The sequence below is a fragment of the Pelodiscus sinensis genome, chromosome 21 (assembly GCF_052426305.1).
Source record: "Pelodiscus sinensis isolate ZL-2025 chromosome 21, ASM5242630v1, whole genome shotgun sequence".
Lineage (NCBI taxonomy): Eukaryota > Metazoa > Chordata > Testudines > Trionychidae > Pelodiscus > Pelodiscus sinensis.
The window spans coordinates 803999-864946 of NC_143072.1; the positions used below are offsets into that span (position 1 = coordinate 803999).

Below are 60948 nucleotides of genomic sequence, written 5' to 3' on the forward strand. Positions count from 1 at the left end.
GGGGTGGGGAAAGGGGTGCAGATTGGGCAGGGGGTGCAGAATGGACTGGGGGGTGGGGAAGGGGGTGCTGATTGGACAGGGGGTGCAGAATGGACTGGGGGTGGGGAAAGGAGTGCAGATTGGGCGGGGGGTGCAGAATGGACGGGGGTGGGAAAAGGGGTGCAGATTGGGCAGGGGGTGCAGAATGGACTGGGGGGTGGGGAACGGGGTGCTGATTGGGCAGGGGGTGCAGAATGGCCTGGGGGTGGGGAAAGGGGTGCAGATTGGGCAGGGGGTGCAGAATGGACTGGGCGGTGGGGAAAGGGGTGCAGATTGGGCAGGGGGTGCAGAATGCACTGGGGGTGGGGAAAGGGGTGCAGATTGGGCGGGGGGTGCAGAATGGACTGGGGGGTGGGGAAAGGGGTGCAGGTTGGGCAGGGGGTGCAGAATGGACTGGGGGGTGGGGAAAGGGGTGCAGATTGGGCAGGGGGTGCAGAATGGCCTGGGGGTGGGGAAAGGGGTGCAGGTTGAGCGGGGGGTGCAGAATGGACTGGGGGGTGGGGAAAGGGGTGCAGATTGGGCAGGGGGTGCAGAATGGCCTGGGGGTGGGGAAAGGGGTGCAGGTTGGGCGGGGGGTGCAGAATGGACTGGGGGGTGGGGAAAGGGGTGCAGATTGGGCAGGGGGTGCAGAATGGCCTGGGGGTGGGGAAAGGGGTGCAGGTTGGGCGGGGGGTGCAGAATGGACTGGGGGGTGGGGAAAGGGGTGCAGGTTGGGCGGGGGGTGCAGAATGGACTGGGGGGTGGGGAAAGGGGTGCAGATTGGACAGGGGGTGCAGAATGGACTGGGGGGTGGGGAAAGGGGTGCTGATTGGGCGGGGGGTGCAGAATGGACTGGGGGGGTGGGGAAAGGGGTGCTGATTGGGCGGGGGGTGCAGAATGGACTGGGGGGTGGGGAAGGGGGTGCAGGTTGGGCAGGGGGGTGCAGAATGGACTGGGGGGTGGGGAAGGGGGTGCAGGTTGGGCAGGGGGTGCAGAATGGACTGGGGGTGGGGAAGGGGGTGCAGGTTGGGCAGGGGGTGCAGAATGGACTGGGGGGTGGGGAAGGGGGTGCAGGTTGGGCAGGGGGTGCAGAATGGACTGGGGGTGGGGAAGGGGGTGCAGGTTGGGCAGGGGGGTGCAGAATGGACTGGGGGTGGGGAAGGGGGTGCAGGTCGGGCGGGGGGGGCCGTGCAGAGGGCGCGGGCAGACGTGAGCAGGGCCTGAGTAGTGCTGCGGGGACGTCCTGAGATGCAGGTGGGGGCGGAGAGAAGCTGGAACACGCTGGGCGGGGCTATGCCGGGGGGGCGGGGCGTACTGAAACATGCCCCGTGAGGCTGCACTCTAAGAACTACAAGTCCCAGGATGCATCGCTTACGCTGGGAGTGACACGCGCCCGGGACCAACCCCGTCGCTCCCTGATCAAAGGCCGCATTGTGACGTCACTTCCGCTGCACCCGCCCATCCGAAAAGCGCCGGGCCTGCCATGGCCCTGCAATGGCCGATGGGAGCTGCGGACAGAGGAACTCAGTTTCCCACAAGCCACTGCGGCTACTTTCCCTACTCCCCCTCATCCCGCCCCGCCCGCACTCGGGAGAGGAGACCCCGCGGCAACCCCTCCCCCCCAAATTCCCCCCCCCGTGCAGTCTGCTCCCCCCACCACCAAACTCCTTCCCCCCGTGCAGTCTGCTCCCCCTCCCCCCCAAACTGCTCCCCGCCCCCTGCAGTCTGCTCCCCCTCCCCCAAACTGCTCCCCGCCCCCTGCAGTCTGCTCCCCCTCCCCCCCCAAACTGCTCCCCGCCGCCTGCAGTCTGCTCCCCCTCCCCCCCAAACTGCTCCCCGCCCCCTGCAGTCTGCTCCCCCTCCCCCCCAAACTGCTCCCCGCCCCCTGCAGTCTGCTCCCCCTCCCCCCCAAACTGCTCCCCGCCCCCTGCAGTCTGCTCCCCCTCCCCCCCAAACTGCTCCCCGCCCCCTGCAGTCTGCTCCTCCCCCCCCCCAAACTGCTCCCCGCCCCCTGCAGTCTGCTCCCCCTCCCCCCCCAAACTGCTCCCCGCCGCCTGCAGTCTGCTCCCCCTCCCCCCCAAACTGCTCCCCGCCCCCTGCAGTCTGCTCCCCCTCCCCCCCAAACTGCTCCCCGCCCCCTGCAGTCTGCTCCCCCTCCCCCCCAAACTGCTCCCCGCCCCCTGCAGTCTGCTCCCCCTCCCCCCCAAACTGCTCCCCGCCCCCTGCAGTCTGCTCCTCCCCCCCCCAAACTGCTCCCCGCCCCCTGCAGTCTGCTCCTCCTCCCCCCCCAAACTGCTCCCCGCCCCCTGCAGTCTGCTCCCCCTCCCCCCCAAACTGCTCCCCGCCCCCTGCAGTCTGCTCCTCCTCCCACCACCAAATTTCCCAGCCGGCTTGTGCGGGGACAGGCTGATGCTGCTGTTGCCTTATAAAGTGCAGAGGAGCAGCGGGAGGGGGCGGGGGCGGCTGCCTCTGCTGCGTCCCGTTCACAAGCCCAGAGGGGCCGCGCGAGGATTTTCCGGAGACCCCGAGGAGTTTTCTGCCGCTCACTTCTGTGTCCCAGCTGAGTTCCTGCCAGTCAGTGGCCCCGCCCCCAGACCAGGCCCCGCCCCTGCCATTAATGACGGAGCCTGGGACCCGTCTGTGTGCCACACAAACCCACGTGTCCCTCGCCGGGGAGCCGATAGAACGTGCCCCGCGTTCCATCATTTGCATGCACCGCGCCAGGGCAATGACGTCACTAGCAGTGCGCTGCTGTTCGTAGCCGGCAGTGGGAGCTTCGCACCAAGCCGGGCCACGAGGCAGCGGGCGCAGCGCTGGGGGCGGAGCTACAGGGGAGCGGCCCGGCCGGGCGGGGCTCAGCGCTGGGGGCGGAGCTACAGGGGAGCGGCCGGCCGGGCGGGGCTCAGCGCTGGGGGCGGAGCTACAGGGGAGCGGCCCGGCCGGGCGGGGCTCAGCGCTGGGGGCGGAGCTACAGCGGAGCGGCCCGGCCGGGCGGGGCGCAGCGCTGGGGGCGGAGCTACAGGGGAGCGGCCCGGCCGGGCGGGGCTCAGCGCTGGGGGCGGAGCTACAGGGGAGCGGCCCGGCCGGGCGGGGCTCAGCGCTGGGGGCGGAGCTACAGGGGCGCGGCCCGGCCGGGCGGGGCTCAGGGCTGGGGGCGGAGCTACAGGGGAGCGGCCCGGCCGGGCGGGGCTCAGCGCTGGGGGCGGAGCTACAGGGGAGCGGCCGGCCGGGCGGGGCTCAGCGCTGGGGGCGGAGCTACAGGGGAGCGGCCCGGCCGGGCTCAGCGCTGGGGGCGGAGCTACAGGGGAGCGGCCCGGCCGGGCGGGGCTCAGCGCTGGGGGCGGAGCTACAGGGGAGCGGCCCGGCCGGGCGGGGCTCAGCGCTGGGGGCGGAGCTACAGGGGAGCGGCCCGGCCGGGCGGGGCTCAGCGCTGGGGGCGGAGCTACAGGGGAGCGGCCCGGCCGGGCGGGGCTCAGCGCTGGGGGCGGAGCTACAGGGGAGCGGCCCGGCCGGGCGGGGCTCAGCGCTGGGGGCGGAGCTACAGGGGCGCGGCCCGGCCGGGCGGGGCTCAGCGCTGGGGGCGGAGCTACAGGGGAGCGGCCCGGCCGGGCGGGGCTCAGCGCTGGGGGCGGAGCTACAGGGGAGCGGCCGGCCGGGCGGGGCTCAGCGCTGGGGGCGGAGCTACAGGGGAGCGGCCCGGCCGGGCTCAGCGCTGGGGGCGGAGCTACAGGGGAGCGGCCCGGCCGGGCGGGGCTCAGCGCTGGGGGCGGAGCTACGGGGGAGCGACCCGGCCGGGCGGCGCTCAGCGCTGGGGGCGGAGCTACAGGGGAGCGGCCGGCCGGGCGGGGCTCAGCGCTGGGGGCGGAGCTACAGGGGAGCGGCCGGCCGGGCGGGGCTCAGCGCTGGGGGCGGAGCTACAGGGGCGCGGCCCGGCCGGGCGGGGCTCAGGGCTGGGGGCGGAGCTACAGGGGAGCGGCCCGGCCGGGCGGGGCTCAGCGCTGGGGGCGGAGCTACAGGGGAGCGGCCCGGCCGGGCGGGGCTCAGCGCTGGGGGCGGAGCTACAGGGGAGCGGCCCGGCCGGGCGGGGCTCAGCGCTGGGGGCGGAGCTACAGGGGAGCGACCCGGCCGGGCGGCGCTCAGCGCTGGGGGCGGAGCTACAGGGGAGCGGCCCGGCCGGGCGGGGCTCAGCGCTGGGGGCGGAGCTACAGGGGAGCGGCCCGGCCGGGCGGGGCTCAGCGCTGGGGGCGGAGCTACAGGGGAGCGGCCCGGCCGGGCGGGGCTCAGCGCTGGGGGCGGAGCTACAGGGGAGCGGCCCGGCCGGGCGGGGCTCAGCGCTGGGGGCGGAGCTACAGGGGAGCGGCCCGGCCGGGCGGGGCTCAGCGCTGGGGGCGGAGCTACAGGGGAGCGGCCCGGCCGGGCGGGGTGCACACTGGGGCGCCCAAGGGCTGAGATCCGGGCGGGGCAGCGTCACGCTCTGACCTCCCTGCCCCTCCCGCCGCCGCTCCCTTGGGGCCGGGTGGCGCGGACCGGAAGCCGCTGCACTGCCCGGATTTCCTGGGGAACCCGCTCCCTGTGACGTCAGGAGAACCCCCCCAGCGAGGCGCAGAGCCGGGGTTGCCGGAGGGATCGCAGCTCGGGGACGGGCTGATCGGCTCGGAACGTCGCCTCGTCATTCCCCCCCCCCCCCCCGCTGCCCTATGAAATAGATTCAGCAAGGGGGGGAGGGGCGGTACTTCCCAGTGGCAGATTCCCCCGCAGTCTCCCCCACGTGCCCCTGGCGAAGCGGCTGGTGCCCGCGCAGGCCGCTGTTCCGATGATCGCACCGTGCCGGGTCTGCTCCTGCCCGGGGGTGTTGGCTGCCGGGGAACCGAGTCCTCATGTAGCCGCAGCCACTGTTCGCAGCTACACACCTATTACACCGCCCCGCGGGGGGGGGCGGCCAGTGCGCTCCGGCTCCATTGCCGGGAGCCCCTGGCCCCTCTGTGCTGCTGCCTCACCGGGGTGGCAGGCGGGGTTGGTCCACAAGGGCAGCTAGTTTCAAAGCCAGCTTCCTATGCAGCCCAGCTGCCTGCAGCCCCACCTGGCTGCCTCTGATACAAAGGCAACAGCGCAGGACGGCAGCAGCTCCTGTCCACCAGGCATCCCCACTGCTGGCAGACACAGGCTGCTTGCTAGATCAGCCTCAAAAAAATTAACCAACATAACCTGGGTTTTGGCCAGTCCCAGAAGGCAAGTGGGATGTGTGTATGAGACTATGTGTGTTAGACTGGATTAAGAATTAGGATGCTAAATTGGGTTAGAGATTAGATTTAGACTGCTAACTATTCAAATTAAACATTGCATTTAACCTGCCTTTTAATTGCTATTTACTAGACAGATATATCGCTTTTAAAACTGCTCCTGAATTGCTTGCAATAAAATACCTTTAATAAGTATTTGAGCTACTCTGCGTTTTTTGTTCTGTGAAGCTGACCCAATGTGCCGTGTAGTGCAGCCCGATGAACTGTACAACCGCGCCCTCTTGTGACAAGCTGACTAAAAAGCTGGCTTCCCACAGGCATCAGCTCACGCCTCCTCCCTCCTTGCTGCCTCTGATAGAGACAGCGGGCGAGAGGGGAGAATGCGTGTAATCGACAGGATTGACCAATAAATTAATGCTCATTGGTTAATCGTGTAGTCGTCTATACATTGACATTCCTAGAGAAAACCACTAAATCTGGTGTGGTGAGCTAAGATCCTAACCAGCCAGCAGGGAGCAATACCTCAGAGCTGGTAAGTGCTGGGAACATAACAGCTAAAAAGTTAGTGATAACATCTAACTCTAAAATGTGACAGAAATGTAGCCATGTTAGTCTGGTCACTTCTATTCCCTACAACAAAGAAAAGACAGTAAACTTTCTAAACTGCTCCACACCACAGGCTACAACAGCAACTACTTCAACCCACCAGATAATATTGTTAACCTCTCCAGCTACAAACTTAATCCAGCAGAAGAGTCTGTCTTGTCCCGGGGTCTCTCTTTCTGCCCCACCTCCGCCACAAACTGGATACAATTTTGTGGTGACCCTGAAGCTATTTTTTGCCGCCTTCGCCTCCGAGAATATATCCAAACCACCAATGAACATCAGTCTGACCTACCTGATCCCCCCAAATCAACACAAAAGGAAAAATAATTCTATATGGACTCCCCCTGATGGTCGGAATTACAATCTGGATTTCTCTATACAAAGCTTCCGCAACAACGCACAGACTGACATTATTCGCAAACGACAACAAGCGACACACAATCTCAGCCGCGCCGAACACCATGCCATCCAGAGTCTCAAAAACAACCTGGACGTTATAATCAAACCAGCTGACAAAGGGGGTGCTGTGGTCATTATGAATAAGGCCGACTATAACCAGGAGGCAACCAGACAACTCTCCAACACCACATTTTACAAACCTCTCTCCTCTGATCCCACCTCGGAATACCAAAAGAAACTACACTGTCTCCTTAAAAGCCTCCCCACAGCTACTCGGGAACAAATCCACACAGAAACACCTTCTGACCCCCGACCAGGATTGTTCTATCTGCTTCCCAAGATCCATAAACCTAGACACCCCTGACGTCCCATCATCTCTGGTATCGGCACGCTCACTACTGGTCTATCCAGCTATGTAGACTCTTTCCTCAAACCCTACGCAACCAACACCCCCAGCTATCTCCGAGACACTCCTGACTTCCTAAGGAAACTACAAAACATTGATAACCTCCCCAATAACACCATTCTTGCCACCAAGGACGTAGAAGCTCTATACACCAACATCCCACATGAAGACGGATTACAAGCAATTAGAAACACTATCCCAGAGGACACCACTGCCAACCTGATAGCAGACCTATGTAACTTTGTTCTCACCCACAATTATTTCCAGTTTGAGAACAACTTATACCTCCAGATCAGTGGCACAGCCATGGGTACACACATGGCCCCACAGTATGCTAATATCTTTATGGCTGACCTAGAACAACGTTTCCTCAACTCCCGTCCCCTTTTACCCCTTCTCTACTTACGCTACATCCAGGACATCTTTATGATCTGGACACATGGCCAAGAAACACTGGAGACTTTCCACAGAGATTTCAACAACCTATACCCCACCATCAACCTCAGCCTGGACCATTCTACACAAGAGATCCATTTCCTGGACACCACCGTACAAATCAACAATGGAAAATTAGACACCACCCTCTACAGAAAACCCACCGACTCATACAGTTACCTACATGCATCCAGCTCCCATCCAGAACACACCACACGATCCATCGTCTATAGCCAAGCCCTTCGATACAACCGCATCTGCTCTAATCCCACTGACAGAGACCAGAAGCTTCAGGATCTCTTCCAAGCATTTATAAAGCTCAACTACCCACCCGGAGAAATAAAAAAGCAAATTGAAAGAGCCAGACGAATACCTAGAAACCATCTACTTCAAGACAGACCCAAGAAAACCTACAATAGAACACCACTTGTCATCACCTACAGCCCCCAACTTAAACCTGTCCAACACATTATCAATAAACTTCAGCCTATACTGGAACAGGATACTAAACTCCAAGAGGCTCTGGGAGACAGACCCATAGTCTCCTATAGACAACCACCTAACCTCAAGATGATTCTTACCAACAACCACAGGACATACCACACTAATACCAACCCTGGTACCTTCCCTTGCAACAAACCCCGTTGCCAGCTTTGTCCACATATTCACTCTGCTGATACCATTATTGGACCTAACCAAGTGAGTTATAAGATCAAGAACACATATTCCTACGCATCCAGAAATATAATTTATGCTATCATGTGCCGAAAGTGTCCGTCTGCTTTGTACATTGGACAAACGTCTCAGACACTTCGCCAAAGGATCAATGCCCACAAAACAGATATTAGACAGGAGCACAAAGAAAAAACAGTTTATTGCCATTTCAACCAGAAAGGACACTGTCTCAACGACTTGATTACCTGCATTCTGCTTCAGAAGCCTTTTAAATGTGCACTTGAAAGGGAATCCTCTGAACTGTCATTCATGCTAAAATTTGACACTCTACATGGGGGTCTCAACAAAGACTCTAGCTATCTTACCCATGACAAAGATAGCTTCCCCAATTATCACCTCTAATACCATTAGCTCACAGACATTTACCTTCCCACCCACCCCCCCACATCCCCCTTCTGTTCTGAAATTTGATTTGTCCTTTTCATATGTGTTCATTTTTTTTAATTGTATCCTTTGGTATCTATGGTTGTGACTATTTTCTTCCACTATTTGATCTGAGGAAGTGGGTCTGGCCCACGAAAGCTCTTCATCTAATAAACCATCTTGTTAGTCCTTAAAGTGCTACATAATCCTGTATTTTGTTTTAACTCTAAAATGGTGAGCAATAAATTAAAACATAAGCTCTTAAATATGAATAAACTGCAACACCTGCTCAAAAGAATATGAACAGAACACCAGGCATTTAGATTTATTTCAAAATTAAAAGATTTGTATATTTCTAGGGTAAAACATACATGAGTTTAACATCACATTTTTATGTGATTGCTGGAACATGGATTAGAGCAGGGGTTCTCAAAATTTGTGACACCACCCCCTAAAATGCGAAATGAATTTGTGTGGCCACCCACCCTCACTGCCCTGGGTCGCTTCCTCCCCCCCTTCTCACCAGACTCCTTGCCCTCCTGGGGTTCCTTCATGGCATTTGCAGTCCTTAACGCCCTCCCCCCTGCAGGCTCCTTTCCCCCATCTCTTTCTCCTCTGTGTCTCTTTTCTGCTCCGCATCCCTTTGCTTGGTTGGTCACTCTCCCGCTGCCTTGCCTCCTCCTGCAGCTGAGCCACGCTCCTGGAGTCCCATGGCCCCGGCCACACTGTGCGGCTTGCTGGCAGCTGCCTTCCTCCGCCCTGCCACTCTTCACAACCTGGGGGAGAGGGGTCGCAAGTGAAAAGCCCAATCCAGCTGCAACCCCCCTCCCAAGTTGCTCACAACCCTCCTGGGGGTTGCGACCCAGTTTGAGAAATGCTGGATTAGAGACTACAGTAAGAACTTCCAGTCCCCCTTAGTACTGGTGCCTGCAGGACTAAGTATTTGCTAGGTGATGCTTAGATATAAATTAAGGCAATAATGCAATGAGCCTGTAAGACAGTACTCGAGCCAAATAAAGACACAAGGTGTAAAAAGCCTTAAGCATATGTAGTAACTAAAAATAACCCTAGATAATACTGTCTTAAACACTAAAATGCTGAAATGACTGAAGAGGTGACAGGGAGCCATGGGATGCTAGTTCAGAGCATCTGGAAATAAAAGAAAAAAACAACAACAACAAATGGTCTGGTAGCACTTTATAGACTAACAAAACATGTAGACAGGATCATGACCTTTCGTGGACTCATGATATCATCTACGTAAGAACGGCCCTACTGGCTCAGACCAAAGGTCCATCTAGCCTAATAGCCTGTCTGCCGACAGTGGCCAGCACCAGAAGCCCCAGAGAGGGTGGACCGAAGACAATGATCAAGCGATTTGTCTCCTGCCATCCTTCTCCAGCCTCTGACGAACAGAGGCCAGGGACACCATTTCTATCTCCTAGCTAATAGCCTTTTATGGACCTGACCTCCATGAAATTATCTAGCTTCTCTTTAAACTCTGTTATAGTCCTAGCCTTCACAGCCTCCTCTAGCAAGGAGTTCCACAGGTTGACTACATGCTGTGTGAAGAACTTTCTTTTATTAGTTTTAAACCTGCTACCTGTTAATTTCATTTGGTGTCCTCTAGTTCTTCTATTATGGGAACTAATAACTTTTCTTTATCTGCCCTCTCCACACCACTCATGATTTTATAGACCTCTATCATATCCCCCCTCGGTCTCCTCTTTTCTAAACTGAAAAGTCCCAGTCGCTTTAACCTCTCTTCATATGGGACCCGTTCCAAACCACTAATCATTTTAGTTGCCCTTTTCTGAACCCTTTCCAAGGCCAAAATATCTTTTTTTGAGGTGAGGAGACCACATCTGTACACAGTATTTAAGATGTGGGCGTACCATAGTTTTATACAGGGGGGCTGTGTCTACACTGGGCCACTTATTCCGGAAAAGCAGTCGCTTTTCTGGAATAACTTGCCAGCTGTCTACACTGGCCGCTTGCTTTTCCGGAATGGCTATGACGATCTACTGTAAAATTGTCAGTATTTTTCCAGAAAAACTATGCTGCTCCTGTTCGGGCAAAAGTCCTTTTCCGGAAAAACTATTCCAGAAAAGGGTCAGTGTAGACAGCACAGTAGTCTTTTCCGCAAAAAAGCCTGATCGCAAAAATGACGATCGGGGCTTTTGTCCGGAAAAGCGCGTCTACGTTGGCCACGGACACTTTTCCGGAAAAAGTGCTTTTCTGGAAGAGCATCCTGCCAATGTATACGTTCTTTTTCCAGAAATACATATAACAGAAAACTGTTCCGTTTTAAGCATTTCCGGAAAAGGGTGCCAGTGCAGACACAGCTGGGCAGTAAGATATTCTGTGTCTTATTTTCTATCCCTTTCTTAATAATTCCTAGCATCCTATTTGCCTTTTTGACCGCTGATGCACACTGTGTGGAAGTTTTCAGAGAACTGTCCACGATAACGCCAAGATCTTGTTCCTGATTTGTCATAGCCAAATTAGCCCCCATCATACTGTACGTATAGTTGGGGTTATTTTTCCCGATGTGCATTACTTTACACTTATCCACATTAAATTTCATTTGCCATTTTGTTGCCCAATCACTCAGTTTGGTGAGATCTTTTTGGAGTCCCTCACAGTCTGCTTCTGTCTTGACTATCCTAAACAGTTTGGTATCATCCAAAAACTTTACCACCTCACTGTTTATCCCTTTCTCCAGATCATTTATGAATAAGTTGAAAAGGATTGGTCCCAGGACTGACCGCCCCCCTCCAATCTGAAAATTTACCATTTATTCCTACCCTTTGTTTCCTGTCTTTTAACCGGTTCTCAATCCAAGAAAGGACCTTCCCTCTTATCCCATGACCATGGAATTTACACAAGAGCCTTTGGTGAGGGACCTTGTCAAAGGCTTTCTGAAAATCTAAGTATACTATAGCTACTGGATCCCCCTTGTCTGCATGTTTGTTAACCCCTTCAAAGAACTCTAATAGATTAATAAGACATGATTTCCCTTTACAGAAACCATGTTGACTTTTGTCCAACAAATTATGTTCTTCTACATGCTTCACAATTTTATTCTTTACTATTTTTTCAACTAATTTGCCCAGTACTGAAGTTAGACTTACTGCTCTGTAATTGCCAGGATCGCCTCGAGAGCCCTTTTTAAATACTGGTGTCACGGCTACCTTCCAGTCATTAGGTACGGAAGCCGATTTAAAAGATAGGTTACAAACCATAGATAATAGTTTAGCCATTTCCCATTTGAGTTTAGAACCCTTGGATGAATGCCATCCGGTCCCGGAGATTTGTTAACATTAAGTTTTTCTATTTGTTCCAAAACCTCCTCTAATGACACTTCAATCCGGGACAGTTCCTCGGATTCATCACCCACAAAGGACGGTGCAGATTTGGGAACCTCCCTAACCTCCTCAGCCGTGAAGACTGAAGCAAAGAACATGTTTGACATGTTTTGTTAGTCAAGTGCTACCAGACCATTTCTTGTTTTTTTCTGTAACAAACTAACTCGGCTATCCCCTGAAGCTTCTGGAAAGAAAAGAGTTAGGGATCTGCTGATGTCCCTTTCCCTAACAACAAGAATGCCACGGTAACTGACTGACTTCTTCTGCTAATGAGAGTGAGGTAAAAGGATTAAGAATTTACAGAAGAGCATCCCAACACTGTGGTGAGGTAAGGAATTACAAATAAGGAAAAGGCCATGAAACCTCTACTGCGTTTTGCACTGGGAATGGTGGCATCAGTGGAACACATTGTAGAAGTTGCATTCTACCCTGTGTGCCCTGAGAGATGCCACAGTGATGTCTGATGGCAAAGAAGAGACCTAAACCATCCCTTTCCAAACAGCCTGCAGCCTGAAGTGGACGGATGCCCAGCTCATCCTGTACTCCCTCTACTTGCCGGGCAGGGTTAGGGTGTTTGTGACGTGGCTCTAGCCATATTCATTATAAATAGGGGGTGATTTTTTAAGTAGGATTTTTGTGACCATGCACCTTCAGACTCCCAACTGAACACAGTTCTCATACTTTACCTGATGGTGGTACAAGAATCTATCCAATTTCAGCGCTAAGTAAGGAAACAACATTAGTAATCACTGTACAGTCACTGTATCCGGCACTGGGCACGTGTTTCCTATTTTCATTAGTCAAAGGCCTAGGAAAGCAAACCCACACTGTTGCACTGCAGCGGCAGCACGCTAAATCCTCTCCAGCTCTCTTCTAAAAGACTGTGGGTGCCACCACGAGGCCCTTGCAGGATTTTCACTCGTAGGTAAATGGATCCTTGTCTTGAGCAAGGACCTCGGGATCTGACCTCATTTCCACACTGTACTGTGGCCACTACATGTGGCTGGAGGGGACCATCTCCACCCGCTTGTGCTACTGAATTCTTCAGCCAGGAAACAGGGAGATGCTGGAGCGCCACATGTGCCAGTTATGGTCCGGCAGCCCCCGGCTCCCACAGGCGACAAGGAGGCAGTGGGGGTGCAGAAGAGCCAATGACGACCCACCGACAAACCTGGCTGTCGGTTCCTGCATCACTGCGTGGCCCCCACCCTGCGTGCTGCCTCTGCCTCGCCACTGCCTCTGTGGTGGTGGCAGACGGGGGGGGGGCACTGAGGGGCCCAGGCTGCCACGAGGCGGGCTCTGTCCGGGACTTGCCGGGGAGAAACTCACCGGCGAAGGTAGCACATTCCGAGGAAGCATCCGGCACAGCGCCACCACTTCCATTCCGCCTTGCTTACCAAATGGCAGTTTGCCCAAAGCCTCTCGCATCCAACCAGGACGCACCGCACCCCGCACTGGCCACTGTGCCCCTCTCACGTGCTGCTGACCCCGCAGTGGCTGCTGGGAGATGTAGTTGCCCCAGCCTCCATCTCCCACAGGCCACTGCAGCTCCCTCCGCCCTCCCGGGCGCCCCTCCCGCCCCGAGGCCCACCTGGCTGGAGCTGAGCAGGAGCACGGCCGTGGCTGGGCGGAGGCAGCCTGGGAGAGCAGGTGTTTCCTGCCGGGCTGACGCGCAGCCTAGGTCCCCCTCAGGACCAGGAGCGGGTAGAGGAGCTGCATAGGGGTCGGGGGGCAGGTGTCAAATCCAGGAAAGGGGGAGGGGTGAGTGCTTGGGGCAGGGAGGAGGAGTTGATGACATGATTGCAGGGGAGGAAACTGAGGCACGGGTGCCAGCCAGGGAAAGCAGAGCTGGAGGGGGCGGGGCTGAGGCGAGGATGTTCAATGTCGGTTCACGGAGCAGTCGATGGACCAGCTATTCAACAATTCCACAGTCCCGGGGGCGGGGCCGGTGTGACGTCACACACAGCTGCCATCACACTTGGCTCCCCATAGCCATTTCTGACACACACACGGGCCAGTCACATTTGGCTTCTAACCGTTTTAGCTGCGCAGTTCTGCAAGCACAGAGGGGAAGCCGATTGTGACAGATGGAGGTTCGCTGCGACACATTTGGCTGCCTGGACCATCCCCTCCACCTCTGGTTCAGAGAGTTTCACCCTGGCCCCCTATACCCACCTTCAACTCCAGGTCCAGGGCAGGGTTTCCTCTAAGACTTTCCATCCAGAAGTGGAGTGGGCCAGGACTTCTGCCCGAAGGCTGGAGCCACAGGCGACCCACGTGGCGGCTGCCCGAGCCGGGGCTGCGGTACAGCTGCTTCTGGGGCAGAGCTCCCTGCAACCCTCTTCCCCCTCCCCCTCCGAGCCCCGTGCCAGCTCCCCCACCTTTGCTTCCCCACATGTTGCTGGCTCCCAGGCTCCCACTCCCTGCAAATGCTGGGGGCTGCAGCAGCTCCCCTCTGCCAAAGGCAGGGACTCTCAGCCCAGCCCTGGGGGGAGAAGCCTAGGACAGACCTGGCCCTGCACACAGCCTGCCCCAGGAGTGGCGCTCCCTGGGGGGAGGAGGGGCCAAGTCTCACCTTCTACTCACGAGGGGGTGGGGTGCTGCCTGGGACAAGGCCCTGGGTCCTAACAAGGTGGGGGAGGGGGGGAGGGAGAACCACTCTGGCGTCTCTATGATGGGAGCAGTGCCACTGGTGGGTGCCACGCCCCCTCCCTACGCTGCCACACCCCAATACCACAGCCCTTAGCCCGGGAAATACCACGACTCCCTTGGGGCTATGAGGCTGCGGGAGCTGACGGGTAACGCAGTCCGGAAGACGCTACAGCTCCTGTGGTGTGATGGGGGCCATAGTGACCTGCGGAAAGACTACATCTCCCAGCATGCACTGTTTCCCTTCTCTACCCGCCCAGGGTGGGATTTCTTGGCAGACCAGCTCCCTGTGACCTCAGGGCCTGCCACAGAGGCAGGGCACCACCCCGCCCAAGCAAGGAGCAGAGCAGCGCCTTGTCAGAGCGGTTCCAGCCTCCATCGCCGCTCGGCTACGGTCTCTGGTGTCCCTCCTCTGCCTCGCGCACCACCGGAGTTGGTGGGCTATGCTGGCTACGCTGGCTGCAGGAAACCCCAACTCCAGAGCCAGCCCCAGCCAGGGGCCCCGAGTCTGAACCCGTCCCGTCCTGTGTTTCCCTCTGCCTCCCACTGGCAGACCTGGCGCCAGCTGAGTGTTCACCGAAGCCAATTGACTCCGGGCCCTGTTCCCCGGGGGCACGCGATTGGACACGTACCTGGGCACCTTCTGGTCACGGTTCCCAGTCAGTTGCTGTCAGGCCGTGGACCGAGCAAACGTCTCTTCCGGTCCGTGGGACTGAACACATGTGGCGCGGGCAAGACGCGAGGCCGCTCCTTGTTGCTCCACATTGGACACAAAAGGAGCAGCTACCGCGCGGCAGTTAGAGCCTCGTGCTGAAACGCGCTGTAGCAGTTCATCCCAGTTGCATGCTCCAGATGGGAGGGGAGGGGTGTCGCTCCCCAGGAGCTACCGCTGCCAGGGCACCGTCGGACTGGAACACGTCAGACGCACACGCCCGTGCAACAGCCACACACCCCGCCAAATGCTCACACGCTGGGATGCGTGTACACATGCACAAATGCCAATTAACAGATTAACACGCCGAGAGCCTGCTCGTGCTTGCACGAACACGCATGTGTATACTCAGGCCCTCGCTCAGATGCACACACACATCTGCACAATGTGCCTGCACGCAGGCATGCGCACACACACATGCAAATGGACACTTGCACACGCACACACCCAGGGACGCACACACTTGCACTCATACTTACAGTGGCCTAGAAGGACTCAGCAATATCATCAAACTCAAAAGCCAAAGATTAGATCAATTAAGAGAGAACTATTCCCATGAGGCCCTAATCCATGTCTGGGGCTCCTCAGTGCTGCTACAAGACCAAGTCTTTATTTCAGTCCCAGTTTTGCTAACTCTCAGCATGCGTAACGCTGGGTCAATTGGCAGCCTACTCACTTCGTTTTCCGTATGAGCCTAGACACGTTAAGTATCGCCAGCCAGGAGATTCGGGGGGCGGCGGGGGGAGGGGGGGATTAATGACATTTTTAAAAATACAAAAATCGGTGTTCAGTTTCTGTTGTAGATAAATCTATGTACTTCATATGACTTGACACTGTGCCTCTCCATATAACCTTGTAACTTTGTATTAGAACCCTATATAGAAAACTTGTAGAAAACTGAGTATATCACTAAAGTGGTAAAAATGTCTTTTGCTAGGAGTAGAATAAGATCTTTCCCTCACTCTCTTCCCCCCCACTCTGTAATCTATTGCCCTGTTGAATGAATGAGGTGTGAATACTCTCAGAGGGGTAGCCGTGTTAGTCTGAATCTGCAAAAGCGACGAGGAGTCCTGTGGCACCTTATAGACTAACTGAAGTGTAGGAGCATAAGCTTTCGTGGGCAAAGACCCACTTCATCAGAGTGTGAATGAGTAAGACTTGGGAGCCAAGCACCTCCAGAGAGCTACACCAGTTGAAGAGGGGGTGGAAACCAGGCCCAAGGTGTCAAGTGGGCTCAAGAAAGAAGAGCAGACATATTGAAGGCCTTGGGGATTAGAAGCAAATACCTTCTTTGGAAAACACCCTCTCTGAACAGACAACACCCACAAAGGGACCAACGGACACAGACCCAGATTTTGAATCTGGGATATATTTGCATAAGAGGGAATCTGCTATAAAAGTGAGTTATCTTGCAGAGGACCCCGGGTTTCATCTTGTCACCATCAGAGCATCGATCCGGATCGGCAGAAGCCCAGCTCCACCCTTCCCCCATCTAACTCACCTGGCCAGTGAAGTTAAGGGGAGCAACTAGTTGGTAACAACAGCAAGACAGAGTGTGCTTTTGTGTGTGTGTGTGAGTGCATGAGTGACATAGAATAATCAATACTTATCATACGCGCGTGCGCGCATGTGTGTGTGAGATCAATAAATGTTTCATGTTGCCTTATCCCTCTGAAAAAGATCCCAAGTACTTCTTTTAAGTACAACACTGTGACTTTTGTACTTCGTATTTTCAAGTTCTTCCACCACAAGCCAGAGGGCCTTTTCTCAGGGACCCGTGCCACGCTCGCAAACGTCTGTGCGGCCCTCCCTCGATACTTACCTTGAGCCAATTGCTATTTGCTCTTCTTCCATAGATCGCTGTCTGGTTTCCATCTGCCGGCAGGGTCTCGGGGGGGGTGGCTCCTTTCGGTCTCTGCCACCAGGTGGCCAGCCTCTCATCTACCCCAAGTCTACAGGGACCGAAAAAGAGAAAGCTTAGGAACTAGGCCACCCCAGGTGTGTGGAAAGGACACACACGTGCGTCACCTGCCTGCTGCTCACTGGAGCCCAGTGTTGCCTCTAACATTTCCCCTCCAGGAGCGGGGTGAGTTTTGTCTCATGCTCCAAGATCGAGGTCACGTGCCCTTCTTCAGATGCCTGCCACCCACGCGAAGACATGTCTCGTCTGTGTTTTTAAAACGTTCTGGAAGAAAGAGTACTAACACAAGTGAGAATTAACAAGGTGCATGACTGTAAATATTTGTTTGATATGAAGTCAAATAAAAGGAAAATTAATACTGCAACATTTTCAGTGGCCAACCTCCTCTCCTCTCCCCTCCCCTCCCCACTCCAGCTGGCCTAGATGATCTCTCCGGGTCCCTTATGGTAAAACCCGCCCCAGGACCCTGTGCTGAGGTGACAAGTTCTTCACAAGATACTGGGTATATAAACTTTCCTCCCTTAACATACACATATCAATGTTGTCTCCTCAGGATTGTCTTGAAAAACTGTATGTTTGCAGACTCCAGCCACATGAGCTGTTCTTAGCTCACATGACCAGGCTGCCACCAGGCCACCATACAGGCTACGTCTACACTGGCATGATTTTTCGAAAATGCTTTTAACGGAAAAGTTTTCTGTTAAAAGCATTTTCGGAAAATCGCGTCTAGATTGGCAGGACGCTTTTCTGCAAAAGCACTTTTTGCGGAAAAGCATCCGTGGCCAATGTAGATGCGCTTTTCCGCAAAAAGCCCCGTTCGCGATCGGGGCTTTCTTGCGGAAAAGAAATCTCTGCTGTCTACACTGGCCCTTTTGCGCAGAAGTCTTTCGGAAAAAGACTTTTGCCTGAACGGGAGCAGCATAGTATTTCCGCAAAAGCACTGACAATCTTATATGAGATCGTCAGTGCTTTTACGGAAATTCAAGCGGCCAGTGTAGACAGCTGGCAAGTTTTTCTGCAAAAGCAGATGATTTTGCGGAAAAACTTGCCAGTCTAGACACAGCCACAGTGTTTTGGTCATTCTTAGGAACCAAGATTCCTAATTTCCTTTTAGCAGCTATTCCCTAGTGTTCGATACAGAGGAGAGGAGGAACAAGATTAGCACACTTTCCTAGTTGAAAATCCAAGGAGAAGAAAGGGGAGAATTGCAAATCAGGACTCTCTTAAGAGAGTCTGAAAGCTACTTTGGTCTGGGCAGGTACTAAGTGGTACCAAGGCAGACTTTTCTGTGGCTCGGTTGTCTAATGCCACAATAAAACAAGTCTACCACGCCGAACGAAAGAGCAGACAATTACATGAAAGGCAAAAAAGGTTGCTTGGCAGAGAATTTGCTTCCGGACAAAAACAAGAGACTGCGGTGGTTAAAGAAGAACGGGAGGCATACCTGTGCATAAACCAATTCATCAGAAGCCTTCTGAACAAGCAGTTCAGTCACATGTCCTTACAGGGACAAGCACCTTAATGACGGTCACCCTGACATTTTATTTTGCAGACGATTCTACTTGTGGAAGGGCTGCTGGAGTGAAACTTGAGGCCCAAGTAGGAGGAAAATTTGATTTTCTAGTACCAAGTAGAAAAACAATAATAGAACAAAAAGGCTAAAAGATGCCTAATGAACTAAAGACTATGTGGTTGAAGTTTTGATTTTCAGTCTTTCTTCCAACTGCAGTTGCTCTTTCATTTTTTGTAAACAAACCCTAAAAAGATACTACCTTATAAGGACACAGAAACCCAAGGTAACCTGTTTTCCCAACTCTCGCTTTCAGACGGGGTGAGGAACCTTATTGGGGGGGAAGGCACACGCTAGTAGGGTTGCCAGATGGTTTCAGCAAAAAAAAAAAAAAAAAAAAAAAAAAAAAAGCGCGCCAGGAAAATTTTTCTTGAGGAAAAAACCCCCAACCAAACAAAAAAACCCCACCAGGAACATTTTTGTTGAGCAAAATCAAGTTGTGACCCCTTTAATTAGTGAGCCAATCTCCCCGCCCCCGGCTTATTTCTGCTGGGCGTTGAGCCAGGAAAAGCAGAAAAGACTGGACATTTTGTATTTTCTAAATGTATTTACCGGACAAAAAGTGCAAATACCGGGCTGTCTGGCTCAGTGCTAGACACCTGGCAACCCTACACACAAGTGTGAAGAAAAAAAAATCCCAAACCCCACCATCCGCATTAACACATACCCCAACTGAGAAGGAGGAAGAGGCTTCCCACATTCCCCTCGCACACCGGACGGAGCTTGTGAGGAGGGCGGCGGGGCAGGCTAGCAGATTTTGTCTGCTCCAATCTGGAGGGGAGCTAGAGCGTTAGTGTGGGAACCTTGAGTCTCGAGGGCCACACTCACGTGAGCTGGGGTATTAGGTTCCTCACCCCTGCTTTAAAAACAAAACCTCTTACTCTTAAAAATCGATCCCCGTATCTCTGGTCGGACCAGCTTCACGCAGGTCCTCGTGGATGGAAAACTGCAGCAAACTGTATGAACAGAAACAAACAGAAGCCCCAATCGCAGCTGGAGGTGGGGCGAGGCTGCCCCAGCAGGGACACAACGGGGCAGCCGCCCTCCACCAGATCAGGAAAACAACCGCGCCATTCCCCGGCCAGCAGGAAGGCGAGTGCCGCTGCAAGGCTCCGCAAGGGAGGTGGGCGGCAGAGGGGTGTTTGTGCGCGGCCGCGCGCCTTCAGCGGCAACTCCCCTGGAGCCCCCTTCTCTAGTCCAGCCAGGCCTAAAATGCTCAGTGCTTAGAAGGCGGGTGGGGAACCTAAGGCCTGGGTGCGTGGGGCTCCTCCACCGTCGCCCCCTCCCCACGCCGTGGGGCTGGAGGCACAAAGCGACTAGGCTGGGCCCTGCAGTGCTCTGGCGCCAGGGGGACGTTTCTCCGCTCAGCTGGGGGCCAGGCAGGGAGGCTTTTCTGTCGGTTGGTTTGTCTGTCACCTGTTTGCCCCCCAATTCTCAGCCACTCCCCCCCTCTCCCCACACGCCCCCACCCAGGACGCTCTCGGCCTCTGCAGGAGGCACAGCCGGGCACTGGGCAGCACTGCGGGCAGCCAGGGCCAGAGCATCCCCCCCCACAGCGCCCCCCGCCGAACTGCCCCCCCCCCGGGCACAGGGGGGATTCAGCGGGCACCCGGCCCCGCCCCCAGGCAGCGAGCAGCGCGGGGAGCAGGGCTCAGGCCGCCCCGCCCCCCCGCGTGCGGGACACGTTCTGTGCCTGCCCCGCCCGCGGGAACCACCCCTCGAGGGCGCGCGGCTCCCCGGCGGGGGGAGGGGGCACGTGACACTCCCGCGCCCCGGTGGCCCGCAGCCCCCCCTCCCCGAGACACCCACGTGACTGGAGCCCGGGTCAGCTCCCGCGCCCCAAAGGGGGGGCCACAGCCCCGTTCCCCCGGCACCACGTGGGGGGGGGTCACAGGGGCGCTGCTCCCCGGGGAGGCTGCAGCGCCGGGGGGGGGCAGAAATCGCCCCCCCACCTCCGCCAGGGGCCGCCCCGCCGATGTCCAGCCTGGGGCCCGGAGAGAAGCAGGCGGGGGGGGGGGGCTCCACGTCACTGCCAGCTCGCGCCCCGCCCCCCCAGGCTCCGCCCCTCAGCGCCCCCCGCAGCGTTTTCCCGCCCGCCTCGTCAGCGCGAGCGTCCCGGGAGTTTCCCGCCCAGCCAGCGCCGCCCGCGCCTGCGCTCTGCCGCGCCCTGGCCCCTCCCCCCTCCTAGTGCCAAGCACCCCCCCGGCCCCTCCCTGCTGCCCCCCAGTGCCAAGCACCCCCCGGCCCCTCCCCCCTCCCTGCCGCCCCCCAGTGCCGAGCCCCCCCCCGGCCCCTCACCCCCTCCCTCCTGCCCCCCAGTGCCAAGCACCCCCCCGGCCCCTCACCCCCCCAGCCCCTCACCCCCTCCTGCCCCCCCAGTGCCAAGCACCCCCCGGCCCCTCCCCCCCTCCTGCCCCCCCAGTGCCGAGCACCCCCCCGGCCCCTCCCCCCCTCCTGCCCCCCCAGTGCCGAGCACCCCCGGCCCCTCACCCCCGGCCCCTCACCCCCTCCTGCCCCCCCAGTGCCAAGCACCCCCCGGCCCCTCACCCCCTCCTGCCCCCCCAGTGCCGAGCACCCCCCCGGCCCCTCACCCCCTCCTGCCCCCCCAGTGCCGAGCACCCCCGGCCCCTCACCCCCTCCTGCCCCCCCAGTGCCAAGCACCCCCCCCGGCCCCTCACCCCCTCACCCCCCTCCTGCCCCCCCAGTGCCAAGCCCCCCCCCGGCCCCTCACCCCCTCCTGCCCCCCCAGTGCCAAGCACCCCCCGGCCCCTCACCCCCTCCTGCCCCCCCAGTGCCGAGCACCCCCCGGCCCCTCACCCCCTCCTGCCCCCCCAGTGCCGAGCACCCCCCGGCCCCTCACCCCCTCCTGCCCCCCCAGTGCCAAGCCCCCCCCGGCCCCTCACCCCCTCACCCCCTCCTGCCCCCCCAGTGCCAAGCACCCCCCAGCCCCTCACCCCCTCCCTGCCGACCCCCCCAGTGCCAAGCACCCTCCCCCGGCCCCTCCCTTCTGCCTTCCTCCAATCCCGGCAGCCCCCGGGCTCATCTGCAGGCCATAGAAGAGCCTCCGCCAATAGGCGTCTCAAAAGAGCTGCCTGGGCGGGGCCTGAACAGCTGATTGCAGATCAGCAGAAAAACCGCGGGCGGGTTTAAATCCCTGCCAGGCTAAAAAAAAAAAAAAGAAACCGCAGACAAGTGGAGCCTCTTAGGCCCCGAGCGGTTCCCAGGGGGGCTGCTACACTGGATCCTCTGCTATCGGCTGTGGACCCGGACCCGCACCTCCTACCTTTGCTCCACGTCTGCCTGGTCTGCTGGGGGGATGCCCCCCGGTCTGCTGTGGGCGGGCCAGCAGACCAGGGAGACGCGGAGCGGCTTTTCTCACCGCGGCTCCCCAGGTTCCCCCCAGCAGACCAGGGAGACGCGGAGCGGCTTTTCTCACCGCAGCTTTTCTCACCGCGGCTCCCCAGGTTCCCCCCAGCAGACCAGGGAGACGCGGAGCGGCTTTTCTCACCGCGGCTTTTCTCACCGCGGCTCCCCAGGTTCCCCCCAGAAGACCAGGGAGACGCGGAGCGGCTTTTCTCACCGCGTCTCCCCAGGTTCCCCCCAGAAGACCAGGGAGACGCGGAGCGGCTTTTCTCACCGCGGCTTTGCTCCGCGTCTCCCCAGGTTCCCTCCCAGCAGACCAGGGAGACGCGGAGCGGCTTTTCTCACCGCGGCTTTGCTCCGCGTCTCCCCAGGTTCCCCCCAGCAGACCAGGGAGAGACGGAGCGGCTTTTCTCACCGCGGCTTTGCTCCGCGTCTCCCCAGGTTCCCCCCAGCAGACCAGGGATAAGCGGAGCGGCTTTTCTCACCGCGGCTTTGCTCCACGTCTCCCCAGGTTCCCCCCAGCAGACCAGGGAGACGCGGAGCGGCTTTTCTCACCGCGGCTTTGCTCCGCGTCTCCCCAGGTTCCCCCCAGCAGACCAGGGAGAGACGGAGCGGCTTTTCTCACCGCGTGCTCCGCGTCTCCCCAGGTTCCCCCCAGAAGACCAGGGAGAGACGGAGCGGCTTTTCTCACCGCGGCTTTGCTCCGCGTCTCCCCAGGTTCCCCCCAGAAGACCAGGGATAAGCGAAGCGGCTTTTCTCACCGCGGCTTTGCTCCACGTCTCCCCAGGTTCCCCCCAGAAGACCAGGGATAAGCGAAGCGGCTTTTCTCACCGCGGCTTTGCTCCGCGTCTCCCCAGGTTCCCCCCAGAAGACCAGGGATAAGCGGAGCGGTTTTTCTCACCGCGGCTTTGCTCCGCATCTCCCTTGTCTCATGGGGGACGTGTTTTCAAAGGCAGCGTTGGCAAGCCACCGCTTTTTTTTCATTTTAATTTTATGTTTATTTTTTTTAAATTAAGAAAGGGAGTGAGTGCTCGGAAGGGCAGATGCAGAGGCAGAAAGACTGCGGGCAATCAGTCTGCGGGGCGTTGGCCTTGCCAGCGGGCTGTTGATGAGCCCCACTCACACTTGCCGCTCCTGCCTGCGGGGCGGGGCGTCGGACCTGTGAGTGGGGCAGTAATGGAGCAGTTGACGAGCCCCATTGAACACTAGACTAGCCGCTTCAGCCAGCAGACCCGGTTAGTGAGGAGGAGAGGGGGCAGAGCCCGCATGCAGATGAGCCTGGGGGCTGGCGGAGGCTGCTGGGAAGGGAGGAAGGAGGAAGGGAGGCGAGCGGGGCACCGGCCAGAGGGCCCCCAGTGCCCCACCACCTGCTGCGAGGGAGGGGAGGCCGGAGGAGGCCCACGGGGTGAGTGAGTCGGTTTGTCTTGGTGCGGTTGCCGTGAGCGAGGAGCGGGCGGCAGGCGAGCGGGCTGGACTTAGAAAATTTCTATTCCCCCACGCTGGGGGACGTCTTGGGCTTGAACACCTGAACACCAGAGAGTAAGCCGTTGAATGCCGTGTAACTATGCTAGAAAAACACAGCAAGAGCTGTCTCTTATGAAAGCTTGATATGTTCTAAACTTAGTAATTATTAGGAGATATAGATGCAAGTTATGAATGTATGTAGACTGCACATCGTAACATTTCTGTTCCACCTCAGAGCGGGACAGTGAATGAAAGGACGAGGTACCACCCAAGCCAAGTGTTTCCCTTAGCTACTACTGATCCTTTTACAGTGGAGGGGGTCCAAAGCAGTGATCCTTCTAATTTTGTATGTCCATGTGCAGAATGAATTTTGTGATGTGCACCAACATGGAGGTGATGCGTAACACATCACAGAAATCATTATGTACAAGGATGGTGTGTGGCAGGGGTGGGCCGAGGGATTAAAGTGTAGGAGGGGGGTCATGGCAGTGGCAGAAGGCTGTAGTGTATGTGGGGAGTGAAGATTCTGGCTGTGGGGTGCAGGCTCTAGGGTAGGCCGTGGATGGAGAGTTTGCAGGGGGTGCATGCTGTCTCAGGGAGAGAGAATTACCTCTCATCATGGAAACTCAGGGACAGAGAAGTGCCTCCCATGGCTGCAGCTGCTCCAGCAAGGCCTGGCAAGGGAAGGCGCTACCCCATGGCCCTGGCATCTCTGAGTTAGGCTGGATGGGGGCCAGTGGGCAGGGGTGCCTCTTTCCTGGCTGCAGCAGGTTCATGCTGGGGCCGACAGGAGGAGGTGCCTCTTACCACTCAACCAGATACAGGGCTTGGAAAGAGACATCTCTCCACACCACAGCCCGGCTCGGGACTTAATAGGCAGCTGCACGGCTTAGAGCAGGGCTTCTCAACTTTGGAAGCCCTGAGAGCCACAATAATATTCACAGCACATGCCAAGGGCCACAACTTAAGTGTGGTTGCATATACATGCAAATATATGCAAATAGGTTCTTTCACACTGACGGGCATTAATACAAAGATTAAGACAAGACTACACAACATGCAAGCCCCATTTAAATCAGTTCTGCTGATGTTAATAAAATGCAATAATTACCTGATTTCCACCCATATGACAGCACTTTTAATGAGCAATGACAGTCCCGGAATTTAACTATATGAAAATGCACCTCAACAGAAGACCATTCTATTGACTCGCTGTTGTGGAGCGTGTTCCCGGTGGAGGCCATGTTCAAAGGATCCCACCCACAGGCCGCGTGGTGAGCCCTCAGTAAACCCAAACCACACGGTGGGCTGCAAACAAACGGCCTGTGGGCTGTGTGTTGAGTAGGCCTGGCTTAGCGGGAACTTAAGGCTGAAGTAAGAGCTGTTCAGAGACAGGGACAGCTGTTCGAGGCAGAAAGCTGTTACCATAATGCTAGAGCTAGCAGTATGCGGGGAACCTGTTCAAAGGCAACAGGTAACTTGTAGCAGGAAAAGGGACTGTACCCTGGATGGGAGTATGTCTAGACTACATGGCTCTGTTGCCAGAGCCATGTAGGTTAGTTTACCAGACATACTCAAATGAAGCCGCGATTTAAAATGGCTGCCACGCTGTGCCAGGGGTCAGCTGTCCTGGCACAGCGGGGGCAGTCTAGACGCGCCACGATCGATAGGGAAGCCTCCGTCGACCGCTCTGTTATGCCTCGTGACTCATCATGAGGCAGACTCATCATGAGGTATAATGGAGCGGTCGACAGAGGCTTCCCTGTCAACAGTGGCGCATCTAGACTGCCCCGCTGTGCTGGGACAGCTGATCCCCGGCACAGCGTGGCAGCCATTTTCATGTAAATGAAGTGGCAATTATTTAAATTGCAGCTTCATTTGGGTATGTCTAGTAAACTAATCTACATGGCTCTGTTGCCACAGCCATGTAGTCTAGACATACCCTGGATATGTAAAGTTGCGTCTTTATGTTGATTTACTGTTTAACCTGTCTGTTTGCTCTCTGTCACAACTCCATTTCTGAATCTGTAGTTCTGCTGTTAAATAAACCTTGTTTGCTTTTACCTCATGCAGGTCTTTTGTGCTGTGAGGAGTGCATGCAACAAAGTGAACTGATAACTGGGGTACTGGCTTCACGCCTGCAGCGATGACAAACCAAAGGGGAATGGCCTGAGCTTCTGGGAGGATGGATTTGGGGAGATTTGGCACTGGAAGGGCTGTTGGCATCACCCGGCCAGGAATAATGAGGCTGGTGGGAGCCAAGAGCCTGTGTTTGTGGGCAGGATGCTGGTGTCAGCAGCCCGTCCAGAGCTCCTGCCGACCTCACGCCAGCCCCACCGCCCTTCCGGAGCTCCTGCTGGCCCTGCCAACCTTGTAGCAGCCATGCCATCCCACTGGAGTTCCCAGCAGTTCTGCCGTCTGTGGGCTCCACTGCCCCACAAGCTCTGGCCCCAGTCGGCTTCCCTACCCTGCTGGCTGTAGGCTCTGCCACCCCCATCAACTGGATTCAGATCTGCTTAGTCACAGCACCTTACTCCATGAATGGGTCCCATTAAGGACAAAGTAGGAAAGTTGGGGTAAGTGGATGGGGCAGGCTGAGAGGGGGTGCGGGCAGGCACAGTGCCTCTTGCCCCTGGCTGCCCTCGGGCACCAGAGAGTGGCAGAGGGGGCGGCTGTTGCCTGCCCCCCACCCTTGTTAGAGGGAGAGGCTAAAGGCTGGGGGGGGGGGGGGCTGCTAAATCAGCTACTTCCATTCCACCACACGGAGGAAACCCCACAAGCTCAGCCCCCTGCATTTCCAGAGCATGAGGGGAGGGTATTGGAGCTAGCTTCAGGCAACACCAGGCCTATGATGCATGAGAGTAAGGACTAGTCTTGCAGCGCCTTAAAGGCTAACAAAACACACAAATGGTATTAGCCTTTAAGATGCTGCAGGACTGTTCCTTGTTTAAGGTTTTCCAGTTCCAGACGAACTCAGCAACCCTGCTGAAGCTTTTATGCATGAAAGTGACATTGAGAGCTGCCTGAGCAGGGAGGATGCTACTGAGCCTCTGCCTGCAGAGGATGGGGCCACAACCTCACCTGTAGGCCAGACAGTAGCTGTTGCTTTGATACCTACACTGGCACCTGAGCAACAAAATTTTACCATTCACACATGCTAACGTCCCCCAGAAGATTTGCCATGGCAAGCGTCAGTGTGAACAGCACGTGGTCAGCAGGAACACTCACCCGCTGCTTTTGGGAGGTGAAAGTATTTTGTCTGCAAGTGTGCTGACAGGCAGCAGCTACGGTGTCCAACTTCTACCAACATGGCCGTGCCAAAAGGACTGCGTTGCTAAAAGCTGTAGTGTAGACAAAGAGTTAAGACCAGGATATTCCAGCCTGATTTGGATCTCTCCCTCTTTAGGCCTGTATCAAAGGCATCAAGAAAGTCATTAGCTATACAATTGGAGCACTCCAGTTGACCAAACCACGTTCAGTCCAGTAGCAGTTGCTCACATCTCAACTAGAGCTAGGGGCAGGAAAGACATGCAAAATAGTTTGAGAGCAGCCTGCTGGTTAGTGCACTAGACCGTGGATCCAGTTTAAAGCATAGGCTTCTGTTACTCTAACCAGTAGCATCACTAGAGGTGTCGTTGGTTTTGTAGAGGGTTTTGCATGAAGTCCATCACCCAGTGTAGTTGGCTACAACTTGGAACACTGAGGGATGGAAGAGGAGCAATAACCCCTCAAATATACACTGTATTTTAAGAAAGCACAGCTTGGGGTTTTTTTATCCAGTGGCAGCTTGCGCTATAAAGGTATTACTGTTAAAGAATGAAAGTTGCAGAGATACAGCTGTAAAAGGAGAGTGACATTTCCCTGAAGAGAAACAGTACAACTGTTCAACTCTTAACATGTATCTAACCTATAACAACAGATACAATGGCAAGGTCTTATTTTGCTGTGTCCTTTTTTATTTCTGCAGGAAAAAGGTAACTTCACTTATTGTCCAGCAACAGGTCTGGCTGTAGGAAATGAATGTTCAGAGTTTGCTGGCTGGGCATTTCCATTTCCAGGAGTGTTCTTGCTGGAGGAATTTATAAGCCAAGATGAGGAATATAAAATGGTTCAGCTGATGGATCAAGATGACTGGAAACTATCACAATCTGGCTGAAGGAAGCAGGTCTGAGTCCAGAAATAGGTTTCCTTCAGGGGAAGATTATTTCTTCACTTAACAAAAATCATGCTTTAGGTTTAATGTTTTCATTAAATTGATTCTTTCTGAAATAACAAATATAATTGTATTTGAAATTAATTTCTCTCAAGAGTGCATTTGTGATAGCTATAGTGAATCACGCTTGATATTGCACATTGAAACAATCTCAAACCACATTGGTATGCACAAGCAGGAAAACTTGAATCCAAAAGTATTATGACTTTCATGGGGCTATCTTACTGGTGCAGATCATCTTCTGATAAGTCACTGGTAAAGGTAGAAACAGAACCCAAGATGCCCAGGGCTCCCCAGTTTGTCCAGAGGATAGTGCCTCTCTAAAAGGGCAGAACCCACATTTTTATTTATCATCATCTGCTTTTCCTTTTCAACAGGACTATGGGCCCAAAGTGAACTTTAAGAAAAAGAAGCTGAAAACTGGTGGCTTCTTTGGCTTGCCCAGTTTTAGCCAGGAGATTGTACAGCGAATGAAGGCTCATTCTGCATTAGAAGACTTCTTTCCTGTTGAGCAGTGTAACCTGGACTATCTACCAGAAAGAGGTTCTGCCATTGACCCACACTTTGATGACTGGTGGCTTTGGGGGGAGCGACTGGTTAGCTTTAATTTACTCTCAAAAACGGTGCTGTCCATGTCTTGTGAATCAGAGGATGGTCTCCAGTTAGTTGCCAATAACAAGCAAGCAATGAGGGAATCAAATCCCTCTGCCTCACCTCAAGCTTCCCAGAGCCACAAACCAAACCACCTTCCTTCCACAACAGTATGTGAAAATTTAGCCAGTTGGGATATTAACTACTCATCTTCCTCAAGATTTATTCCATTCAAAAAAGTTACTGTAGACATTCACTTACCTAGAAGATCCCTGATTGTACTATTTGGAGATGCACGGTATAAGTGGAAGCATGTGAGGGGGAAATCTCGCTCCCCTGGGGCACAGAGCCCCCAGAAGGGTTCGAGGCTGGAGGTCAAATCAAATCAGTGAGGCAGGAGAGAAACCTAGAAGAGAAAACTTTATGATGCATGCATGCAGGCTGTCACACCAAGAGTGAAGCAGCAGCCCTGACAGACAGATTCAGGGATCCTATATACAGAATGCTTAGACAGTTCAGTTGTTGATTGTTTTCTTTAACATATCAAAGTCTCAGCAGAAGTACTCTGAGACTTCTGTTCCCCCCAGGAGTGCTAGAAGTAAGTTTTTACAGTACACAAAGCCACATGAGAACTTGAGTGGAGGAGTCTACAAGGCAAACTGTGACAAAGATAAGGGTTTACATGACAAAATTGTGACAGACTGGGAGTATCCATGAACTTGAGATAGGAGGCATTGTAAGGGTCTTGATTAGAGTTAATTTGATTTCTCTCTGTTACAGGGAGAGAGGTCTGGAAAACTTTTTAACCCTTACAGCAATTTTCTTTTGGAGAGTTTTGATTTCCTGCACAGTCCCCCCTTTAGACACAATTGGAGTTATTGGATTTTCCCCACACATGCAATTTACCGCAAGCATATAGAGCATCGCCGGGTCTGTGTCACCTTCAGGGAGCTGTCTGCAGAGTTCGCTTTGGGAGGAGAGCAGGAAAAACTGGGTAAAGAACTCCTGGAAATAGCCCTGACATTTCAAGGAAAACCAGTGTAAGCATGAGAGAGAGAAACCTGGAATTATGAATTGTTTGAATAATTAAAAAATAAAGTTCAGAATTTTTGCAGTTTATCACTGTCTTATTTGTAAGCTGTTTAAAGGGCCAAATTATGTAAAATATAAAAATTAGATCTCATGGAAATGTTACAACATTACCATAGATTGAAGAAGCGCAGCTACTTTTAAAATAAGCCTGCCCCGACAGTATCACAACGCAAACAGTGTAGTGTTAGCTGTTGGATGAGAATCAGAAATTGACTATTATACTTTTGTTCTTTACTACTTTGCATTTCATTATAGTTAAACAAACCACTTTAATCACTTAAAGCTAAGGTGTAAATCAGGAAGAAAACTTGGTATTTAAGAGACTTTCTGACAGTCTGTATAGTCTACAGTAGCTCTTAAGCTTTCCAGACTATAGTAACCCTTTCAGGAGTTTTGATTTGTCTTGTGTACCCAGCGGAGTCAACAGCCTCTGGGGGTAAGTTGTGAGCGGGCACCCCTTAGAAGAGGTAGGGCTGAGCAGTCAGCCTTCAGTGCTGCCCGGACCACGGCGCTGGAGCTGCCACCCCCCACCCGCTTCATAGCCAGGTGGACAGCATGATACGGCACCCACACCGTCCCAGTCTGCCCTAAGAGCCTCCCAGAACTCTCCATGCAGCATTCCAGCAGCGATTTAAAGGACCTGGAGCTCTTGCTGCTGTGGCAGTGGCAGCAGCTGGGAGCCCCAGGTCCCTCTGAATTGCCAGCCCTGGGGCACTTGTCCTCTTTGTTCCACTCCCCCCACTTGGCAGGCCTGTGTGTACCCCTAAGTTTCACCTCACTTAGAAACTACGTACTTATTCATAGAATCATAGACTACTAGGACTGGAAGGGACCTCGAGAGGTCATCGAGTCCAGTCCCCTGCCCTCATGGCAGGACCCAGTACTGTCTAGACCAGTGGTTCCCAATCTTTTTGATACTAGGGACCAGTAAACCCATTCACAAGCTTTTGGAGGACCGGTGACATTTATTTGGATATTTGCATATTCATTAAGCAAATGATGACTATGCAAATAAATTGTGTCACTCGCCGTACCTGTCTGGTGGGTTGTTCTGCCCCACCCCCAATCCCAGTTGCTTTATTGGCTGGTGCTGGCTCCCTCAGCTGCAGCCGGCGCCAGGTGTTCTGTGTCAGTGTGTATGGCGCCCAGCCTTCTCCCCAGGTTCTAGTGACCGCTGGATCTAGCCCTGCCATCTGGGAGCATGCCTGGCAGAGACACTGTGATGGTGGGCTCTCTCCCAAGAGGGCCACGCCACTGTGCTCAGCAGTGTGGGGTGCCGCTACCCCGTCACACAAATTAATAGGATCGTGCGTGATAATTTTTCTAAGGATTGGTATTTTTTTTCTTCTAAGGCCCAGTACTGGGCCACGGACCACACTTTGGGAAATGCTCATCTAGACCAGCCCTGACAGACATTTATCTAACCTACTCTTAAATATCTCCAGAGATGAAGATTCCGCAACCAGCCTAGGCCATTTATTCCTGTGCTTAACCACCCTGAGAGTTAGGAACTTTTTCCTAATGTCCAACCTAAACCTCCCTTGCTGCAGTTTAAGCCCATTGTTTTTTGTCCTATCCTCAGAGGCCAAGGAGAACAATTTTTCTCCCTCCTTGTGACACCCTTTTAGATACCTGAAAACCGCTATTGTGTCCCCTCTCAATCTTCTCTTTTCCAAACTAAACAAACCCAATTCTTTCATTCTTCCTTCATAGGTCATGTTCTCTAGCCCTTTAATCATTCTTGTTACTCTTCTCTGAACCTTCTCCAATTTCTCCACATCTTTCTTGAAATGTGGTGCCCAGAACTTGAGACAATGCTCCAAATGAGGCCTAATCAACGCAGAGTAGAGCAGAAGAATGATTTCTCGTGTCTTGCTCACAACACACCTGTTAATACATCCTAGAATCAGGTTTGCTTTTTTTTGCAACAGTGTCACACTATTGACTCATATTTAGCTTGTGATCCACTATAACCCCGAGATCCCTTTCTGCTGTACTCCTTCCTAGACAGTCGCTTCCCATTCTGTATGTGCGAAACTGATTGTTCCTTCCTAAGTGAAGCACTGTGCATTTGTCCTTATTTAACATAAAACATAAAAATACAAAAAAAGTGACAGCACACATTTTTACCCTATATTTCAGTAATTATGTAATCAATATTATAAAATAAATTATTTGGAATATGAATACTGTATTTATATTTCAGTGTATAGTATAGGGATGTTAAAGGGCTGCTCCAGGAAACTCCTCAAGGCCCACCGTGGATGAGCTGCTCTGGCTGCGCTAGATCCCCCCACTTTAATTGGTTAACCGGTTAAACATCACGTTTACATGATTAAACAATTAAATGGGATGTTATATCCCTAGCATAGTATATAAAGCAGTATATTCAAGTTAGTGTATATGAAATTTTTCTTTGTACTGACATTGATGGGGCTTTTTTTTTTGTAGCCTGTTGTAAAATTAGGCAAATAATATACTCCTTGGAAGACCTCTATTTACCCCCAGAGATACATGTACCCCTGGTTGAGAACCACTGATCTTACATTATTGTAAGCTGATCTATGTTTATATTGATGTTTCAAATTACTTGAAGCTGAAAAGGGTCTTATTCTTTAAGCTTTTTGGATCATTTTACTGCCTTGATTTTTCTTTTGGTCTCTGTTTTAAGAATGCACGTACTCTGCCTAAACTAACACAGTGAATGAAAAATAAATGTCTTTTCCTATGGAATAGAATGTTTCACACTACTCATTGTATGAACCAGTCACTAACCTTCTAGCTCAAATTCAGTCCAAGCATGGAGCAAGTTCAACCTTCACTGGTCCAGGCTCAGTTCTGAGATAGTTATGTCCCTAAGGAACAGAGCAGTATCTTCTTGTTTGCATCAGCTAGTTCCTTTAAAAGGCCTGCTCTCCAGGGGAGGAGCATACAGTTAGTATCTACCCATAGATAGTACTATACACAGAGAACTAATTAAGTAACTTCCCCTTTACTGAAAATATAAACGGTGACAGTGAGAATTAATCATAAATATAGTGTCTGACCCATATTTGGGATTTCAGAGCGACAGCTGCATTCGCAGTGGGTTGATGTAGGCTCTTTTCAAAGACAACTCAGAGTTCAGATTCTGAACATGTGTAAGTAGGTTGTGTTCTTTTCTCATCTGAAATCTCTGAACCCTGCCATCAGTTCATAGTAGTGTTTTTAAGAATAAGCAAAGAGACAGACAACAGCACTATAACTTCCAATAGGAAGTCTCACGTTGGCATCACTCCAGGTATCTCCGAGTCAAGAAGTCAGCTATAGCAGATGCTATTTTCTTTATTTTGAAAATCTTAGGCTTCAGCTGCCTGTATTAAAAAAACCACTACAAACAATTGACGCTTCAACAGAAAAAGCATTGAGTTATCCGATATTTTAATCACATTGAGTTTTACATACACAAACAGTTCTGTTCATAGTTGCAGACAAAATGAACCAGTTTCAGTTTTGTCAAATATTTAAATGCAAATGCACAATAGCTGCATATTCATTCTTATATTGATTAGCAAGTGTCCAATGTACATTGTGCCACATACGTGATTTCCATATGAGTTTTGAAACCATGAGCTGCTATTCAGATTAGCTGGCAGCAAAGCATTTGCTCCACACAAGTAAAGTAGTCCCTCTCTGCAGGAAACAACATATTGTTATTGCAAATAGGAGGGAAGATCTGTCACCGCAGGACAATCCTTTGCAGCTGATATTACTGTACAATGCATTGTGCATGAGATTCAGTCACCACAGTTGCATGTAGTTCATTTAAAAACAAAACAAAAACACACCACCTCTCCCATAGGATACACTCTTTTTGGTCCAATCAGAAAGCAGGATTGTGTAACTTTGTGCTCTTAAACGAGAAACCCCCAACTTTTTCTGGTAAATGTACCCGTTTGTATTGACCTCTTGGGTGCTGCTAGCATCTATTTCCTACTAAACTGTATAGAATGCTCTATCACAAGATGAATCTTGGGGTGTTCCCAGCTCCATCTCAATTCAGTTCATGTCCAATTGACTGTAAGGAAGGTAGTGACAGCATCCTGGGGCTCTGTACAGCGGTTCAGTAAGTTAGGAGTACCATACCTGTATATGAAACAACACTTTGGAAGTACAGTTTTAAATCCTCCTTGCTAAATCAGAGAAGGGCTGCAGTAATATGCTGTTTGCTTACTAAGCAGCAATAGACAGAGTATTTAAATTTGTGTTTGGTCCTTATATTTCCTTTAACTTACGCTTTGTGCTCTCACGACGCTGCTAAAATATTATACCCGTTATTTTAATTTCTCAAATTATAACAACAGATGGCTTCATGGAGACCGTAACTCCATTAACAAGAAGATAAACCATAGTGCATATTCTGGCTCATGTTGTACTGCATGTTCATTGGCTATGTTTTCAGCTTTGTACAAGTTAAATCGGGGTGGGGAATCTTTTTGGGGTTGGGGTCTGCTGACCCACAGAAAACTCAGTCGGCGGCTGCACACAAGGGAGAAAAAAAACCAAACCAAAAACAAAAAAACAACCTTCCCACTGAGGCAGCCCCTGACAGAGGGAAAAAGACATTCTTCACATTCCCCTTGCGTACCAGAGCCTAGGGGGGCCCGAGCTAGTAGATTTTGTGTGCTCCAGCCCAACGGGGGAAATAGCAGGGGGGCTGGAACACTAGCACTGACGCCCCTATGCTGGGGGCAGCCCCAAGCCTTGGGAGCCGGATCCAGGAAAGCTGGGGCCACAACCAGCCCCGAGGCCTTAGGTTCCCCAACCCCTAATCTAAATGAAGACAGTCCCTGCCTGAGGAAAACAGGCTAGAGAGATTCAGAATTAACTGGTTTTTTAAATGTACGTTATTATATTCTGAACCCTCAACTAAAGGGTTTATATTATCTAAATCAGAGAGGCTGAAGTTTAATTTGGTCACTGTTTGCTCTGTACATACTTTTCCTAAGTAAACACTGACATGGCACCTGGTTAAGGTGCTCCTGAATGCAGTACTTGTTAACCTGCCATTCCATACTGCTACAGCACAAGTAACGCATGCGGTGGTCCTGTTTCGGTTTGTGAACAATATACTCATGTTCTCTCCTAAAAAAGAAGAATGGCAGCACTAGATTTGTTTTGGATTATCAGGCATTGTGGAGATGTGTGGAAATTATAAAGCAGTTTCTAATCTGTAACTAATAGCTGCTAAGAAGAGTTTTGGGCTTTGCTAACGCAGTTAATGTAATACATTTAAACTAGCAGCGTTCATTGCAACAGGAACTCCTATCAGGGCACTATGTTTTCTTAAGCTAGATTAGTGCTTGTAAACACATTCCAATAACAGAGTTCTTCTCAAAAATCAAATTCATCAAGTTGACTTGCATCCTATACATTTCATAAAGGGGGAGGCTCAGGCTACCATACTAAGCCACCATCCTAATACATTATTATATTTTCTTTGTCCATACAGGATGACTCAGTCTAGCCTTCAGAAATAGTTTGGAACAGCAGCACAGTGTGGAGAGCACAATACTTTAATAAATGTTTATCTAGTTTGACATAGGATGGGTTCCTATTATTCACGCGTCTAGACAAGGACTGGGCTATATATATTCCATAACATACTCCATGCATAGATAAAGCAAGACTTGGAACAGGAATTGGAGGAAAAGAAATACCCTACAGACTTCTAAAGTTTTCTCCTAGCACTTAAACGATTCAATGTTCTGTTCTTGATACCAGTTGCTAGAATCAAAGCAAAGGTGAGCTTTGAATTGTACGTACAGATAATAATGTAGACGTTTTCTATATACAGATGGTTATCAAATGATTTAAGAGTATTAACTTTGAAGTGGACACAAAGGAGATTGATGGTGAGAAGTTAATTAGAAAATAAATGGGTTGACCTGATTGTTCAGGCACTTGGGGATCTGAGCTTGGGATTCGGGTGGTTTTTTTGCTTCCCTGGCTGAAAGGAACGGGTGGGGAAGGGCTTCTGGCAGCAGCACAAAGCTTGGAGGATGAGTAAGGTAAGAAGTGGGGAATCTTGAGGGCATGAGAATATAAAGACCAGGAAGTAGGACAGAAGGGGAGAGAAGAGAATGGATGTCTGAAATACAAAACAAAAATATCAGACAACAAACTTAGTTCCTGTCCTGCAATTTACATTGCATGGCAGACTCCTGTGCTTTCATGGAGCCCCAATGATGTCAATAGAGGTCCACACAGACACAGCAGCCACCAGCATGTTGTAAATTGCAGGATCTGACCCTAAGGATACACTGCTAAAGTCACAAAGTGAGGCATAGTAAGTCTGTGGTGGTGCACATTCTGCATTCCTTGTTGTACACACCTTCCTGCACAAGACCAGCCAGACTGAGTCAGACCAAAGGTCTATCTAGCCAAGTACACAAAGTACCCCTTGGGGGCATGCAGAGAGTTTGAATCCCTCCCACCTCCCCACTAGGCTTGGTGGGCTCAGCCAGGCAGCCCTCTGCTGTCCCCAAATCCCCAGGGCTGGAGCTGGGGCCAGGGCCACATGGTGGCTGCCCAGCTGTTCTTGGGGCAGGCCAAGTAGTGGGCAGCTACCAGAGCTGGAGCTGGGCTGCGGCCCTGGCCCCTGGAGCAGCCGCTGGATCTGCACCGGGGCCTGACCCTGGCTGGGGCCCCCTGCATCCCTCCCCTCCACCCCCCACTGCCCTCTGGCTCTCAGAGCCCCTTGCCCTCTTCATTCCTCTGCTGCCCACCACCCCAGCTCCCCACATGTCACTACCACACCCCCAGCCTCCCACTCCCTGCAAACCCTGGGGGCTGGCAGCAGCTTGCTTCTGCTCCAGGTGGGGACTTGCAGCCAGCCCCATGGGGAGCAACCTGGGGCAGCCGCTGCCCTGCACACAGGCTGCCCCAGGAGCAGTGCTCCCTGTGCAGGGGGGGAGGGGCAAACTCTCACCTTCTCCCTATGGGGGTGGGGGCAGGTGGGAGTCTCTGTGCTTGTAGAGTCTCACAGGGAACAGCGCAACTGGTGGGTGCCATGGTGGCACACGCCCAAACAAGCGCACGACCTCAATATTGGTGCACAAGACAAAATTCACTCTGCTCATGGATGGAAAATCTTAGAGTGAACACTGCCAGTATCCCATTTGCAGACAGTGGCCAATGCCAGGTACCCCAGAGGGAATGGAGAGAACAAGTGATCCATCCCATCACCTACCTGAATATTGCTACCATCTACAGTAAAATGCATGCCACAGCTTAATTCATCCACGGTGTCCTAGGCATCTTAATCATTTGAACATAGGAATTATTAGAGTGGGTATAACTTGGTGTCCATCTGTATTTGTCTGTGACAGAACTGCCCCAGAGGAAGATGCAAAAACTCCGTAGTAGGCAGATGTGATCTGCCCCAATACAAGTCTCATCCAAATCCCCAAAAATCAGAACTTGAACCTTGTGTTTTTATCCCTTCCAAAACTCTGTATCTTGATTGTGATTTTACGTGAGCACCTGTAAGCACCTGAAAGATTGGTGCTTACATACAAGTTCACTGAGCGTACAGATGTGCTGTCATTAACTTTTTACCTTAATTTCTTATGTAGTGTTAATTTGGCTTTGAAGACCATACCTATTTCAGTATCAGAGGAGAGAGAATTCTCACCTTTTGGCTGGAAACAGTTTTCATACAATTTACACTTCAATTGCATCGAAAGTCAGAGGCATTCTAAAATCACGGGCTTCTTGATTTTCTGCACCTGCACTTTTCTCTGCTGCAAAATCCTCCACCTACACTTTTACCCTCCCAGCACCAGCTGATCTGTTTGGTCAGGGCCCTCCTCAACCCTGGAAAATGTAAGTGATGTTGAAATGGGAGGGAGTTTTAACAAATGCTCAGTGAGCAGACTCAGATGACATTTTTTCCCCTCAGTCAGGTTTTCAGTGTCTCTTCTTTTTACTCCTCAAAACAAAAGCATGCATCCTCAAGGAGGATTTATGTCCAAGCTAAATTTCAGACTTCAGCCATTTTTTTTAAGCGAAGTTTAAAAATAGTTTGTTCAGAAACCCCACTAGTGCACAGGGTCACTTTTTAAAAATTAAAACCACAATTTTTCTTTTTATCCTGCTTTCAGTAAGACACCAATAAGTAGATTTTGTGAATCTTTCCAAAAAGTCCCCATCCAAGAGAGCCAAAGAACATCTGCCTAGCAATTCTAACTTGCCAGGTACTTGAAAATATAAAGTTGAGGAAATGAACACAAAGTCCACTGTTCCTTCAAGAGCTTTTCCCTATTCTGATCCCCAAATCTTTGGTCTGGACTACTGTTCTGTCACACACAAGCCAGCTCTGGGTTTAGACTAATTAGTTCTTATTATCTACAGTAAACTTCATTTCCCTAAGTGAGATCCAGATTCTTGAATGTTGCTTGCATTAGTTTCCCCTCCTGTCTGGAGACAGCAGCATATTTAAATGTGCATATTCTCACGTCCAACTCATAACATTCAAGTGAAAGATCTCAAGCTATAACCCAGATGAATAATACCTTACAAGGAGCTTTCTATCCAGCAAGCAAGATTCCATTTATAAGCAGCTGTTTCATGGTTTTGGCCAACTTTCTATCAGATACATTATTTACGTCTTGTCACAGCATGGTGTGAACTGGGCCTTTGAGAAGATCTGAAGCCCCAGCTCCCTCCTGCCCACACCTGGTTTCCTTCCAGATCAGGTGACTGCAGGTTATAGCAAGGTCTGTCTGGAAGAAGCAAGGTTTAAGTGAGTACGCTGAACCACTTTGCAGCATGTGATCCAGCTCTCCTGTGCCATCTCCAAAAGCACCCAGGGATGAATGGAAAATGTCCTGCCATGGCTCAGATCTTTCCTCTGAGAATGATCCCAAGGGACTGTCAGGAACAACTGCCTCTAGGCCCCTCACACCAGGGTCCTACAAGGCTTCGTTCTTTTCTCATTCCTTTTAATGTGTGAAGCTTTTGGGAAAGCTAGTGCAATAGCATGGGCTGAAGTGCCAGCTGTATGTACATCTCCCGTCCATCAACTGAAGACCACAGTCTCCAAGCCTTCTGAGACACCAGCATCAGGAAAGAGAGGCGCTGTCTGAATCAGAATCAGGCTGAAGGAATCCTAGCAGGAAGAGGAAAAAGTGGAGAATTCCTCGAGGCATTACAATCCCATCTATCAAACTGTCAGACATCTAGGCTGGATTATTATAATCAGGGCCCGCCGAACCGCGGCGAGCCCTGCTCGCCAGCCGTGCTGTCCGGTGATCTGCGCATGCGCAGATCATTCTGTGCATACGCAGATTGCTGGAACCCGGCTCTTCCGGGTTACAATCTACTCGCCACGGGCGAGTAGATTGTATAATTTGTCAAGCCCTGATCATAATTCTCTGTACCTAATAAAGAAGACCTATTCCAAGAAACTGCATAGTTCAGGATGTAGTAGCCAAGTCCTCTGTAACACAGGCCACAGTAATTCATTTCTCAGATACAAATCTGAGGAACTGTCTCAGTCTGAGGTATCATTAGAGATGATTTTGAAACAAAATGATGAACTAAGCAGTAGCAAGTCACCAAGACCACATGGTATTTACCCAAGAGTTCTGAGAGAATTCAAATGTGAAATTACAGAACTACTGTGGTATATAACCTATCATTTAAATCAGCTTCTGTACCAGATGACTGGAGGATAGCTAATGTGATACCAATTTTTCAAAAAAAAAAAGGCTCCAGAGGTGATTGCAGCAGTTACAAGCCTCTGACAAACTAGCTGAAGCCATAGTGAAGAACAGAATCATCAAACACATAGATTAAACAATTTGTTGGGGATGTGTCAACATCATTTTTGTAAAGGGATATCATGACTCACAAATCTACTAGAATTCTTTGAAAGCCAACAAGCATGTCCACAAGGGCGAGCCAGTGGATATAATGTACTTAGATATTCAAAATACCTCTGACAATGCAAGTGGAGCGGCAGCAGAGTAGGAAGAGGCGAGGCAAAGGTGGGGCTAGGGCAGAGGGGGGTTGCCTCTGATCCTGCACTCCCCTAGGGATAATCCTGGAGAGAGACAATAAGAAAATATCATATTGCCTCTATATAAATCCATGGTATGCCCACACCTTTAATACCGCAAGCAGATGTGGTTGTCCCATCTCAAAAAAGATACCGTATATTCCGGCGTACAAGACGACCTCTGAAGTTAAAAAACATCCCCCAAAAATCGGGGGTCGTCTTGTACGCCGGATGCCCCGCCGCCGGAGCCCCTCCGCGGCTTTGAAAGCCTCGGGGGAAGCCGGCGGCTGGGCATCCCAGGCGCGCATGGGCTGCCCCCCCTCCGGAGCCCCTCCGCGCCGCGGAGGGGCTCCGGAGGGGGGGCAGCCCATGCGCGCCTGGAATGCCCCGCTGCCGGCTTCCCCCGAGGCTTTCAAAGCCGCGGAGGGGCTCCGGCGGGCGGGCAGCCCATGCGCGCCTGGGATGCCCCCCCGCCGGCTTCCCCCGAGGCTTTCAAAGCCGCGGAGGGGCTCCGGCGGGGGGGAGCCCAGGCGCTCCTGGCGGCTTTGCTCCCGGTGCCTCTGGTCTGCTGGGGACCATCTCCAGCAGACCAGGGACACCGGGAGCAAAGGAGGCGGAAGGGCGCTGGGGTATAAGATGAAACCCTATCTTTTAATTAAAAAGATAGGGGGTCGTCTTATACGCCCAGTCGCCCTATACGCCGGAAAATACGGTATATTGGAATTGGGCAAAAAAAATTATTAGGGATTGGAACTGTTCATCTTAGAAAAGAAATGACAAGGGGGATATGATAGATGTATATAAAATAATTATTAGTGTGGAGAAAGTGAAATTGGAAGTGTTATTTACTCTTTCTCCTAACACAAGAACTAGGGGTCAGTAAATGAAATTAATAGGCAGCAGGTTTAAAACCAAAAAAAGGAAGTACTTCTTCATATGATATACAGTCAACCTGTGGAACTCCCTGCCAAGAGGATGTTGTGAAGGCCGCAAGTATAACAGGTTTTAAAAAAGAACTAGATATGTGCGCGCGCGCGCACACACACACGATAGTTAACAAGAAGCATCCATGGCTATTAACCAGGAGGGCAGGAATGATATTCATGTCCTCTGTTTGCTAGAAGCTGCGAATGGGCAACAGGAGGATCACTTGATCCCCTGTTCTGTTTATTTCCTTGGGAACACCTGGTGCTGGCCACTGTCGGCAGACAGGACACTGGGCTAGATGGACCTCTGGTCTGACCCAGTCTGGCTGTTCTTCTGTTTTTACCCCCCACACACTGCTTCCTGTGCTGCTTCCCAATGAAGACAGTCCAGTTCAGAGTCTGAGTCCTGATGTTCAAAGTCCTACACCGAACTGATCCCAAACCCCTAAGGTAGGAATGTAAAAAAAGTACCCGTGTAACCAATCAAAATGATATCGGTTACATGGTTAAACATGATACCTGGTGATGTAGGGATAGACGGGGTGCTGGAGGCCAGCCCTGCAGTCAGACCCATGGACTCTTTAGCAGAGTTTAACTGTTAACAGGAAACTCAGTTCAACTCTTTCATTCCTACCCCGAGACCACATTAGCTACCTCCATGACAAGGATCTCACAATCACTATGTTTCCATAGGAACAATGGCACACTGTTTATAAACTTAACACACAACTAATGGTCTGGTAGCACAGTAGACTAACAAAACATGGTATCATGAGCTTTTGTAGGCACAGCCCACTTCTTCAGAACTGTTTGTAGAGTTTGCAACTATGGAAGACAGGATCTGGACTAAGAATGTAGAATTCACTTGTGTCATGTTACTGGGTTTTATAATGAGCAGACAGATCACTGCTGTGCCCACGGTGGGGGAGGGGTTTGCCCCAAAGTCTATACAAAGGGGGCCATGTGAGGTGTCAAATGAAAGCTTATGTTCTACTGATTCTATACATGCTGCTCGTGTACTTGTATGATGTCTGTATGTGGAGTTATGAATATGGGCACTGTGAATGTTCTCTGCCTGAGACAGAGCAATGGGCCTGGACTGCCTGTTGTAAAGAAGAAATGTCCAATGAATGACTACGCTAATTAGCACGGCTCCGGGGACAAGAACTCAGGGTGGCCCAATACACACCTGAGCAATGCGTCTGGAAACCTGCAGACTAGTCAGTATCTCGTGGCTGCCGGAATGTGAAACATGCCATCATGTGACCAGCTCCAACTTGGGAGACACCAGGAATGGATATAAAATGCCATGAGGTGGGCTCCATCTTGTCTTCAATCTTGCTACTGATCTCAGGTGCAGCCTTCCTAGGAATAGAGAGCTAGGAAGGACTGCTGACCCATCCTGACATACGATGTACACCAAAGACTTCGAAGCTAGCAATTTGTAACATCTCTGCTAAGAGCCTGCATCAAGAACTTCCTGATTGATATATGTAATGTATTCTTCATAACAAATTTACTCTCAACCTTTTCTTTCTTTTGTTAATAAACCTTTAGATTTTAGATTCTAAAGGATCGGCTCAGTGTGCTTTTGGGGGCAAGATCTAAAGTATAAATTGAACAGGGATCTGTGGCTGGTTCTTTGGGACCATTCAGGGTAGGTGAGATGGGTTCAATGAGACAGGGCTCATTGAGGCATAGGGAGATCTGGCGTGTCTGAGGGGGTTTGCTCGTGAGGCTTCCTGCTGGCCGGACTGGCAAATAAAGCGCTCTGTGCAACTGGTTTGTGACCTGTTTTGGGAAAGGTCTCCAGTCTAGGGCTGTAAGTAGCCCAGGTTTTGAGCAAGTCCCCCTGAGCGGACGCCCTCAGTGGTGCCCAGACCCAGCCTGGTCTGTCAGAACTTCCAGAAGAAATCAGAACAGTCACTAACCTTAATGTATTCATAGCCAAGAATAAAACCTGTTTCTTCTCCCAGGCTTCCTCACAAAAGCCCACATTCTCAGATTCATTGTTTTCACACAGCCGGATGTTTGGTGGCATTAAAAGAGAGAGAGGAGAACACAGGCATCTTTCTATATAATCAGAGGTGCCCTGAATTTCACCACACTGCCGAACATGCTTTTCTGTATCAACTTCGATATCTGTAGCTGTGACTGACATTGCGTGCAAAATCTTTCAGCAACACAGCAGGAAGTCTGTATGTGAGAGTGGCGAGGATGAAGACACATTAGAGGAAGATGAAGAGAAGAGGAACGACTACTCTTGGGGCAGGAGCTGGAAAGGAGCCATAGCAAGAAGCTGATGAGAGGTGTGGTGTGCCTGGATGTCATAGACTCCTTCAGCCAAGCAGTAAAGGGACTACTGATGCAAGGGGACGGATTAAAGCCGCCCCCTCCCCCGCAACCTCCCTCCCACACAGGGCATAGTTGTGGCCTAAAAAGAGGGAAAAGGGCACAATCATACTTGTTGTTTGGACTTTATTTGCCATGGCAGAGGACAATCTGATTTGGCTGGAGAGCCAAATCATCTGACTGTCCTGCAGGTGACAGTCCTTAGTAGACAAACTTAGGCACGCTATTTCCTTTAGGGTTATGAAAAATGTCATGGCACTGCATTTGAAACTCTAATTTTCATCACTGTGATCTGGATTTGGTTTTGACACGTCAATGCTAATTTTTACTGTGGTGAGATGAGAAAAGAGGTAAAGTGGGACAGAATTCAACCCTAATGTCCTAGCCAGACTCCCAATCAGATAATTATCCTCAACTCGCCTGAACCATCCCAGCAATTTCAACTGCAATCAGTATTAAAGTTCGGTCCCAAAACTTGCATAGTGTACCTGTGCAATGTCAAATAGTGGTACCAGCTCAATAATGGATGAAGAAATTACTGTGTGACATTCAAAACATTTGGGATCCTTAAGATAGAGGTGCTACATATAAGGAAGTGCATTAGCATTTGGCATGGAAGATCACTGAAATTACATTCAGGAGGTCTAGCAGGAATTTTAAAACCACCTCCTTCAAGAAAACAGATTCTTATATTGTATACTACAAGACTTGCCCGGCATTGCCCAGGCTCTTCAGGGCAGGGGTGCTGGCAGCGTGAGAGATGCAAGAGTCAGCACAGGGCCTTGGGGACATGGGGGGCTCATGGCAGGAGGCCAGAGTTGTGGGGGCAGGAGTCACAGCTGGGGAGTGTGGAGGGCCTCATGACAGAGGGTAGGGGGTACAGGAGTCAGAGCAGATAGCCATTCCAGAGTGGGTGGCCAGCAGCTACTTCCCCTGTGGTGATTCCTGTCCTTGTACTTGCTGCCCGCTGTGGTCATGCATGTGTATAACTGTCCCTGCCATCACACCCCTTCTTTCCATTTGACATGAAACAATTCCACGCGTATCCCATTATCCTGCCACAACTAAACCCTGACCTTGCTTTCAGTTATGATAAGAGGAAGCTGCCTACCAAATTTGGTGGTTCTAGCTGTTTCTGTTTAAGAGGAGTTCTTGAACAAAAAGTCTCACAGACAGACGAACACTTCTAAAATATATAGTAAGAAGATTTGGAAAGTAGTAGGTATTCCTGTGTAAACATAGCCCCTGTTAATGAGAGTACAAATAACTGTTGAAAAAACTGACAAGTGCTAAATGTTTCCTCAGGAATTACTGAACTTAAAAAGAAAAAAAAAAAAGGATTGGAACTGGCTTCCCATGAAACTTGTCAGAGAGATATTTAAAGCTATAGTCTCATCTTGCTGTACATAGTATTTCTCACACACTCCAAGCTGGGAATCCGATGATTAGTACACTGATGTTAGATTTACTAAATACCACTGGCTAGAGGGAGGGGATTAAATAGGGCCTTACAAACTTCTTCAATTATTTTAGAAATATTCAAGAACTGGCAGAAATTGTAAAATCATCTCAGAACATCAAGGAATAGAGAGTCTGAAATTAGCATTGGCAGCATTCTGCACAGTACTGAGCATGATGCGATAGGATAGGACAATTTTGTTTACATATTTGGACATATTTCTGTAGCTGAAATAAGTAGAAAGAACTATATTTTGCCTGCCCATTAATTACTTGTAATTAGATGTGACTTTATTTACATTGTCACCCAGAAAGATGCTGCAATACTTTACAAATTTCACTCATTAAGCACAAACAAGAATCACTTCTTCCCCTGATGAAATAAAGCCAACAAATGAAACGTGAGAGTACTTTAAGTGCACAGACTGTTCCCTTTTGAATGGCAAAGACTGGATGCAGCTCACTCCAAATTCAACACCATGTGCTGAAGTTTGAGAAAATGCAAGATGCTTTCTTCCTTACGGGGTAAGAAAGCTGACCTCTCTCAAACACAACTCAAACAAAGAACAAGGGAAAATCATGGACCTGGACTCCGAGCCCTCTGTGGCAAACCAGGCCAGCAAAACACACAAATCATTCTGGTACATATGAAGCAAATGAAAAAAAGACAGTGACTGATTTCAGCAGTATGTTATGTGCTATCTTTCGTCACCCTTTAAATCTGCTTTTTCTAGTCCTTCGAAATTCTATACCAGGTCTTTTAAAATTCCAAGTTAGTTTCCTGCGTTAACAGTGCCTTTGTTGTTAAAATGAAAATACCAATAAGACTTCCCTGGACACACAAACTTTAATTATCAGTAACATTAGAAGATGTAAAAGAATGAACATTACCGAAGCTGGCAAAACAGATACCCAGCCTCCTGCCAATCCGAAATTCTCTCTCCCCTATTGTAAAGGAGAGGTAGGTAATAGCAAAAGAGGATAGCAAAAGGAGGACATATGTATTAAGAATGCAGGTTTCAAACCCTTTGCATCATTCTGTAACGCCCATTTTATAACAAAGGTGACAAACACACATGTTGTGCAATACTTTCAGAACACCCTCTTATTTAGAGAGAACACTATTTATCACCTTAACCTAGAAACAGTCATTGTCAGTTTGCTGATGCATAGTCAGCAAGGGAGCTCTGACACTTAAAAATAACCCAAACACAGGTCCTACAATCAGTGGTTTTTTTAAAGCATCAAGTAATTTGATTCTTGGCAAAAGAATGTTGCACTGTTAAAATATCACAATTTGGAAACAACCATCCAGAACACAATGTTAAAGTAGGTAAAGTTTTGGGCTTTTAACTGTATGGCAGTATCAACTTAAGAACACACTTGTGTAGGACCAGAAATAGGCCAGAGACCCATTGTCTGGAAAAGCACTAGAACCCACTACCCTATAAATCAGGCAATTAGCATTTTATACTGTTAGACCCTCAAAAAATCCATCATTGGTTTGGGTTGCTCCTGTTAGCAAAATGTTTATTTTGCTCTTTGCCTCAGCAAAATTATTTGCTTTGAAACAGATCACACTACCTGCAACCCTCTGTCATGTCCATCTAACTGCACTTTCAGTTTGTGAAGCTCTTCAATCTCCCGGTTATGTCGCTCTGTTTTGTGCCGCACCAGAGAACGGTAGAAGTGAATAGTGAAGACAACAAAAATCAGACCCACTGGGACCATGATGATGGTAGAGACCAGAGCTGCTTGCCAGCCAGCATGGCTGCTGGACGTTTGGGTTTTGGTAGTCTCATTTTTCATACTGGAGTCCACGGGCAGAAATTTTATCCAGCACAGAAGCACCACTTCAGCGAGGAAAAGGAGGATTCCTAAGACTGTGGAGAAACCCCAGGCCAGCTCTATGTAGACGTGCATGCGTTCATGTGGGGATTCGCTGATGGAGTTCAGGTTGTGTATATTACTCACCGCTTCCACATTAGGAAGTATACAGGTGCTGATGAGAAGGGCGAAGAGATGAACTGCTACCAGCACTGTTGTGCAAGCACTGAATGCAATCAGCAGCATTTGGGGGTATGGATACTGCATCTCTAATTGCACCTCCACCATCGCAACCTGTGAGGATGGGGTTGGAGGAGAGAAAAAAAATGATCAGTTTCTCGAATTCCCATATTTCACTTTTCAAGTCTCCAGTTCTGGAAAGCATTCTTATTCAGAGAGAGTGCTTCAGTGCTTTCCTGAACTGGGACCGTAGTGGATAATTCCTGTTTTCTAAAGATGCAGGCACAGTCCATATCTTTCCCCTTCTCAAGACTTACACACAAAGTTACATCCAAGCCCATAGGAAATTGTTTCAATTGCTCCGTCTCTCTCTCCTCTTCCTACTGCCTCCCCGTCTCTCTCTCTCAGCTCTCCTCCGCCTCCTGCCTCTCTCTTTCACTTCTCCCTCTCCTGCCTCGCACTCGGGGGACCGCAGAGCCCAAATGGCCGTTTGGGCTAGGCACTCCCCGTCCTGCATGGGGGGTGCGGAGCCTAAAGGGTCGCTTGCGCCGCTTGCTCCCATGAGGCAGCCTGGCTGAGCAGCGCAGGAGTCAGCTGAGCGCCACGGCGGGAGGCGAAGCGGTGATGCTCACAGCCAGGGGGCAGGGCCTGGAGCCACTATCATGCCGCACTTAACCGCCCCGCCCCCATTCACCTCCCAGCTGACTTCTGCGCCGCTCAGCCGTGCCACCGCGGGGGAGCAAGTGGCACAAGCAGCTGTTTGGGCCCCGCACACCCCATGCAGCACGGGCCACACAGAGGACACAGCCAGCATTTCAGCAACAGCGCCACCCAGAAGGAACAGCCAGCATTTCAGCAACAGCGCCACCCAGAGGGAACAGCCAGCATTTCAGCAACAGCGCCCCCCAGAGGGAACAGCCAGCATTTCGGCAACAGCGCCACCCAGAAGGAACAGCCAGCATTTCGGCGTTACAGACTCTCAGACACTGGGCTACTATATATATGACTAGCCAGGATTTTCAGTTCTCTCCTCCATGTCAGTCTTCTCTCCTGAGCCTCCGATCTCTCGCTCCGTGTGTCTGTCTCTGTCTCCTCCTCCCTCCCCCTCTCTGCTCTCCTCCACCTCCTGCCTCTCTCTCTGTCTCTCCCTTTCTCTTCTCCTCCCACTCCTGCCTCTCATCCAGGGGACCGCGCAGCCCAAATGGAGCAAGCTGCTGTTTGGGCTCCCCCGCAGTGGCCCGGCTGAGCGGCGCAGAAGGGCAGGAGGCGAAGAGGGGCGGGGCGGTGACATATACGTCCAGGCCCCGCCACCTGGCCATGTACGTCTCCATCCCGCTCGCCTTCCCCTCCTGCTGTGGCACTTGACTGACTTCTGTGCCGCTCAGCCAGGCCGCCGCGGGGGAGCAAGCGGCACAAGTGGCCGTTTGGGCCCTGCACTCCCCATGCAGCATGGGCCGCCCAGAGGGAACAGCCAGCATTTCAGCGTTACAGAGTCTCAGACACTGGGCTACTATATATATGATGTGTCAACAAGCCAAGGAGGCTGATTGCAAAAGCAGCTGTTATCTCAGCCATGAAAATGATCAAGGGGATTTCTGAAGATGAATTTAGTGCTTCTGAGAAGTGCTAGACTGAGAGCACCGGAACTGGAGGCCCTCTTTTTGAACTGTTCACAGGATAGAAGCAACAACAATACAGACCTTCCTCACCCGACCAGACAGCATGTCATAGAGGAGCTCTATCTTCCTAATCGATTCTGGTTTTGGCCTCTCTGCTAAGACTGACAATAAGAGCGCCAGTTAGCCATGGTGGTTGGTGTGATGTGGATGCTTGCCCAGACCAGCAGCTTGTTTCACATAGATCATTAAATAGCCATCTGCAGGTAACAATTTTCAGACATTACTGATTGAGAGATCAACCTACAGGCCAAAATAAGGATCTACAGCTCAAATATAAAATCAGTACTTCTATATGGCTCAGAATCATGGCAAACAACAAGGACAAACATCAAAAGATTGCAAACTTTTATTAATAAATGCTTGTGTAAGATCATTGGCCTGAAGTGGTCTGACAAGGTTACAAACATTAGCTTATGGGAAAGAGCAGGGCAATGCCTAGTTGAGCAAGAGATTTTGAGAAGAAGATGGTGATGGATTGGCCATACACTGAGGAAGCCACCAACTAGCATTACCAGACAAGCCCTATCCTGGAACCCACAGGGAAAAAGGGGACGAGGAAGGCCAAAGAATTGTTGGAGAAGAGACCTGGATGTGAATGTGAGGAAAACGGGCAAAACCTGGAGAGAATTAGAAAAGGTGGCACAAGACAGAGAGGCTTGGAAAGAAATTGTTGATGGCCTATGCTCCCATAGGAGCTAAGGGCAAAGAAGACTGATTGACGTGGAATTGGAAGCAGTAAGAGTGGTGAAAAGATCTAAATCCTACTCCCGTACTACATTACTTAGGATTTATTTTATTCACATATTAAATGTATAAAAGACTTAGGAATACATTTTCCTTCCATCAGTATCCAGATTGTTGCCTCTCTTAGGACAAGGTACACAGCCTAATGAATTACTGCAGCAGAAGTAAATTGACTACAAATAATACCATGGTCGTTAACGGGACTGACAAATTTTATCAGCCAGAGAAAAATTAGCAGCCAACTTGTACATATTAAAGGAATTCCTATATTTTGAAAGTGATAGAGATGTAGCCGTGTTAGTCTGGTGTAGCTGAAACAAAATACAGGACTATGTAGCACTTTAAAGACTAATAAACCATCTTGTTAGTCTTTAAAGTGCTACATAGTCCTGTATTTTGTTTCAGCTATATTTTGAAAGTTAGGTTTATGATGAAACTACATTGCAAGTAACACCAATGACCAGAGATCCCACTTTTTCGAACGTAAATGGCAGACCAAAATGAAGGTCTATTTTCTTCCCAGTTTTTTAAATTATACCCGAACAACCAATGCTCCTTAGAGCCAGCTCTAAACTTCTCACAACAGTTGGACTGGAAAACTCCAACAGGAGCAAGAATCCTTCTGAGACAGATCCAATAGCATGAAGTGAAGTGGATAATTTTAGCAGAGACATCTAAACACCTTGTGAATATGCCATAAATAGAAGTCAGATGGTTTATACTGTATGTTTGTGGAGAACTTTCAATTACTATTTGTGTTCACTGAGTTGAGATGTAATGACTTATCTTTAAAGTAACCACTATGGTTTCTGATCCTACAAATGTATCTATGTGAGGAGCTTAGGAGCAGCTCCATGGACTTCAATGACACTCCACAGGAGTACAGAAGGTCTGTTTGCCAGGATTAGGTTGCAACAAGTACTACAGCTAAGATAATGACACTGTTTGAACAACAAAATTATCTTTCTGAAGGCATGCAACAAGTATGCTAAATACTAGTAAAAGGAAGCAGATTTTACCTCTAGAGTCTAAAGGTGATGATAGTCAAATTAAGGCTGTTAAGGACTAGTCAACTAGTTGACAATCCAAGAGGCTAATGCTTAACGGATAGTCGAGAAGACTAGTCGCTCCCCCTCTCCCCACATTGCTGCCTCCAGATAGAGGCAGCAAAGGTGGGGGAAGAGGGAGTACTTCAAAGTGGCAGCGCCACATGGAACCCGGTAAAGGCTCCATGCAGCGCTGTCACTCTGAAATACCATGGCGGCATTTCAAAGGGGCAGTGCCACACATCTGATCCTGGGCTCTGTGCGGTGCTGCACCTTTGAAACGCCACCATGTTGTTACAAAGCAGCAGAGCCACATGGAGCGGATCCCGGATTCTGTGGAAATGCCGCACAGAACCCAGGATCAGCTGGCGAGTTCTCTGAGTCCCCTGCTGTCTCCAGGCTCCATGCAGGCGCTTCCGCTTTGAAATGCACAAGAGCCCCCGCTGGGGCTCTTATACATTTCAAAGGAGGAACCCAAAATTTCCTCGACTACTTGACTAATAAATGTACCGATATTTAATATCTTTAAGTCAAATCCTAATAAGGAAAAGAGAAAGGAGCATAATTTTTGGCAATTCAAATGCAAAAGTACATCCAGGCAAAGTAAAATGTATTTGAAAGTAAAAATATAGCAAGCCATGAAAGAACGTGAAGGTCAACTATCTAAAGACACAAAAACTAACAGCAAAAAATATGTTTTAGTACATTGGAAGGAAGAAGCCTGCCAAGCAATCAATGAAACACTGAATGAATGAGGTGCTATAGGAAGGAAGACGTGGCCATTACAAAGAAGCTAAATTAATTTTTTTTTTGCATCAGTCTTCATTACAGAGTTGTGTGGGAGATCCCCATATGAGTGAGTCTTTCAAAGTGACACATCTGTGATGTTGTCCCAGGGTGAGGTATAAACAAAGGAGGTTTTGGAGCAAATTGATAAATTAAACCGTTATTAGTCAGCAGGACCAGATGCTAAAAACCTAAGCGTACATCTCAAAAAATGTATTAGGAAAATTATTAGGGGTATGGAACAAGGAGAGATTGAAAAGGTTGAGACTGTTCAGTTTAGAAAAGAGATAACTAAGGAGGGCATCTATAAAATCATGAATAGTAGAGAGAAAGCAAACAGAAAATCAGGGGTGCTGGACTAATTTTGTAGCAGAGGTGCTGAAAGCGGAAACCACATATTTGGTCATTATTACTACTTCAAAACAAGGGGTACACTCCAGCACCCCAGTAGAGAAGTATTAATTATCCATTCATATAAAAGAACTAGGTGTCATCCAATCAAATTAATAGGCAGCAGGTTTAAAACAAATAAAAGAAAGTCTTTCACAAAATGCACAAGTTCAACCTGTGGAACTCATTGCAAGTGAACATTATGAAATCCCAAAATATAACAGTTCAAAAAAAGGAATGAGATAAGTTCATGGAAGACAAGTCTTAGACACTTTGCCTCCATATTTTTCATGGAAATAGATTTTTGAATATGAACATGTGTAACTCAAATATGGTCAAAATAGGCCAAGTAACCTATTGCTCAAGAGCCTGTGATCCCCTGAACATGTACATTCTGTTTATGTGCATGTATCATTCTTGTATGTGAAGTTAGAAATGTGAAACCTGCTTATTAATTTAGTGTAAACTTGCTTATTAATTTAGAATTTTTAGTGAGAGTCATTAGTGGTACTAAGGGGCTTAGTGGCCTGGTGCTCAAGACAATGATCTGTGAAAGATTTTTTTTCTCCTACAAGCCTAAGCTATAGTTGGTTCTATAAAAACATGCGACCACGCCACCTGGTATTGGAATCCCACTTGAATCTGGTATTTTTCCATGGGTTTGTGGAAGAGTTAAACAAAGGGTTCCCACCATGGGGAAATTTATTTACGGAATGGGAAACAATCAATACCATCTTTAGCTGGCTTTTGAATACTGCCTCCCCACCAAAAGAGAATACTCCAAAAAAAAATGTTAGACCCAGGCCAGAAAAAAGATCAACTCTGACTTGAAGGAATTTATCTGAAGCAAACAGAGGGGTAAGAAATATATTTGTAACATTATCTCAGTGTATTAGGCTTAATTGGTGTGTTTTGTTTAATTTTGGTTTAATAACTTATTTTGATTTGTCTGTTTTCACTTACAGTCACATAAATCCTAATTTTTATACTTAATAACACTTTTATTTATTATAAAGTCTAGTGTAAATAATTGTTATCTGGGATGGGTGGAGCCAGAGCTATGCATCAATCTCTTTTATTGATACAGAAAGCAAACAACTTTATGAGTTTTTCTGTGTAAAACTTTTTTACAGTATACAACCGATTTATTCTGGGTTTTGGTCCCTTTTGAGGGTTGTACTCTTGGGTGCTGGCAAGTCCCTATAACTGAGCCCACCCACAGCTAAGATGGTTCAGCACATGTGTTGCTCTGCAGGGGGGCAGTTACCCCAACTCTGTGCCTTTGCTGAGAGAGAAGAGTACTTCTGGCTCAGCGGGACAGGGTGGTGGAGCACCCCAGAGGGCAGATCTTAGAGGTATAACCAGTACCATCTGGTGACAGTCTCAAGCAGATCTCTAAAAAATAAGAAGGAGTCCTGTTGCAACTTAAAGACTAACAGATTTATTTGGGCATAAGCTTTCCAGTGCAAAACCCCACTTTGTCAGATGCATTGAGTGGAAGGCAGGCATAAATATGCTAGAACATGAAAAGAGGGGAGTTACCTTATCAAGTGGAGGACCAGTGCTAAGGAGGTCAATTCGGTCAGGGTGGATGTGGTCCACTCCCAACAGCTGATGCGGAGGCATGATTACCAAGAAAGGGAAAATTGCTTTTGTAGAGAGTCAGCCATTCCCAGTCCCTACTCAAATCTAGATTAATAGTGTCAAGTTTGCAAATGAGTCAGAGGCAGCAGTGCAGAGTGACAGGTGAAACTGATCAACGTGGGGAGCCAGTTTAAAAACTGACACAGAGGCAGTAGTGCAGGGCAGCAGCAACCCCTGTCTGCAGGGGGCCTGAGCTCCCTGTGGACAGAGGCTGCTCTGGTAGAGAGGCAGGTAGAGCCATCACGCATGGAGAGCCAGCTTAAAAGCCGGCTTCCCGCTTGTACTGGCTCCCACCTGCCTCTCATTCCCTGCACTGCTGCCTCTCTTTCAAGGCGGAGGGGGAGGCTGCAGGCGGCTCTGTGGGAACAAGTGCTCATGGGAAGCGTCAGGTATGGGACTGTTTTCCATAGCATGGAAAGGGAAGGGTACAGAGAGGTGGGGCATGATAAAGAGAGTGGCCACTGGGGGCAGCTACACCAACAAGCATGTGGTCAGCAGGTCTGCGGTTCTGCCATCTTGCTTGTCACCAGACCAGATAAGTACTCCTCAGATTAGGGTTGTTAAATATCGGTTAATTGAACAGTTGAGTAACCTCATGAATTCTTACCAATTAGTCAACTATTCTATAGTCCCTGGGGGCAGGGATGGCAGCCAGTGCGCCTTATTCTCAAGGAGCCTCCTGCCACTCCGTGCGGCTGCTTCTGAATCAGAGGCAGCAGCACGTGGTGCCAGGCGGGAGCTGGTCTGTGAGGGAGCCAGTTTAAAAATCAGCTCCCCTCACGGACCAGCTGCCTGTCACCCTGTGCTTTTGCCTCTGATAAAGAGGCAGCAGCACGGGGTGGCAGCAGCCCTTGTCTAGAGGGCGGTCTGAGCCCCCAGACCTGGCGCAAGCCGAAACTGCACTAGGCTATCTGCCTGCCCAACTCCTAATACACTTTAAATGCAGAGTCACAGCTGGGATAGGTCCCAGACCTGTTGCAAGCCAGGAATGAGCCAGGCTGCTGGCCAGCCTGCTAAAAAAATTTACTGGGGGGGGCGGAGAAATGCGTGTAGTTTATAGCATTAACCTATAAGCTTTTGCTTATTGGTTAATCGACAACACTTTACATCCCTACCTCAGAACCAAACCTTCTCCTGCCCCCATACCTTAGACAAAGTGCTGGAGGAGGAAGGTAGGCCCATGCCAGCCAGAGTGGCTGTGGGGGAGACACAAAACCCCTAGTGGCCAGGAGGGAAGATTGGGAGGGGAGAGACAGAAGGCCCCTGGCAGCTGGGAGGTAGAGAAAGACCAGTTGGATGGGACTCCCCGTCCTGAACCCCACCTCACCCCCTAACGCTCACTCTCACACCCCCCACACCTGTAGGACCTGCCCTGATTCCTGCACACCCCCCCACACCACCAGCCAGCCCCCTGCCCTGAAGGACCCAGGCAATGTCAGGTAAGTCTTCAAGTATAATTATACAGACATAATACCCACAAAGAAAAAAATATTGACAGGGAAGGGGTGAACTGCAAAAAGGAAATATAACCCCTACTTCTTCACCTCACATCCAGAAAAATCCCTGCTATAATGTAAAAAAACCCCTATAAGCAAACCAACATTTTTCCATGGATCCCGTTTTTCTCTTTTCATTCCTGAAATCCCTTCATGTTTCTCTCTCTCACCTCATGCAACACACCTCCTTAAATGGACAAAAGCAAAGGCCAAGCCCTCAGGAACTAAAAAAGCCCTGATACCAGGTCTGCACTTTACTAAGCAGTGTTACTTCCTCTGCTTCCTCACCACAACACACATCTGCTGCGCATGCATGGGGAGAGGAGTTTCAATTCCAGCCACCAGTGAGGGAGATCCAGAGAGCACGACAAGGGAGGTTTATCACTTTTATGTGGTTGTTTTGTTTATGTCAAAGACTCTTGCTGGCTGCCAGTTAGCGAGAGGCTAGCCTATACTTTGGGTCGTGGGTTTGGGGGCTCCACGGGACTATTTTTAGGCAGCTGATACCACAGCATTGCAACAAATGCCTTAAGAGAGCTGACCTCGGTGTTAAAACTTTTAACAGCAGCCAAACAAAACTGCAGATGCAGAAATTCCTCACCACCTAATAAGGAAAGTATGGGATGTCCTGCTCCATGTATAGAAAACAACCCCTATTTACAGGAGGTTTTACCGAACGCAACATTTCACAATCTAACAACTATAAAAACATACCATGGCAAATCCAGAAAGCAAAGCAGATGTTCTGCTGGAAGCTTTGAGCTTGGCTCGGCTCAGATACAGTTTTCTCCATGCAAGGGCCTGAACTGAGTGATGATTAGAAGTGACCAATTCCAGATAGCTGCGCCGGACCCAGTCCCGATAATCCATGCCCTTTGTGCCAGGTTCAGAGCCGCAAGCAGGAGTGGCAGGATCCGCCGGGACATTTAACTCAGAACTCATGATGAAAGCAATGCTAGAGAAATAAAATATTTACATGTTCAGGACAGCAATAACTGAAAGGACAAGTATGAATTATGCACAGGAGATGCAATCCCAGAGACTGTTTTATTAGCCTGACTTGGATAAGATGTACGGATAGGAATCCAGTAAAAAGCTTAATTTAAAAAATTCCCCTTGGCAGGTAGATGTAAACTGGATTGCATCACATACAGACTCTAATCTACTTCCTGCTCATCTGTAACTGCTGTGATTGCCTATAGGAGTTCCACAGGGAAAGACTACATAAGTAAACTACTTTCAGAATGAGTTTGGGATGGGCCGGTGACAGCTCAACTTCATATCTCTGGGTCACTGCCAGTGTGCATTTCAACTTTAAACCAATGCTTAATTCTGCCCCACCACCCTTCTTTGCTTGTTTTAAGTTGCCCTTATTTTTTTCAGACTAACATCTTGCTTGTTCTTCTACAGGTTGGACCCTTCTGATCCAGCGCCCTCGGGACCTGACCTGTCCCGAACGAGGGAATTTGCCAGACCAGGGGTAGTTTCCCCTCTGTGCCCTAGCTGGTTCTCCTGCCTTTGGCCCCTCATTACCTCAACTGGGCTGCATGCTGAGTTGCTGGCCCTGCTGCTGTCAGATCTTGGACAAATTGCCTGCCGGGCTGCTGCGGGCTCCGGCTCCATGCTGCCACAGGTCCAAGCCTGGCTCCACCCTGCCGCAGGCTACCCCTAACCCCTCTGCTGTGTGCTGCCAAAGCTCTGCTGCCAATGGCTGCCAGGGGCTCTGGCTCCGATGCCCCAGCAGCCTGCAGGCTCTGGCTCCACTTCTGCAGGCTGCATGGGGTTCTGGCCCTGGCCCAGCACTGCTGGGGGATATCGCCGGTCCTGGTCCCAGCTAGGGATGGAATAGTGTAGTCGATTAACCAATAAGCAAAAGCTTACAGGTTAATGCTATAAACTACATACATTTCTCCCCCCTCCTTCCCCCCAGTAAATTTTTTAGCAGACTGGACAGATGTTGCTGGACCAGAGAGTGCCAGTTTTGGGATGTGCAACCTGTATTGTGTTTCCAAAGTAACACAGTTTAATTTCATGATGCATTATAGATGTGTGCCTCAAAAAGTTTCTTATTAAAGCACTACTATAATATCAGCTACTGCATTCAGTGTATCAGTTTTAATTATTTTCTAAATTAAAGCATTTTCAATTAAGTCACCATGAAAAATATGGCAATTTCCTGCAATGTCCTTGAAAAACCCTACTGAATTAAACTGAAGTGTCTGTGGAGTTCATTGTATCAAAGGCAAAGTTTATATATTAATGTGGGCTAGGATTGTATTTAACCTCTTTAGGAGAAAGATGGGCTTTGAACCTGGGAAACTGTATGAGCTTCAAAGGACTATTTTGAAAAATGGGTCAGGCAAAAGTGGACTTTTGGACAAGCAATGTCAAGTGCTTTGTCTGGGGAATATTTAGGGGGCGGCAAATGCAAATTCCCACCTCCAGTTTTGCAAAAGCCCAGCCTTTTGAAGCTACATGCTAAAAGGAGGGTGATTGCCTACTGATTACCTGTCCTGGAATCACAAGATCAAAGGCCCAAGAAAGACTAACATATTCTGAGCTAAGGCTGGTATGAACTTTTAACCACAGAAAATCCTGTGTGTGGGTTTTGAAGGACTGACTCCTACCAAAGTTCTCGTTGGAGTGTGGGATTTGTGCAGGCGCTAGTGTATAAGCTTACTAGCATGTGTGTACATTATTTTGTTGTTTTCATATGTTGTCACTGTAATGCTTTCACTGTAAGAATAAATGTGCTGGCTTATAAAGAGCTGTGTTAACATAACTGCTGGCAGTTACATTGGTCATAAGCCTCCAAAGAGAAAGTAATGTACCAGTACTGGCCTGTTTAGGAAGCCTGGTTTGCTGAGAAAAACATAGTGTAGGCAGGTAATTGTGCAGGCTGGAGAAAACTCCAATCACATGGGAAAGAGAAGAAGGACTCTACTCCAAAGAGGTAACAAATGGGAGCTGGACTCCTAGGAAACGGGGTCCATTGCTGGACCACAAAGGGAGAATACAGATGCAGTTGTGCTGAACTGTAACACCACAGTTCATTTTACACTGGTTCAGTTTCCTCCTTCCTCAGATTGCAAAGACACCAAAGGAGCTGAATAGCATAAAATGCATAGCAGTCAAACTGGCTGGCAGCCTGAAAGGGACAGCTGTGGATTTTCTAACCCACTCACCCCATTTCATGCTTATCAGCCAATATTTATGACCAATATTTGTGCTTCTTTACTTCTTCCATCAGCCTCGCTTAGGGAAGAGAAAGCTATGACTCATGAGGGGAAATCAGGTTTTACTTCTCAACTATGTAGTTTCATAAATGTTCAAACATCTTCAGATTCAAACAACTATACGAAAAGCGAGTTAAACTAATAACATTATTTCAAAGGACTCTTTACAACACTGACCATGACCCAGACATCACTTTCATTAACATTGTGAGTTAACCGTATTGTTATTTAAAAGGCACCCTCTTGAGAGTTCTGATCACACTATTACTCACGGACATATAACAGAATTTCAGTGAGCAGTGTTTGTGAACTCTGGCGCATGTTTGAAACTCATATATTAATTAGGAGGTTTTAGATAAACAACAGAGACCTTGATCCCACAATCAATTCTTATACCAACAAAATGGCCACTGACCTCAACAAGAATGGCACGCATTAGCTACTGCAGAACTGGATCACACCAGCATTTAACACTATGAATATTTATACATATCTGGAAAAAACAGGCGCATGCATAGGAACATGCATGGTGTAGTACGAATTCATCTCAGCACTACTCTGCAAGGTCAAAAGCACCTTGGCTCTAGTTTGGTATTAATTATTTTTATTCACACCCAGGCAGCATAAATGGGGACTACAAGCATAACTAATATACGGTAAATAATAAACACTAGAGTTTCAAAAAGTGATGGGGGTAAATGTCACTTAAGTGCCAACAATATGTAGAAACTGCCCTCATTCCATATTCTATTTTAAAATGGATCCTACTTGTACATGTAGTTGTGAACCAAATGAAAAACTATTTCCCTATAAGGATGGTGAAGCACTGGGATGGGTCCCTAGGGAGGTGGTGGAATCTCCATCCCTAGAGGTTTCTAAGTCTTGGCTTGACAAAACCCTGGCTGGGGTGATTTAGTTGGGGTTGGTCCTGCTTTAGGCAGGGGGTTGGATTCAATGATCTCCTGAGGTCTCCTCCCTCCCTAGGATTCTAAGAGTACGTTGCTGTGGCAAACAAGGAAACATTTCTCATTGGCAATTTCTACTATTTTGCAGCTACAATGACAGAGGGTTCTCACTCCAGATTCTTTCAGTCTTTGGCCCTCTCACACAGTGGTAATTAGAGTGCAAGATCCTCCTCCTGGTCAGCCTGCATCAGCAGTTGCAGCCCTTGGAGCATTTCTACTCAGTTCCTGAGCTGTGCAGGAAACAAGAGCACCCAATTTATTTCCATGTAGAAATAAAATGTCTACAAAAACATCCCAAGGGATGTGACAGTACAAACCAAAGCAAAGTGACACCACCTCAGAAACATCCGTGCAAAGAGGAGAAGGCGGCTCCAGGATCACAGTGGTCTGTGAAACTCTTGCAGGATATTTTCAAGAAGCAGATTCACAGGTGAATAGTCTCCCTTTTTAAAAAAAATACCATTAGTGGGAGGCATTGACTCTTGGGATGCGAGGAGCTGGATGGATATCCTAAAATAACAACACTGCAACCAGTGGATAAGAAAAGTCCAATGCCAGAAAAGCAACAAAAAATGCCGGTGGGAGCACTTTTGCTGACTGCAGTAGGAATTACTGAGCAGTTCTGAGGGCTGCAATAGGAGACCCAGAAGTAGATTCCTGTACGGATCGTGTCTTTAACAGAACAGTTTTACTGCATTATAATCATTAGCCAGGCATCTGAATAGAGTGGCAGAATTATTCTCGGAATCCTGGTTTTCTCCTTGCAATATGATAGGGACAGGATGACCAGCTGTTGCCTCTCAGAGCATGGAAGAATACCTTTTACTGGACCAACTTTATTGGCTCAATAAAAGATATTCCTTCACCTATCTTGTCTCTCATTTATCCAGGAGCCAATATGTCCAAATAACATTGCAAACACTCTGGGCCAAATTCATTCCTGGGGTAACGTCACTGACGTCAGTGATCCTGGAGTTACAACAGAGATGCATCTGTCCCCACTGCATGTCATGCCAATAAAACGTATGGAAGATGGAAAGCTTTCTGCTAGTGCCAGTATTGTTTTTGATTTGTCTCATATTTGCCCTCACAGCAGCAAACATTGCAGGGAAAGGCTTTGCCATGCCTTGGATCTCAGCTGCCTACGCTTAATTTTAAATGCACACCCACGAACGTGTGCACAACCAGGTAACAAGGAGACGGCGCCGTCTAACAGGTGTACTGATTGTTTGCTGAATTAATCATAGTACTGTCTACGAACTTGGTTTCAAGAACCTAGGCCCCCTCTCAGGTTCAAGACACTGGTGGTGTGGATCCCCCACCCATCCCCGGTCTGGCACTTCACCGCAAAGGTGACTGGTGCCTGCATGGGAAGGGGTGCAGGAAGAGCCGCCCAGAGGGAAAGGGAAGAAGCATGAGGGGCCACCCCAGTTAGCAATTAAAATTTTGGCAGGGGCACAGAGGGGCAATGCACCCCCTGAAGTGCTACCACAAATCACCTATGTTTTATGCTCAGTTTCCATTAGCTTTAGGACCCCTACATGCCATGGCTTAGCCTGGCCCCATCCCCAATTGCAGGGAAGCCCACAAATCCTGCCCCGTTACAAGGCAAAGGTGGCCAACACATGGGCACCAGGAGCCACCGACCAGCGAGTCCTCCTAGTGCCTGGATTGCCAGAGGGGGTGTCAGCGTCCCCCCTTAGCCAGGGGCACGAGCGCAGCACCCCCACCCCTCCCCGGCCCCCGCGAGACTGTGCCCCAAGCGCCGTGCAGCTGTCCACCCCCAGACAGTCCCCCAAGCATCCCCAGAGTCCCCCCCGCATCCTCCTGGGGGGCCCCTCCCCCTGTTCCAACACCCCCCCGCATCCTCCTGGGGGGCCCCTCCCCCTGCTCCAACACCCCCCCGCATCCTCCTGGGGGGCCCCTCCCCCTGCTCCAACACCCCCCCGCATCCTCCTGGGGGGCCCCTCCCCCTGCTCCAACACCCCCCCCCGCATCCTCCTGGGGGGCCCCTCCCCCTGCTCCAACACCCCCCCCCCGCATCCTCCTGGGGGGCCCCTCCCCCTGCTCCAACACCCCCCCCCGCATCCTCCTGGGGGGCCCCTCCCCCTGCTCCAACACCCCCCCGCATCCTCCTGGGGGGCCCCTCCCCCTGCTCCAACACCCCCCCGCATCCTCCTGGGGGGCCCCTCCCCCTGCTCCAACACCCCCCCCCGCATCCTCCTGGGGGGCCCCTCCCCCTGCTCCAACACCCCCCCCGCATCCTCCTGGGGGGCCCTCCCCCTGCTCCAACACCCCCCCCCCCCCGCATCCTCCTGGGGGGCCCCTCCCCCTGCTCCAACACCCCCCCCCCCGCATCCTCCTGGGGGGCCCTCCCCCTGCTCCAACACCCCCCCGCATCCTCCTGGGGGGCCCCTCCCCCTGCTCCAACACCCCCCCCCGCATCCTCCTGGGGGGCCCCTCCCCCTGCTCCAACACCCCCCCCCGCATCCTCCTGGGGGGCCCCTCCCCCTGCTCCAACACCCCCCCCCCCCGCATCCTCCTGGGGGGCCCCTCCCCCTGCTCCAACACCCCCCCCCCCCGCATCCTCCTGGGGGCCCCTCCCCCCCGGCGTTTTGCTAGGTGCCCCGAGCCCCAGGCAGGGCCCCGGACGGGCCCGTCACTCACGCACCGTGGCGGGGGCAGCGCCCTGGCGCGTCCGCTCAGCCCCGCTGACTGCGCCGGAGCCGCCGCCGCCGCTGCCAAGGCAACACTGGACCCCCTGGCACGTGACTCGGGGAGTCCTGCGTCACGTGACCTGAGCCAGCTCCAGACCGAAGGGGGGGGCTCAGGAGCGAGGTAGGCGGGGCCTGCCGCTCGTCCCGGGATGGGGCGGAGTCTGGGGCTGCCCTTGCGGGGAGAGGACGGAGGGTCTGGGTGAAGTGGGTGGGGCAGGAGGGTGCAGAGCCCCCCATACCCTGCAGTGCTGCCCCACAGATTGATAGGGGACGTGTGGGGGCACAGGCTGCCTGGGGTAACCTGCAGTTGGGGGA

At 50.8% G+C, this 60948-nt stretch overlaps 2 protein-coding genes across 4 annotated transcripts; one reads left to right on the forward strand and one right to left on the reverse strand.

Moving 5' to 3' along the window:
- The first annotated feature begins 24678 nt into the window (after nt 1-24678).
- On the forward strand, nt 24679-29103 carry ALKBH4 (alkB homolog 4, lysine demethylase). Its single transcript, XM_089772183.1, is given in 4 exon segments — nt 24679-24723; nt 27169-27414; nt 27840-28424; nt 28855-29103. Coding segments are annotated over 4 exon segments (1119 nt in total). The 3' UTR covers nt 29098-29103.
- A 15400-nt stretch (nt 29104-44503) lies between these two features.
- ORAI2 (ORAI calcium release-activated calcium modulator 2) lies at nt 44504-60736 on the reverse strand. 3 transcript variants are annotated; one of them, XM_075904414.2, is made up of 4 exons: nt 60588-60736; nt 58253-58359; nt 54430-54670; nt 44504-46044 (listed from the first exon to the last, which is right to left on the reverse strand). In XM_075904414.2, the coding sequence occupies exons 2-4, from the start codon at nt 58261-58263 to the stop codon at nt 45499-45501; spliced, it is 798 nt and encodes a 265-aa protein (XP_075760529.1). In that variant the 5' UTR covers nt 58264-58359; nt 60588-60736; the 3' UTR covers nt 44504-45498. The 3 variants fall into 3 exon arrangements, with proteins under 3 accessions (XP_075760529.1, XP_075760532.1, XP_075760533.1); XM_075904417.2 differs by lacking the exon at nt 58253-58359 and having other exon boundaries at nt 60588-60714; XM_075904418.2 differs by lacking the exons at nt 54430-54670; nt 58253-58359 and having other exon boundaries at nt 60588-60684.
- Between the last annotated feature and the right edge of the window lie 212 nt (nt 60737-60948).

Excerpts from the sequence above, each read along its gene's own strand:
- ORAI2 (XM_075904414.2), bottom strand. Across the intron at positions 46,045-54,429 it reads TGCTTTCTGGATTTGCCATG|GTTGCGATGGTGGAGGTGCA; the intron begins GTATGTTTTTAT and ends CCATCCTCACAG.